This window comes from Salmo trutta, unplaced genomic scaffold, assembly GCF_901001165.1.
Source record: "Salmo trutta unplaced genomic scaffold, fSalTru1.1, whole genome shotgun sequence".
Lineage (NCBI taxonomy): Eukaryota > Metazoa > Chordata > Actinopteri > Salmoniformes > Salmonidae > Salmo > Salmo trutta.
This window is the reverse complement of record NW_021823488.1, coordinates 719,339-791,427: the sequence shown is the minus strand read 5'-3', so window position 1 is coordinate 791,427 and position 72,089 is coordinate 719,339. Positions and strand designations below refer to the sequence as shown.

Sequence of the window (72,089 nt, the reverse complement as noted above, 5' to 3'; positions counted from 1 at the left end):
GTGTGTGTGTGTGTGTGTGTGTGTGGGTCCAGTGTGTGTGTGTTTCCAGTGTGTGTGTGTGTGTCGGTCCAGTGTATGTGGGTCCAGTGTGTGTGTGTGTGTGTGTGGTGTGAGAGAGTGTGTGTGTGTGTCCTGTGTGTCCACTTTGTGTGTGTGTGTGTGTGTGTGTGTGTGTGTGTGTGTGTGTGTGTGTGTGTGTGAGAGTGTGTGTGTGTGTGAGAGTGTGCGTGTGTGTGTCCTGTGTGTGTGTCCAGTTTGTGTGTCCAGTGTGTGTGTCCAGTGTGTGTGCCTGTCCGTGTGTGTGTGTGTGTGTGTGTGTGTGTGTGTGTGTGTTTGTCCAGTGTGTGTGTCGAGTTTGTGTGTGTCTTTCTGTCCAGTGTGTGTGTGTGTGTGTCTGTCCAGTGTGTGTGTATGTGTGTGTGTGTGTGTGTGTCCAGTGTGTGTGTCCTGTGTGTGTGTCCAGTGTGTGGGACCATTGTGTGTGTGTGTGTGTGTGTGTGTGTGTGTGTGTGTGTGTGTGTGTGTGTGTGTGTGTGTGTGTGTGCCCTGTTTGTCCGTTGTGTCTGTGTGTGTCAAGAATGTGTGTGTCAGTGCGTGTGTGTGTGTTTCCAGTGTGTGCGTGTGTGCCCTGTTTGTCCGGTGTGTGTGTGTGTGTCAAGAATGTGTGTGTCAGTGTGTGTGTGTGTGTGTTTTTCTGTCCAGTGAGTGTGTGTGTGTCTCTGTCCAGTGTGCATGTGTGCCCTGTGTGTGTGTGTGGTCTGTGTGTGTGTGTGTGTGTGTGTGTGTGTGTGTGTGTGTGTGTGTGTGTGCCCTGTTTGTGTGTCCAGTGTGAATGTGTGTGTGTGTGTGTGTGTGTGTGTGTGTGTGTGTGTGTGTGTGTGTGTGTGTGTGTGTGTGTCGGTGTGTGTGTGTGTGTCCAGTGGGTGTGTGTGTGTGTGTGTCCACTGTGTGTGTCCTGTGTGTGTGTGTCCTGTGTGTGTGCCCTGTGTGTGCGTGTGGTCTGTGTGTGAAGAGTCCCACATTTCTGAGGTTCGGCAGTGGCCTGAAGGTATGTTAGGTTCAGGAGTGGGTTGCTGAGGTCCGAGTCTGATGGTTTTCAGGGTGGGCCCATATGGCCCCCCTCCCAGCAGTGTCTTCTCTCTTCAACTGCTGACCTCGTCTGGAGTTGAGTTCCACATCCCTCATTGTCCTGGTACCATAGCAACTGGCCTGCCCTATCAGGAACTGAAACCAGACGTGACCCTTTGCCTCCTTCCTTAGAAATATGAATTTTCACCAGTAACATGTTTGAACAGAATATGATCTTCCTGCACTTCCCCTTGTCTCACTCAGTAACTTTCCATCCCCAAAGTTCCTCTTCACCCTTCACTGAGCCCTTAACATCTCCATGTATTATTCAGAATGTGATTCAGATTGTTGTGTAATTGTGAGTTGTAATGGAGTCCTTGTTCTCAATGGGACTGCTAAAACAGATAGATAAAGGTGTTAATAAATAAATGCATTCAGCACTAACAGCTCTGAGTGTCTTTCCATCCCCAAAGTTCCTCTTCACCCTTCACTGAGCCCTTAACATCTCCGTGTATTATTCAGAATGTGATTCAGATTGTTGTGTAATTGTGAGTTGTAATGGAGTCCTTGTTCTCAATGGGACTGCTAAAACAGATAGATAAAGGTGTTAATAAATAAATGCATTCAGCACTAACAGCTCTGAGTGTCTTTCCATCCCCAAAGTTCCTCTTCAACCTTCACTGAGCCCTTAACATCTCCATGTATTATTCAGTATGTGATTCAGATTGTTGTGTAATTGTGAGTTGTAATGGAGTCCTTGTTCTCAATGGGACTGCTAAAACAGATAGATAAAGGTGTTAATAAATAAATGCATTCAGCACTAACAGCTCTGAGTGTCTTTCCATCCCCAAAGTTCCTCTTCAACCTTCACTGAGCCCTTAACATCTCCGTGTATTATTCAGAATGTGATTCAGATTGTTGTGTAATTGTGAGTTGTAATGGAGTCCTTGTTCTCAATGGGACTGCTAAAACAGATAGATAAAGGTGTTAATAAATAAATGCATTCAGCACTAACAGCTCTGAGTGTCTTTCCATCCCCAAAGTTCCTCTTCACCCTTCACTGAGCCCTTAACATCTCCATGTATTATTCAGAATGTGATTCAGATTGTTGTGTAATTGTGAGTTGTAATGGAGTCCTTGTTCTCAATGGGACTGCTAAAACAGATAGATAAAGGTGTTAATAAATAAATGCATTCAGCACTAACAGCTCTGAGTGTCTTTCCATCCCCAAAGTTCCTCTTCACCCTTCACTGAGCCCTTAACATCTCCATGTATTATTCAGAATGTGATTCAGATTGTTGTGTAATTGTGAGTTGTAATGGAGTCCTTGTTCTCAATGGGACTGCTAAAACAGATAGATAAAGGTGTTAATAAATAAATGCATTCAGCACTAACAGCTCGGAGTGTCTTTCCATCCCCAAAGTTCCTCTTCACCCTTCACTGAGCCCTTAACATCTCCATGTATTATTCAGAATGTGATTCAGATTGTTGTGTAATTGTGAGTTGTAATGGAGTCCTTGTTCTCAATGGGACTGCTAAAACAGATAGATAAAGGTGTTAATAAATAAATGCATTCAGCACTAACAGCTCTGAGTGTGTTTCCATCCCCAAAGTTCCTCTTCACCCTTCACTGAGCCCTTAACATCTCCATGTATTATTCAGAATGTGATTCAGATTGTTGTGTAATTGTGAGTTGTAATGGAGTCCTTGTTCTCAATGGGACTGCTAAAACAGATAGATAAAGGTGTTAATAAATAAATGCATTCAGCACTAACAGCTCTGAGTGTCTTTCCATCTCTTCCCTGGTATGAATGAATGATTGTGATGTAATAAATATGTGTTGGTGCTGCAGGCCGTTGCTGCTCCTTGCAACATTGTAAGTTCAACATCATCTTTCTAAAATGTCACTTGCCAAATCTAACAGTAGCCTATCAGGAGCCTATCACTATCTAACAGTAGCCTATCACTATCTAACAGTAGCCTATCACTATCTAACAGTAGCCTATCATTATCTAACAGGAGCCTATCACTATCTAACAGTAGCCTATCACTATCTAACAGGAGCCTATCACTATCTAACAGTAACCTATCACTATCTAACAGTAGCCTATCACTATCTATCACTATCTAACAGTAGCCTATCACTATCTAACAGTAGCCTATCACTATCTAACAGTAGCCTATCACTATCTAACAGTAGCCTATCGCTATCTAACAGTAGCCTATCGCTATCTAACAGTAGCCTATCGCTATCTAACAGTAGCCTATCACTATCTAACAGTAGCCTATCACTATCTAGCAGTAGCCTATCACTATCTAACAGTAGCCTATCACTATCTAACAGTAACCTATCACTATCTAACAGGAGCCTATCACTATCTAACAGTAGCCTATCACTATCTAACAGTAGCCTATCACTATCTATCACTATCTAACAGTAGCCTATCACTATCTAACAGTAGCCTATCACTATCTAACAGGAGCCTATCGCTATCTAACAGTAGCCTATCGCTATCTAACAGTAGCCTATCACTATCTAACAGTAGCCTATCGCTATCTAACAGTAGCCTATCACTATCTAACAGTAGCCTATCACTATCTAACAGGAGCCTATCACTATCTAACAGGAGCCTATCACTATCTAACAGTAGCCTATCACTATCTAACAGTAGCCTATCACTATCTAACAGTAGCCTATCACTATCTAACAGTAGCCTATCACTATCTAACAGTAGCCTATCACTATCTAACAGTAGCCTATCACTATCTAACAGTAGCCTATCACTATCTAACAGGAGCCTATCACTATCTAACAGTAGCCTATCACTATCTAACAGTAGCCTATCACTATCTAACAGTAGCCTATCACTATCTAACAGTAACCTATCACTATCTAACAGTAACCTATCACTCGTTTTTATGTTTAACTTTAAATCAGTTAACGGTGTATCAATGAAAATCTGATATAGAGTGGAATGTACTGTTGACCAACCCATATATTTCAGCAGGGAAGTGTTCCTCACACCATCATTTCAAATGGTAGGACATGTGTCCTGTTGAAGCTAACTGGCTAATGGTAGGACATGTGTCCTGTTGAAGCTAACTGGCTGATGGTAGGACATGTGTCCTGTTGAAGCTAACTGGCTGATGGTAGGACATGTGTCCTGTTGAAGCTAACTGGCTGATGGTAGGACATGTGTCCTGTTGAAGCTAACTGGCTGATGGTAGGAAATGTGTCCTGTTGAAGCTAACTGGCTGATGGTAGGACATGTGTCCTGTTGAAGCTAACTGGCTGATGGTAGGACATGTGTCCTGTTGAAGCTAACTGGCTGATGGTAGGACATGTGTCCTGTTGAAGCTTACTGGCTGATGGTAGGACATGTGTCCTGTTGAAGCTAACTGGCTGATGGTAGGACATGTGTCCTGTTGAAGCTAACTGGCTGATGGTAGGACATGTGGCCTGTTGAAGCTAACTGGCTGATGGTAGGACATGTGTCCTGTTGAAGCTAACTGGCTGATGGTAGGACATGTGTCCTGTTGAAGCTAACTGGCTGATGGTAGGACATGTGTCCTGTTGAAGCTAACTGGCTGATGGTAGGACATGTGTCCTGTTGAAGCTTACTGGCTGATGGTAGGACATGTGTCCTGTTGAAGCTAACTGGCTGATGGTAGGACATGTGTCCTGTTGAAGCTAACTGGCTGATGGTAGGACATGTGTCCTGTTGAAGCTTACTGGCTGATGGTAGGACATGTGTCCTGTTGAAGCTAACTGGCTGATGGTAGGACATGTGTCCTGTTGAAGCTAACTGGCTGATGAAGGACAATAACCTAGTATGCCTATTTACAGCAGCATATTTGTAACGGTTGTTGCTGTGTTGAATGGACCAAACTGCAGACGGAATGTGGATACTCATCTTTTTAATATATACGAGCAAAGCATCCACAGGAAAAACAATAACTACTAACTACAGGCTAACATGCTACGTACAAACAAAAGACTAGCAGTGTTAGCACAACCACCCACAAACCCAAGTGACAAACATACTCCTAAATATATGACTCCCAATCAGGAACAACGATCCCCAGCTGTTCCTGATCAGGAGTCACAAGACTAACACAGAAACAGACATACTAGACAACACATACAGACTTCTTCTGCCACGTCCTGACCAAAATACTACACCACTACTCCGCTCTGCTGGTCAGGACGTGAAAATATTATTTAATAGTTGTTATACCAAAATTAATTGATGTCAATTGAATTAAAAAAAATATAATTTTACATGATAAAGTTCCCAAACTATAACCTACTAAGATAGGCACCTGGCACAATTCTGATTGGTACAGGTTATGAGTCACTTTTGTAGGCATCGTGATTTATGAGTAATGAGAAAACAATCAGCAAAAGCAAATATTTAGATTGAATATGTAGGCAAATTCCATAATCAGTGGACCTGCGTGAGGGGTGTCATGAAGAATGTGGCCGTTTTGAAGGGGCTGATACAGTGTTACCACTATTTAGGGTGTTATGAAGGGGCTGATACAGTGTTACCACTATTTAGGGTGTTATGAAGGGGCTGATACAGTGCTACCACTATTTAGGGTGTTTTGAAGGGGCTGATACAGTGTTACCACTATTTAGGGTGTTATGAAGGGGCTGATACAGTGTTACCACTATTTAGGGTGTTATCAAATCAAATCAAATCAAATTTATTTATATAGCCCTTCGTACATCAGCTGAAATCTCAAAGTGCTGTACAGAAACCCAGCCTAAAACCCCAAACAGCAAGCAATGCATGTGAAAGAAGCACGGTGGCTGGGAAAAACTCCCTAGGAAAAACTCCTGAGAAAGGCCAAAAACCTAGGAAGAAACCTAGAGAGGAACCAGGCTATGAGGGGTGGCCAGTCCTCTTCTGGCTGTGCCGGATGGATATTATAACAGAACATGGTCAAGATGTTAAAATGTTCGTAAATGACCAGCATGGTCAAATAATAATAATCATAGTAATTGTCGAGGGTGCAACAAGCACGTCCGGTGAACAGGTCAGGGTTCCGTAGCCGCAGGCAGAACAGTTGAAACTGGAGCAGCAGCATGGCCAGGTGGACTGGGGACAGCAAGGAGTCATCATGCCAGGTAGTCCTAGGGCTCAGGTCCTCCGAGAGAAAGAAAGAAAGAAAGAAAGAGAGAATTAGAGAGAGCATATTTACATTCACACAGGACACCGGATAAGACAAGAGAATACTCCAGATGTAACAGACTGACCCTAGCCCCCCGACACATAAACTACTGCAGCATAAATACTGGAGGCTGAGACAGGAGGGATCAGAAGACACTGTGGCCCCATCCGATGATACCCCCGGACAGGGCCAAACAGGCAGGATATAACCCCACCCACTTTGCCAAAGCACAGCCCCCACACCACTAGAGGGATATCTACAACCACCAACTTACCGTCCGAAGACAAGGCCGAGTATAGCCCACAAAGATGTCCGCCACGGCACAACCCAAGGGGGGGGCGCCAACCCAGACAGGAAGACCACGTCAGTGGCTCAACCTACTCAAGTGACGCACCCCTCCCATGGACGGCATGGAAGAACACCAGTAAGTCAGTGACTCAGCCCCTGTAAAAGGGTTAGAGGCAGAGAATCCCAGTGGGAAGAGGGGAACCAACAAGGCAGAGACAGCAAGGGCGGTTCGTTGCTCCAGCCTTTCCGTTCACCTTCACACTCCTGGGCCAGACTATACTTAATCATAGGACCTACTGAAGAGATAAGTCTTCAGTAAAGACTTAAAGGTTGAGACTGAGTCTGCGTCTCTCACATGGGTAGGCAGACCATTCCATAAAAATGGAGCTCTATAGGAGAAAGCCCTACCTCCAGCCGTTTGCTTAGAAATTCTAGGGACAATTAGGAGGCCTGCGTCTTGTGACCGTAGCGTACGTGTAGGTATGTACGGCAGGACCAAATCGGAAAGACAGGTAGGAGCAAGCCCATGTAATGCTTTGTAGGTTAGCAGTAAAACCTTGAAATCAGCCCTTGCCTTAACAGGAAGCCAGTGTAGGGAAGCTAGCACTGGAGTAATATGATCAAATTTTTTGGTTCTAGTCAGGATTCTAGCAGCCGTATTTAGCACTAACTGAAGTTTGTTTAGTGCTTTATCCGGGTAGCCGGAAAGTAGAGCATTGCAGTAGTCGAGCCTAGAAGTAACAAAAGCATGGATTAATTTTTCTGCGTCATTTTTGGACAGAAAGTTTCTGATTTTTGCAATGTTACGTAGATGGAAAAAAGCTGTCCTTGAAGCAGTCTTGATATGTTCTTCAAAAGAGAGATCAGGGTCCAGAGTAACGCCGAGGTCCTTCACAGTTTTATTTGAGACGACTGTACAACCATCCAGATTAATTGTCAGATTCAACAGAAGATCTCTTTGTTTCTTGGGACCTAGGACAAGCATCTCTGTTTTGTCCGAGTTTAAAAGTAGAAAATTTGCAGCCATCCACTTCCTTATGTCTGAAACACAGGCTTCTAGCGAGGGCAATTTTGGGGCTTCACCATGTTTCATTGAAATGTACAGCTGTGTGTCGTCCGCATAGCAGTGAAATTTAACATTATGTTTTCGAATGACATCCCCAAGAGGTAAAATATATAGTGAAAACAATAGTGGTCCTAGAACGGAACCTTGAGGAACACCGAAATTTACAATTGATTTGTCAGAGGACGAACCATTCACAGAGACAAACTGATATCTTTCCCACAGATAAGATCTAAACCAGGCCAGAACTTGTCCATGTAGACCAATTTGGGTTTCCAATCTCTCCAAAAGAATGTGGTGATCGATGGTATCAAAAGCGGCACTAAGATCTAGGAGCATGAGGACAGATGCAGAGCCTCGGTCTGACGTCATTAAAAGGTCATTTACCACCTTCACAAGTGCAGTCTCAGTGCTATGATGGGGTCTAAAACCAGACTGAAGCGTTTCGTATACATTGTTTGTCTTCAGGAAGGCAGTGAGTTGCTGCGCAACAACTTTTTCTAACATTTTTGAGAGGAATGGAAGATTCGATATAGGCCGATAGTTTTTTATAATTTCTGGGTCAAGATTCGGCTTTTTCAAGAGAGGCTTTATTACTGCCACTTTTAGTGAGCTTGGTACACATCCGGTGGATAGAGAGCCGTTTATTATGTTCAACATAGGAGGGCCAAGCACAGGAAGCAGCTCTTTCAGTAGTTTAGTTGGAATAGGGTCCAGTATGCAGCTTGAGGGTTTGGAGGCCATGATTATTTTCATCATTGTGTCAAGAGATATAGTACTAAAACACTTTAGTATCTCCCTTGAGCCAAGGTCCTGGCAGAGTTGTGCAGACTCTGGACAATGAAGCCCTGGAGGAATACCCAGATTTAAAGAGGAGTCCGTAATTTGCTTTCTAATGATCATGATCTTTTCCTCAAAAAAGTTCATAAATTTATTACTGCTGAAGTGAAAGCCATCCTCCATTTGCGAATGCTGCTTTTTAGTTAGCTTTGCGACAGTGTCAAAAAGAAATTTCAGATTGTTCTTATTTTCCTCAATTAAGTTGGAAAAATAGGATGATCGTGCAGCAGTGAGGGCTCTTCGATACTGCACGGTACTGTCTTTCCAAGCTAGTCGGAAGACTTCCAGTTTAGTGTAGCGCCATTTCCGTTCCAATTTTCTGGAAGCTTGCTTCAGAGCTCGTGTATTTTCTGTATACCAGGGAGCTAGTTTCTTATGACAGATGTTTTTAATTTTTAGGGGTGCAACTGCATCTAGGGTATTGCGCAAGGTTGAATTGAGTTCCTCGGTTAGGTGGTTAACTGATTCTTGTCCTCTGACGTCCTTGGGTAGGCAGAGGGAGTCTGGAAGGGCATCAAGGAATCTTTGGGTTGTCTGAGAATTTATAGCACGACTTTTAATCTTCCTTGGTTGGGGTCTGAGCAGATTATTTGTTGCAATTGTAAACGCAATAAAATGGTGGTCCGATAATCCAGGATTATGAGGAAAAACATTAAGATCCACAACATTTATTCCATGGGACAAAACTAGGTCCAGAGTATGACTGTGGCAGTGAGTAGGTCCAGAGACATGTTGGACAAAACCCACTGAGTCGATGATGGCTCCGAAAGCCTTTTGGAGTGGGTCTGTGGACTTTTCCATGTGAATGTTAAAGTCACCAAAAATTAGAATATTATCTGCTATGACTACAAGATCCGATAGGAATTCAGGGAACTCAGTAAGGAACACTGCATATGGCCCAGGAGGCCTGTAAACAGTAGCTATAAAAAGTGATTGAGTAGGCTGCATAGATTTCATGACTAGAAGCTCAAAAGACGAAAACGTCATTGTTTTTTTTTTTGTAAATTGAAATTTGCTATCGTAAATGTTAGCAACACCTCCGCCTTTGCCGGATGCACGGGGGGTTTGGTCACTAGTGTAACCAGGGGGTGAGGCCTCATTTAACACAGTAAATTCATCAGGCTTAAGCCATGTTTCAGTCAGGCCAATCACATCAAGATTATGATCAGTGATTAGTTCATTGACTATAACTGCCTTGGAAGTGAGGGATCTAACATTAAGTAACCCAATTTTGAGATGTGAAGTATCACAATCTCTTTCAATAATGGCAGGAATGGAGGAGGTCTTTATACTAGTAAGATTACTGAAGCGAACACCGCCATTTTTAATTTTGCCCAACCAAGATCGAGGCACAGACACGGTCTCAATGGGGAAAGCTGAGCTGACTACGCTAACTGTGCTAGTGGCAGACTCCACTAAGCTGGCAGGCTGGCTAACAGCCTGTTGCCTGGCCTGCACCCTATTTCATTGTGGAGCTAGAGGAGTTAGAGCCCTGTCTATGTTCGTAGATAAGATGAGAGCACCCCTCCAGCTAGGATGGAGTCCGTCACTCCTCAGCAGGCCAGGCTTGGTCCTGTTTGTGGGTGAATCCCAGAAAGAGGGCCAGTTATCTACAAATTCTATCTTTTGGGAGGGGCAGAAAACAGTTTTCATCCAGCGATTGAGTTGTGAGACTCTGCTGTAGAGCTCATCACTCCCCCTAACTGGGAGGGGGCCAGAGACAATTACTCGATGCCGACACATCTTTCTAGCTGATTTACACGCTGAAGCTATATTGCGCTTGGTGACCTCTGACTGTTTCATCCTAACATCGTTGGTGCCGACGTGGATAACAATATCTCTATACTCTCTACACTCGCCAGTTTTAGCTTTAGCCAGCACCGTCTTTAGATTAGCCTTAACGTCGGTAGCCCTGCCCCCTGGTAAACAGTGTATGATCGCTGGATGATTAGTTTTAAGTCTAATACTGCGGGTAATGGAGTCGCCAATGACTAGGGTTTTCAATTTGTCAGAGCTAATGGTGGGAGCCGTCGGCGTCTCAGACCCCACAACGGGAGGAGCAGAGACCAGAGGAGTCTCGGCCTCCGACTCCGACTCGCTTAACGGGGAGGGGCTGATACAGTGTTACCACTATTTAGGGTGTTTTGAAGGGGCTGATACAGTGTTACCACTATTTAGGGTGTTATGAAGGGGCTGATACAGTGTTACCACTATTTAGGGTGTTATGAAGGGGCTGATACAGTGTTACCACTATTTAGGGTGTTATGAAGGGGCTGATACAGTGTTACCACTATTTAGGGTGTTATGAAGGGGCTGATACAGTGTTACCACTATTTAGGGTGTTTTGAAGGGGCTGATACAGTGTTACCACTATTTAGGGTGTTTTGAAGGGGCTGATGCAGTGTTACCACTATTTAGGGTGTTTTGAAGGGGCTGATACAGTGTTACCACTATTTAGGGTGTTATGAAGGGGCTGATAGAGGGGCGGAGGTAGCTTGTTGGAGTGAACGGCTGTGTGTGAGAGGCTCCTGCAACTTTTTTGCGAAATAATCTAACTTAACCTACTTTATAGCACTTTTTACAACAAACGTTTCTTTCTAATACAATATTGTAACTTTCTATGTGAAAATGCCGAGTAATAAGTGACCAAAGGACAATAAATCCACTTCGGAGGCCTACTCCCCGCCAAACAACGAGACAGACATGACGGAAGGCACAGGTAACAACGTGACACTTACAGAACTTACCCGGGCTTTGGGAGAACTACGTGTTGCTATAGCTGAGGATCTTAAGGCTACTATTGCTGAACTGGACACTAAAATTGAGAGCACCATTCGAACGGTCGCCTCGCAGGGCCAGAGTATTGTGGACCTTGAGAAAGCTTCTGAATTCAACGCTGGTAGGATCGACGAGTTGGAGAAGCTATGCACGTCATTGCAGGATAGTGTACAGAGGCTTTCTGTGAAAGTGGTCGACCTGGAGGGCCGATCCAGACGTCACAACCTTCGCGTTGTTGGGCTGGCAGAGGGGATAGAGGCTGGCTCTCACCCCACCGACTTCTTTGCCAAGCTATTGAAGGATGCAATGGGATCGGATGTTTTGGCTTCAGATCCCCAACTGGACCGTGCACATCGCGCCCTTGTCCCAGTGCCTCGACCGGGCCAACGTCCTCGCCCAGTAATCATCTGTTGTCACAGTTTCAAGACCAAGGATCTTATCCTGCGCGAGGCTCGTTTGAGGGGCAACCTGTTACATAAAGGGCACCCCTTCCGTGTCTACGAGGATTATGCGCCCGATGTGGCAAAGCACCGCGCCAGCTACAGAGATGTCATGACCAAACTCTACAAACTCCATCTTCGCCCAGCCTTGCTCTTCCCTGCAAGACTAAGAATAACCCCGCCTTCCGGAGAGAAGATTTGGCTCTCCTCGGTCTTGGACGCAGAGAAGTTTATCCGGGAATATACGCCAATCCCCCGTACGGGTTAGAGTGCCTTGTCATTGTGTGTTAGGGTCTGCTCATGGACTCGAACCCATACTATACCATAACGGGTGAAACCGTACTAAACGGTCTCGACAGGGCCTGCCGAACATGTAACACGCTGAGCTGACCAATGGAGGGCGGTTAGAGCTCTCATTTAACGTCAGTTTCACTTTAATTCCGACATTGTCATAGCCTGGCCCGCTCTCATGATTAGATTCCCACCAGCCCTCCGTGGTGCTTGTGTCTGTGTAGGTGTGCGTACATATAATTACTATGTGTACTTTATTATTATTTTCTCTTAGCATTTTAGTATTAGGTATGTGTATATTTTAAATTAGTGTAGATTACTATTCTGGGGTGTGTATGTAGATGTGTATCTGTATATATATTTGTTTAAATATTTATTTCTATAAGTATATATTTTTGGATGTGTGTGTATGTGTACGTTGATGTGTATGTGCGTAAGTGTATGTGTGTGTGTGTGTGTATGCACGTGTGTACGTATGTGGGTATGCGTGTATATACTTGCGCATGGGTGTGTGTAGGTAGGTATGCACGTGTGTGTGTGTGTATATATGTGCACGTGTGTGTATGTATGTATGTATGTATGTATGTATGTATATGTACATGTGTGTGTATGTGTATGTATGTATGTATGTATGTATGTATGTATGTATGTATGTATGTATGTATGTATGTATGTATGTATGTATGTATGTATGTGTACATGTGTATGGATGTATGTTTGTGTATGTGTGTGTGTGTATGTATATGTGTGTATATGTGTTTGTGTGTATGTGTGTGTATGTGTGTGTGTATATGTGTGTATATAGGTATGCATGTGTGTATGTATATATATATATGTATGTATACATATATATATATATGTATATATATATATATATATATATATATATATATATATATATATCACTATTGTTTTTTTAGTTATTAAAAAGATAATTTTTAAAATTTTATTTAAAAGGGGAAAAAAAATGTATTTTTTTCAATTTGTATTATTATTAATTAGTATTTTTTTGATTGGGGGTACGTTCAATTTATCGAAATCCTTGTTCCTAACCCACAATATGTAATTGTACTGCTGTCTATGTCGGTTGCTGATGGTTTATGTTTAGACCGGCATTGCTTAGCAATGTAATCTTGTGATGCTATATCTTGCTTATCTCAGGGATTGACCCAACATGAAGCTTAATTGCACAATATGTTTAAGTTGCAACTTATTCTGTTTAGGTTTAATAGATGCTATCGGAACACTTTAATCGCGGGAGCCTCCTCAGTTCAGATGTTAGTAGAAGTTCTAGGATAGTGAGAGGTGAACGTATAGTTGGGATTTTATTTTTGTTTTACCTCTTGTTCGAGGTCGCGCCGTGCTTTTTTGGCATCGGCCAGACAATGTGTTTATTATTTTTATTTTCATGTTTTTTTCTCTCCTTTTTGTGTATGCCTGTTATATGTGGGTTGATGGGAGGGGTAAATGTTGGGGAAAGTAGGGGAACAGGGTGGAGAGTAAAGGTGCTTGCAGGGGGGAGGGGTGGGTTGGATACTGCTCGGGTGTAGGTGCTACATATGCTGATCGTGATGGTTTGGTGCGCTTTCTTACCTTTTTAGTAACTTACATGCTATGCAGGCCACCGTAGGAACTACAAATGAGAGGAGGGCGGGGCTTACATTCACTTCCTGGAATGTCAAGGGTTTAAATGAACCAATTAAGAAGGCAAGGTCCTAGCCCACTTGAAAGCACTCTCGTCTGATATTATATTTTTGCAAGAAACCAATCTGAAAAACAATTCTCATAACAGACTTAAATGTAAGTGGGTGGGGCAAGTGTATCACTCTAACTTCTCTGCCAAAACGAGAGGCACAGCGATTCTGGTACGGAAAGGAATTCCCTTTCAACATAAAACCACTATTGTGGACAAAGAGGGTCGTTATGTGATCGTAATAGGAGAGATCCACTCTACTTCTGTAACTCTACTAAATATCTATGGGCCAAACATTGATAACCCCTAATTTTTTCAAAAGAGTCCTTGCCCTGATTCCAGATATCTCCCATACTAACCTGGTCATTGGAGGGGACCTCAACTGTGTACTAGACCAATATTTGGATAGATCCTCTACCCGGCGAACCCCTACCTCCTATTCAAGAGAATTATTAAATACCTACATAAAAAATTAGAACTTATTTGATATATGGAGGATCTGTAACCCTACGGGTAGGGAATACTCCTTTTACTCTCATGATATATGGAGGATCTCTAACCCTACGGGTAGGGAATACTCCTTCTACTCTCATGATATATGGAGGATCTCTAACCCTACGGGTAGGGAATACTCCTTCTACTCTCATGATATATGGAGGATCTGTAACCCTACGGGTAGGGAATACTCCTTCTACTCTCATGATATATGGAGGATCTGTAACCCTACGGGTAGGGAATACTCCTTCTACTCTCATGATATATGGAGGATCTCTAACCCTACGGGTAGGGAATACTCCTTTTACTCTCATGATATATGGAGGATCTGTAACCCTACGGGTAGGGAATACTCCTTCTACTCTCATGATATATGGAGGATCTGTAACCCTACGGGTAGGGAATACTCCTTCTACTCTCATGATATATGGAGGATCTGTAACCCTACGGGTAGGGAATACTCCTTTTACTCTCATGATATATGGAGGATCTGTAACCCTACGGGTAGGGAATACTCCTTCTACTCTCATGATATATGGAGGATCTGTAACCCTACGGGTAGGGAATACTCCTTCTACTCTCATGATATATGGAGGATCTGTAACCCTACGGGTAGGGAATACTCCTTCTACTCTCATGATATATGGAGGATCTGTAACCCTACGGGTAGGGAATACTCCTTTACTCTCATGATATATGGAGGATCTGTAACCCTACGGGTAGGGAATACTCCTTCTACTCTCATGATATATGGAGGATCTCTAACCCTACGGGTAGGGAATACTCCTTCTACTCTCATGATATATGGAGGATCTGTAACCCTACGGGTAGGGAATACTCCTTTTACTCTCATGATATATGGAGGATCTGTAACCCTACGGGTAGGGAATACTCCTTTTACTCTCATGATATATGGAGGATCTGTAACCCTACGGGTAGGGAATACTCCTTCTACTGTCATGATATATGGAGGATCTGTAACCCTACGGGTAGGGAATACTCCTTTTACTCTCATGATATATGGAGGATCTGTAACCCTACGGGTAGGGAATACTCCTTTTACTCTCATGATATATGGAGGATCTCTAAACCTACGGGTAGGGAATACTCCTTCTACTCTCATGATATATGGAGGATCTCTAACCCTACGGGTAGGGAATACTCCTTTTACTCTCATGATATATGGAGGATCTGTAACCCTACGGGTAGGGAATACTCCTTTTACTCTCATGATATATGGAGGATCTCTAACCCTACGGGTAGGGAATACTCCTTTTACTCTCATGATATATGGAGGATCTCTAACCCTACGGGTAGGGAATACTCCTTCTACTCTCATGATATATGGAGGATCTCTAACCCTACGGGTAGGGAATACTCCTTTACTCTCATGATATATGGAGGATCTGTAACCCTACGGGTAGGGAATACTCCTTTTACTCTCATGATATATGGAGGATCTCTAACCCTACGGGTAGGGAATACTCCTTTTACTCTCATGATATATGGAGGATCTCTAACCCTACGGGTAGGGAATACTCCTTTTACTCTCATGATATATGGAGGATCTCTAACCCTACGGGTAGGGAATACTCCTTCTACTCTCATGATATATGGAGGATCTGTAACCCTACGGGTAGGGAATACTCCTTTACTCTCATGATATATGGAGGATCTGTAACCCTACGGGTAGGGAATACTCCTTCTACTCTCATGATATATGGAGGATCTGTAACCCTACGGGTAGGGAATACTCCTTCTACTCTCATGATATATGGAGGATCTGTAACCCTACGGGTAGGGAATACTCCTTTTACTCTCATGATATATGGAGGATCTGTAACCCTACGGGTAGGGAATACTCCTTCTACTCTCATGATATATGGAGGATCTCTAACCCTACGGGTAGGGAATACTCCTTTTACTCTCATGATATATGGAGGATCTGTAACCCTACGGGTAGGGAATACTCCTTCTACTCTCATGATATATGGAGGATCTGTAACCCTACGGGTAGGGAATACTCCTTTACTCTCATGATATATGGAGGATCTGTAACCCTACGGGTAGGGAATACTCCTTTTACTCTCATGATATATGGAGGATCTCTAACCCTACGGGTAGGGAATACTCCTTCTACTCTCATGATATATGGAGGATCTCTAACCCTACGGGTAGGGAATACTCCTTCTACTCTCATGATATATGGAGGATCTCTAACCCTACGGGTAGGGAATACTCCTTTTACTCTCATGATATATGGAGGATCTCTAACCCTACGGGTAGGGAATACTCCTTCTACTCTCATGATATATGGAGGATCTGTAACCCTACGGGTAGGGAATACTCCTTCTACTCTCATGATATATGGAGGATCTGTAACCCTACGGGTAGGGAATACTCCTTTTACTCTCATGATATATGGAGGATCTCTAACCCTACGGGTAGGGAATACTCCTTCTGCTCTCATGATATATGGAGGATCTGTAACCCTACGGGTAGGGAATACTCCTTCTACTCTCATGATATATGGAGGATCTGTAACCCTACGGGTAGGGAATACTCCTTTTACTCTCATGATATATGGAGGATCTCTAACCCTACGGGTAGGGAATACTCCTTCTACTCTCATGATATATGGAGGATCTGTAACCCTACGGGTAGGGAATACTCCTTCTACTCTCATGATATATGGAGGATCTCTAACCCTACGGGTAGGGAATACTCCTTCTACTCTCATGATATATGGAGGATCTGTAACCCTACGGGTAGGGAATACTCCTTTTACTCTCATGATATATGGAGGATCTGTAACCCTACGGGTAGGGAATACTCCTTTTACTCTCATGATATATGGAGGATCTGTAACCCTACGGGTAGGGAATACTCCTTCTACTCTCATGATATATGGAGGATCTCTAACCCTACGGGTAGGGAATACTCCTTCTACTCTCATGATATATGGAGGATCTGTAACCCTACGGGTAGGGAATACTCCTTTTACTCTCATGATATATGGAGGATCTGTAACCCTACGGGTAGGGAATACTCCTTTTACTCTCATGATATATGGAGGATCTCTAACCCTACGGGTAGGGAATACTCCTTTTACTCTCATGATATATGGAGGATCTGTAACCCTACGGGTAGGGAATACTCCTTTTACTCTCATGATATATGGAGGATCTCTAACCCTACGGGTAGGGAATACTCCTTCTACTCTCATGATATATGGAGGATCTCTAACCCTACGGGTAGGGAATACTCCTTCTACTCTCATGATATATGGAGGATCTGTAACCCTACGGGTAGGGAATACTCCTTTTACTCTCATGTTCACAATGTTTATACTCGAATTGACTACTTTTTGGTTGATGCTAAACTACTCCCCTATACCTGTAATGTGAGGTATCATGATATTATAATTTATTTATTTATTTCACCTTTATTTAACCAGGTAGGCAAGTTGAGAACAAGTTCTCATTTACAATTGCGACCTGGCCAAGATAAAGCAAAGCAGTTCGACAACATACAAAAACACAGAGTTACACATGGAGTAAAACAACATACAATCAATGATGCAGTAGAAAAAAATAAGACTATATACAATGTGAGCAAATGATGTGAGATAATGGAGGTATAGGCAAAAAAATGCCATGGTGGCAAAGTAAATAAAGTATGGCAAGAAAAACACTGGAATGGTAGATTTGTAGTTTGAAGAAAGTTAAAAGTTAAAATATAAATAATATGGTGCAAAGGAGCAAAATAAATCAAATAAATAAATACAGTAGGGGAAAAGGTAGTAGTTTGGGCTCAATTAAAGATGGGCTATGTACAGGTGCAGAGATCTGTGAGCTGCTCTGACAGCTGGTGCTTAAAGCTAGTGAGGGAGATAAGTGTTTCCAGTTTTAGAGATTTTTGTAGTTCGTTCCAGTCATTGGCAGCTGAGAACTGGAAGGAGAGACGACCAAAGGAGGAGTTGGCTTTAGGGGTGACCAGAGAGATATACCTGCTGGAGCGCGTGCTACAGGTGGGTGCTGCTATGGTGACCAGTGAGCGGAGATAAGGGGGGACTTTACCTAGCAGGGTCTTGTAGATGACCTGGAGCCAATGTGTTTGGCGACGATTATGAAGTGAAGGCCAGCCAACGAGAGCATACAGGTCGCAGTGGTGGGTTGTATATGGGGCTTTGGTGACAAAACGGATGGCACTGTGATAGACTGCATCCAGCTTGTTGAGTAGGGTATTGGAGGCTATTTTGTAAATGACATCGCCGAAGTCGAGAATTGGTAGGATGGTCAGTTTTACGAGGGTATGTTTGGCAGCATGAGTGAAGGATGCTTTGTTGCGAAATAGGAAGCCAATTCTAGATTTCACTTTGGATTGGAGATGATTGATGTGAGTCTGGAAGGAGAGTTTACAGTCTAACCAGACACCTAGGTATTTGTAGTTGTCCACAAATTCTAAGTTAGAACCGTCCAGAGAAGTTATGCTGGATGGGCGGGCAGGTGCAGGCAGCGATCGGTTGAAGAGCATGCATTTAGTTTTACTTGTGTTTAGGAGCAGTTGGAGACCACGGAAGGAGAGTTGAATGGCATTGAAGCTCGTCTGGAGGGTTGTTAACACAGTGTCCAAAGAAGGGCCAGAAGTATACAGAATGGTGTCGTCTGCGTAGAGGTGGATCAGAGATTCACCAGCAGCAAGAGCGACATCATTTATGTATACAGAGAAAAGAGTTGGCCCAAGAATTGAACCCTGTGGTACCCCCATAGAGACTGCCAGAGGTCCAGACAGTAGGCCCTCCGATTTGACACACTGAACTCTGTCAGAGAAGTAGTTGGTGAACCAGGCGACGCAATCGTTTGAGAAACCAAGGCTACTAAGTCTGCCGATGAGGATGTGGTGATTAACAGAGTCAAAAGCTTTGGCCAGGTCAATGAATACGGCAGCACAGTAATGTTTCTTATCGATGGCGGTTACGATGTCGTTTAGGACCTTGAGCGTGGCTGAGGTGCACCCATGACCAGCTCTGAAACCAGATTGCATAGCGGAGAGGGTGCGGTGGGATTCAAAATAGTCGGTAATCTGTTTGTTGACTTGGCTTTCGAAGACCTTAGAAAGGCAGGGTAGGATGGATATAGGTCTGTAGCAATTTGGGTCAAGAGTGTCACCTCCTTTGAAGAGGGGGATGACAGCAGCTGCTTTCCAATCTATGGGAATCTCAGACGACACGAAAGAGAGGTTGAACAGGCTAGTAATAGGGGTTGCAATAATTTCGGCAGATAATTTTAGAAAGAAAGGGTCCAGATTGTCAAGCCCAGCTGATTTGTAGGGGTCCAGATTTTGCAGCTCTTTCAGAACATCAGCTGAATGGATTTGGGAGAAGGAGAAATGGGGGAGGCTTGGGCGAGTAGCTGTGGGGGGTGCAGTGCTGTTGAATGCAGTAGGGGTAGTTAGGTGGAAAGCATGGCCAGCCGTAGAAAAATGCTTATTGAAATTCTCAATTATAGTGGGCTTATCGGTGGTGACAGAGTTTCCTATCCTCAGTGCAGTGGGCAGTTGGGAGGAGGTGTTCTTATTCTCCATGGACTTTACAATGTCCCAGAACTTTTTAGAGTTGGAGTTGCACGAAGCAAATTTCTGTTTGAAAAAGCTAGCCTTGGCGTTTCTAACTGCCTGTGTGTATTGGTTTCTAACTTCCCTAAAAAGTTGCATATCGCGGGGGCAGTTCGATGCTAATGCAGAACGCCACAGGATATTTTTGTGTTGGTTAAGGGCAGTCAGGTCTGGGGAGAACCAAGGGCTATATCTGTTCCTGGTTCTAAATTTCTTGAAAGGGGCATGCTTATTTAAGATGGAGAGGAAGGCATTTTTAAAAAATAACCAGGCATCCTCTACTGACGGGATGAGGTCAATATCCTTCCAGGATACCAGGGCCAGGTCGATTAGAAAGGCTTGCTCGTTGAAATGTTTCAGGGAGCGTTTGACAGTGATGAGTGGAGGTCGTTTGACCGCTGACCCATTACGGGTGCAGGCAATGAGGCAGTGATCGCTGAGATCTTGGTTGAAAACAGCAGAGGTGTAATTAGAGGGCACATTGGTTAGGATGATATCTATGAGGGTGCCAGTGTTTGCGGCTTTGGGGTTGTACCTGGTGGGTTCATTAATAATTTGTGTGAGATTGAGGGCATCAAGCTTGGATTGTAGAAAGGCTGGGGTGTTAAGCATGTCCCAGTTTAGGTCGCCTAGTAGCACGAGCTCTGAAGATAGATGGGGGGCAATCAGTTCACATATGGTGTCCAGAGCACAGCTAGGGGCCGAGGGGGGTCTATAGCAGGCGGCATTGGTGAGAGACTTGTTTTTGGAGAGGTGGATTTTTAAAAGTAGAAGTTCAAATTGTTTGGGTACAGACCTGGATAGCAGGACAGAACTCTGCAAGCTATCTCTGCAGTAGATTGCAACACCGCCCCCTTTGGTCGTTCTATCTTGTCTGAAAACGTTGTAGTTAGGGATGAAGATTTCACAGTTTTTGGTGGACTTCCTAAGCCAAGATTCAGATACAGCTAGGACATCCGGGTTGGCAGAGTGTGCTAAAGCAGTGAATAAAACAAACTTAGGGAGGAGGCTTCTAATGTTAACATGCATAAAACCAAGGCTATTACGGTTACAGAAGTCATCAAAAGAGAGCGCCTGGGGAGTAGGAGTGGAGCCAGGCACTGCAGGGCCTGGATTCACCTCTACATCCCCAGCGGAGCAGAGAAGAATAAGTATGAGGGTACGGCTAAAAGCTATAAGAATTGGTCGTCTGTGACGTCCAGAATAGAGAGAAAAAGGAGCAGGTGTATGGGGGCGATAAAATAGCTTCAAGGTATAATGTACAGACAAAGGTATGGTGGGATGTGAGTACAGAGGAGGTAAACCTAGGCATTTAGTGATTATAAGAGAGATATTGTCTCTAGAAACATCATTGAAACCAGAAGATGTCATAGCATGTGTGGGTGGAGGAACTGAGAGGTTGGATAAGGTATAATGAGCAGGGCTAGAGGCTCTACAGTGAAATAAGCCAATAAACACTAACCAGAACAGCAATGGACAAGGCATATTGACATTAAGGAGAGGCATGCTTAGCCGAGTGAACAGAGGGTCCAGTGAGATTCAGACAGCTAGCCGGGCCATAGGTAGCAAGCTGGTGGAAGATGGGAGGGAGGTCTGTTTTTAGCCGCCTCGTGCGTTTCCGTCTGTGGGTTAGTGGGGTTCCGTGTGGAAGTGGGGACCTGTCCAAGTTGGCAAAATAGTTAGTTATAGTGGCCCAAGAAAAGTGTCCGACAGACCTATTCAGATCGCAGCCGAAAAGACAGCTAACGATTAGCTGGCCGCAGATGGGCGATCAGGTTACGTCGCGACGGAGGGGCCAGTTGGACAACTCCCTCGGGCAGATAACGTCGGTGATCCAGTCGTGAAGACCCAAAGGGGCTCCGCATCGGCAGTAAAACGGGTCAGGATAGGTGAGTTGTAGCCCAGGAGACACTTCAGCTGGCTAGCTCAGGAATAGCCCACGAGTGGCTGACGGAACTCTTCAGCTGGCTAGCTAGCAAGCTCTGTAATAGTGTGTGTTAAATTCCGTGACCGACGTTGCCAATAGTCACTCAGGTAGCAGCTAGTTAGCTGCAAGATCCAGGTGTAAATGTCCAGAGCCTGCGGTAGAAATCGAGGAAAGGAGAGAGAATAGGTCCGATATGCTCTGGTCTGAGTCGCGCTATACACAAACTGGCGATAGCTTTTCGAGCTAATGGATAGCTGAGGACAGCTAACCGTAGCTAGCTGAACTTCAACGTTAGCCAGTGAAAATGGCTAACCTCTGGCTAGCTTCTGTCGTGGAATTCAGATGAGGTAAATAATACTTTCTTTCTTTTTTAAATTGAAGAGGCGGGTTGCAGGAGAGTGCTTTGAGGTTGAGTATTTAGAATTAAAAAAAATGTAAAAAGATAAGTGATGAAAAAAAATATGTAAATATATATATATATATACACGGGACACGACAGGACGTCTGAACTGCTACGCCATCTGACCACAGTCCACTCACCTTCTCCCTGAGATTGGGTGATGCTAAACTACTCCCCTATACCTGTAATGTGAGGTATCATGATATTATAATCTCTGACCACAGTCCACTCACCTTCTCCCTGAGATTGGGTGACATCGTACCAAACGAGAGGGTCTGGAGGTTGAATCCTCAGCTCCTCACAGAACCAACATTCTGTGAACATCTTAAAGATCAAATTACATTTTTCTTTGATACCAACGACAACACAGAGACTTCCCCAGCATTATTGTGGGAAACGCTGAAGGCTTATTTGAGAGGCTGTATCATCTCCTTTCAGACTGCCAGGAGTAGGCAAAACAGAAGAGAATTGGTAGAACTGGAGGGACAAATTCACTTACTGGATAGGGAGAATGCTAGACACTCATCTAGGGAGAAACATAAAAAATTATGTCTTTAAAATTTAAATACAATCAGATCCTCTGCTAAAATTGCTAAATCTTTTCTCTATGCCAAGCAAAAATATTTTGAGTTTGGTGACAAACCACACAAACTACTCGCCAGACAACTTCGTAAGAATGTGAGTGACCGAATGATTCACAAAGTTAAATCTGCATCTGGGGAATTACTCTCTTCCCCCAAAGACATAAATGACAGATTCCGTCAGTTTTATGAGACTTTATATACATCTAAAGCGGACCCTAACCCCTTAATTATGCAAAACTTTTTGGAGAACTGTAATCTTCCTGCCCTGAACCAGGAAGACTCTAACTTCCTGAATAAGGAAATATCTCTTGAAGAAATTACAGAAACAATAAAATCTCTAAAGAGTGGCAAGACCCCGGGCCCAGATGGATACCCGAGTGAATTCTACAAAACATTCAGCAACATGCTCTCTCCCTACCTACACAAAATGTTGGTTCAGGCCAACGAGAATGGAGTGCTCCCATCCACTTTGGATGAGGCGTTTATTACAGTTATACATAAGAAGGGTAAGGATCCGGAAGAGGTAGGGTCATACAGACCAATATCCCTCCTTAATACAGACCAAAAGATTTTAGCAAAAACTTTGGCTAACAGGCTGAGCACTTTAATTGGCAAATTGGTCCATTCGGACCAGACCGGCTTTATCCCTAACAGAAACTCATTCTTCAATCTCAGGCGCCTATTCAACATTGTGTATTCTCAGAGGTTACCTAACGTGGACCTAGCCGTTATATCTCTTGACGCTGAAAAGGCCTTTGACCAAGTTGAGTGGCCCTATCTATTCAAGGTCCTACAGAAATGTAATATTGGAGATGGGTTCATAAAGTGGATCCAGCTTTTATATAGGAACCCCTGTGCGAGAATACTCACTAACCAATCATTGTCGCCCCGATTTAACCTTCACAGAGGGACAAGGCAGGGTTGTGCGCTGTCGCCTATGCTCTTCGCCCTAATTATTGAACCTCTCGCTCAAGCGATCAGATCTCATGCAGCCATACACGGCTATAATACTAAACATACTCTAAATAAGATTTCCCTATACGCAGATGACATTCTCCTCTATGTAACAGAACCCCAAGATAGTATTCCAGCTATTCTGGAGGTGATTAATTTGTTTGGTACCTTCTCGGGATACAGAATAAATTGGAACAAGAGTGAATTAATGCCCATTCGGTTGCAAAACACCTCCTGGCTAGAACATCTTCCAGTTAAGCTATCTTAAGATAAATTTACCTACCTTGGAATTGTAGTTACCAAACAATACTCCTTACTATTTAAAGATAATTTCCCCTCTCTGTTGCAAAAACTTAAGGCAAACATACAATTTTGGAGAACTCTCCCAATTTCTCTGCTCGGAAGAATTAATGCCATTAAAATGGCCTTCCTCCCACAACTGCTCTACCTATACCAGAACATCCCAATATTCATACCTAAATCCTTTCATAAACAACTGGACTTTATTATCAATCCTTTCATCTGGGATTATAAAACACACAGGATAGGTAAAAAACACCTCTGTAAATCCAAGATGGAAGGAGGATTGTCTCTCCCAAACTTTATATTTTACTACTGGGCCGCCAACCTCCGCGCTGTTACGTTTCTGCTGGATGACGCACTCCCGCCATCCAGCTGGCTTAGTATGGAGCGAGAGGAGTGCCACCCCTTCTCTATTGGTGCTGTGATTTTGTCACCTGTCAATCTGGAGATGTCACTTTACCGTAACAATCCTATTATACATAGCACAGTCCGAATCTGGAAGCAAATTAAAGTCCACTTTGATCTTAGACCAATATCATTCATTCTTCCTGTTGCCAGGAATCCCTCATTTGCCCCCTCTAACCTTGATAACACCTTTGAGCGGTGGGGAGAGTTGGGGATAAGTACCATAGGGGATTTATATATAGGGGGAACCTTTGCTTCCTTTGAATCGCTGAGGGAAACTTATAATCTTCCCAGAAGTAACTTTTTCAGATACCTACAGATTAGAGACTGTTAGAAAATACCTCCCAACATTTGGGAATGATAAACCTTCCACATTTGACGGATGCATAAAAATATGCCCCACCTCAGACAAACTGATATCTCGTATATATGATGCTTTTCAATCTGTTAGCGCACCGTCTACTGATGCCATTAAGGCAAAATGGGAGGAAGAACTAGGGACTGATATTTCAGTGGCAGACTGGGAAGATAGCTTGGTGTATATCCACACCTGCTCCATTAACTCCAGACATCATCTCATACAATTCAAGGTATTACACAGATTACACTATTCCAAAACCAAACTGCATAGGATATTTCCTGGGACATCCCCTATGTGTGATAAATGTCAGGCTGAGCAGGGTACACTTCTCCACTGCTTTGCCCTATGCTCTAACTTGTATGGGTATTGGTGTGGAATTTTTGGGGTCCTCTCTGAAGTTCTGGAGACTTCAATAGACCCAGACCCGCTTCTGATAATCCTGGGAGTGTCTGATTCCCTAAACGGATTAACCAACTCCCAAAAACAACTAATCTCTTACAGTCTCATTTCGGCAAAAAAATTAATCCTGTTGTTTTGGAAAAAGAGGGAAGCGCCCTCTACCAAATTATGGCTCAGCGAATTGGCAAACACTGTACACTTAGAAAGAATTACATATATTTTGAACAATAAATTATCAACATTTGATCAAATCTGGCAGCCTTTCCTCTCTTACTTGGACCAGGCGGCGCTGTGAATTTGCACTTAACGCACTCTCAATTGTCATACGGTAATCTACCTTTGGGCAGCGTGTGCTGGCCCCGCCACCCGAGCAGTTGGGAGGGGAATAGGGTGGAATAAGGGGGGGATAAAGTGGGGTATAAGTGGGGGGGCTACATCGACCCTTTTTTTTTTTCTTTTCCCCTTTTTTCTTTCTACTTGTCCTTGTTTTGTATGTCTTGTTTTGTAATATTTGTTTTGTGCCCAGAACTCTGGGTCTTTTGGTTAATGTCTGTTCTCTTATGTTTAGATAAGAACTGTAAACTTGTCTTTTATACCTATACACCATTCTTGTGTATGTGTTCAATAAAAAATATTTGAACAAAAAAAAAAAAATGGGGTTTCATAGATTGAAGTACAGTATTGTAGCCAAAGCGCATGTTCAATTAAGTTTAAAACTAATGATTGGGGGGAGTACAATAGAATTATAAGCATTTTTAGGTTTTGTTTGTAGTTAACTTTTGGGTTTCTGAATCGGTGTAGTATGAGGAAATGCTGACCAAGTGGTTATTTTATGGAAAAAGGAGCGCTTAGATCTTTTGAGAAAAATATCTAGGGACAGGATATCTTAAAGGGGTATACACACATGGCATTTTGAAGTTTTGTTTTCTGAGTTTTAATTAAACACGTGAAATTATTTTGATAGGGAATGTTCTGGGAAATTGAGATACAAAATGTAGATAAAGTTACTAGCTTCATTTGTCTAATATAGTAAGAAACACAGTTCTGAAAAGGGGGTATGATTTTTTGACCCCTCTGGTGACTTTTCCTTTTGTGGTCTGATCAGCCGCAATGAAAAGCCATTTGGATGGTGAATTTAGGGTCATTTATGATACTGACTTTAAGGAAATTTGGAGAACTGACAATTATGATGGAGTTAAAGTTCTTGGACACAAGTGATAATTTGAACTAATGAAAAGACAGAATGACAACAAGGGTATAATACATTTTCTTAGTGGAGTAGTTCAGATTAATAAGCAAGAGTACTTTTTACATGATCTAGATAAGTTTATTTTCCCTTAGGAAGTCAGCTGTGGTTGTATTTAGTGGAAGAGATTTAACACAACAAGACTGTGGAATTAATATAATAGTATTATTATATTTTGTTGTTGAATAAGTTTAATAATGGTAGACTTCTGTCAAGTATCAGGATATATTCTAAGCCAACGGGACAGGAATATATGACATCAGTAGGTAATCCAGGATCATTGAGGGTATCGAGATAAATTTAAGTAGCTATGGAATAAGACAATGAGACATTTAGTACTCCCCTGCACTGCTGAGACCTTGATGGGTTGGAAGTAGGAGGAGAGCATAAGCAAGGAAGAGAAGATAAAAGTGACACAGAAGAATTAGATAACGGTTAGTGAGTGGAGACCAGCATAGTTAAATTATAAACAGGTGAGGATAGAAATAACACTGGGAGAGACAGAAAAGACATAAGAATAGAAGATAGAAGGATAATTTAGTTAGGTTCATTTAGTTAGGATATTAATACATGGAGAGACTATCGGCTCCATAGGCATGTATTATAGTTTTGATTTTAAGTTATGTTTGGTAAAATTCGCTAGGAAAAGATATGATAATTTAGTGGAAAGTAGTTAAATCTTAAAGAAGATAAGACACTTGATAGAGGAATGCACAGGGTAGCTAAGGATGAATGCCCCAGGGAGAATTGGACATGTGGTAAATGGAAGGGGGCAATCCTAAAAGAGAAGGGCTGACATAAGGATAATTTACTGATCTTACCAAAGACATTGTTAAGAAATGCAGCAGAATTGATACATGGCTTGAGCCATGTATAAAAAGGGGGAGTATAGTAGAGCAGGCGATAGAACAGGATAGGATGCTACTAGAACAGAAACATTTTTTGTAGAATGTCCAATCCAACATTGGGAAATGGACTTATTGAACTATTCCGAATTGAGGGGAAGAAGGGGTGTTTAACGTTAACAGATAAGTATAGCAAATGGGTAGAAGCATTCACAACTTACTTGGTGGACATGATTATGGTAGCTAAAATATTAAGTCAAGATATTATCCCTAGAGTTGGTTTACTAAGAGCCATCTCTTTAAATGATGGATGACAGTTTAGCTAATCAGGTAGAGCCTATAGAATGCCAGAGTTAGGGAGAATAGAAATACCAGAACAGGTAGACATATAAGTTAAAGATATACTAGCAGAGCACATGAGAAGACTGTTAACCAAACCCGTATGTCCAAGATTTTGTGTCCAACAGGTGAATTGCAAGAGAAGGTGATTCACTCAATCCAACTAGGAGACTGGGTGTGGATCCAGTCCCTGAGGAGAAAAAACTGGAAGCAGCCCCGTTGGGAAGGCCCATACCAGGTTCTGTTAAACCACTGCCTTTGCCAGTAGGAAAGCTGAGAGAGTCACTTGGGTCCACGTTACCCACTGCAAGGAGGTATGTACACATATGAGCACTGATGATCACACACAGAGTTAGGAGAAGAACCGATACCAACAGGGTCCGGGGGTTACCTCCTTAACGAAGATTTCCTATCCCGACCGTTCATCACTGTGTGTGCTCCTAGAGGTGTGAGTATGGAGTGGTACCTAGCAGAGAGACTGAGGGCAGGAGAGGGTTGGCGGTTTTTGGGAAGAGTAGAGGCTCTGAGCTGCATCATAATCTAATCTTTCTGATACATTCAGATCCAACACCTTCGGGTACTAATCATACGATACCGTTGTCATTGAGAAGAAGTAGAAGATAAACTATATAATACACTGATGAGTGACGTACAGAATAAGGAATCAAAGAAGATCAAGATGTAGAATTTTAGGTGAGCATTAAACAATTCCTTGGGGAAGCAGACAACTGTACAGGAATTGGGGTTGGCCAGATTGAAGTACTCAGCCAACCCACCTCGGTTCACCTGGATTCCTGATGAGCACCAGTGTTATAGATACAAGAATGGCACCGAGAATTGAGATGATTTTAACGGCTGGAAAGGTAATCGTTAATGTGACTGACTTAGGTTTGAAAGCACAGGAGAAAATGTGTAACCTCATAGCACCTATGGCTGATGAAGGGTGGGCTAGTACCAGCAAAGGACGCATACGACAAGAATTACCACAAAGGGTGGTTAGGAACTTGCGCCCTGGGGTTATTGGTCCAACCAGTTTGAATTAGTGATAAGAGACCAGTTATAGGAGGCTAAAGTAGGTACAGGAGGAGTTTTGATAAGGATGGGAATGGCTTTGTCTAGATGGATGCTATTGGCATCCTCAGGGAGGTTCCAGATGAATACAAAGTTATGAATCAAATATGTGAAGGCTTTAACACTACATTATGTTGGTAGTTGACAATAAATAATAATGTGGATTGAATTAATGACATCATTTAATCAACAGAGATTCATGAATGAAACAGGGGATGCAGTAAAGAGGTTCTCTGACCAATTATCCGCCACCTCCCTCATGACCTGGTAAAATAGACTAACTCTCGATAGGTTACGGGCAAAGAGGATGGTGTAGGTAGAATGATTAGGTTCATTGCTGTACGTACATTTTTGATAACACAGCTCATGTTTGGGAAATGGAAAAGTGTTGCAAGAACTGTATTATGGGCTGCTTTAACCTGTATGAGTGTGTTTGGGTTGTGTGGTTGTTGTTTGGTCCCGTGTGCAAGAGGTTTAATAACCAGAACTTTAGAGAGATGATAACGGAGCAGATGGTGAGCTACGGACCGAGTGAAAGTTCAGATCAATGAGACGACATGTACCTACCGCCGAGCAAGCCTGTTCCCCTTTTTCTTTGTCACGTCTTGCAGACGTGAAGAGGGGGATTTATTATAAAGATAATCTAACGTTTTACCTAATGATATATAAGGAGGGCATTTGCACAACATGCTTCACAACAGCACACAACAAAATTCCAGAGACATATTGAGCAACCAACTGATACCAATCACGACCACACCCAGAGACAGATGGCTGACTTAAGCACTCACACAAAAATGTCAAGACATGAAAGCGCCCTAGCCACACGAACTGACCACTGGTGTAAAAAACAACATTCCATGAATATCGTAACCAACCAGACACGAATTAGCAGAAAAACACACTTAGGGGTGTTGGACTCCGAGGACAAAGGACACTGCCCAGGGCCAATGGGAAGTCGACACCACCTGGAGAATGGACCGTCCCTCCATTCATCAACCAGTCAGGAGAGCGGACCTACTAGACTCAACCTACGTCAACACACTGTTATTTCATTGTATAAATTGGATGCACACCATGTTTCGGCGCTCTCTTCCGCTAGTTCCCTATGAGCTAAACGAAGGAGTCCGTGCACGCTTTGCCAAATATCTTCGTCTCATAATAAAATGCCTTACTATAATTGAATCCACCCGGTCCAGCGTCCTGACTTGGTCTCCTTCTCAAGTAACTGATCATCAACACGTGTCAAAGAACACTGTTTCCGCCCGGTTTCGAACCGAGGACCTTTCGCGTGTAAAGCTAACGTGATAACCACTACACTACAGAAACCGCTGCTCGGTCTTTCTGCAAGTGGTAAACCGAATTTTACCGATATTCACGGCACGTATTCGAATTTCCAAAATAAGGCATTAATGAATTTCTCTGTTACCACTATGATACTTCTTGAATGTGTCAATGAGCGTTGTCCACGCCCGGTTTTCGAACCAGGGACTTTTCGCGTGTGAAGCAAACGTGCTAACCACTACACCACAGAAACTGCTGCTACATTTAGCTACAAGGAGTAAACCGAATTTTACAGATATTCATGGCACGCGTTCAAATTTCCAAAATTAGGCATTTATGAAAATAACTATTCTCTGTTAAAAGTACAGTACCTACTGCACGTGTCAAAGAGCACTGTTTCCGCCCGGTTTCGAACCTAGGACCTTTCGCATGTAAAGCGAACGTGATAACCACTACACTACAGAAACTGCTGCTTGATTTTTCTGCAAGGAGTAAACCGAATTTTACAGATATTCATGGCACGTATTCGAATTTCCAAAATAAGGCATTAATGAAATTCTCTGTTACCGCTATAGTACTTCTTGAATGTGTCAATGAGCGTTGTTTCCGACCGGTTTCGAACCAAAGACTTTTCGCATGTGAAGCAAACATGATAACCACTACACTACAGAAACTGCTGCTACATTTATCTACAAGGAGTAAACCGAATTTTACTGATATTCATGGCACGTATTCGAATTTCCAAAATACAGAATTTATGAAAATAACTATTCTCTGTTAAAAGTATAGTGCCTACTGCACGTGTCAAAGAGCACTATTTCCGCCTGGTTTCAAACCGAGGACTTTTCGCATGTTAAGCGAACGTGACAACCACTACACTACAGAAACTGCTGCTACATTTAGCTACGAGGAGGAAACCGAATTTTACTGATATTCATGGCACGTATTCGAATTTCCAAAATACAGAATTTATGAAAATAACTTTTCTCTATTAAAAGTACAGTACCTTACTGGACGTGTCAAAGAGCACTGTTTCCACCCGGTTTCGAACCAGGGACTTTTCGCGTGTGAAGCGAACGTGATAACCACTACACCACAGAAACTAGTACTACAATTAGCTGCAAGGAGTAAACCGAATTTTACTGATATTTATGGCACGTGTTCAAATTTCCAAAATTAGGTATTTATGAAAATAACTATTCTCTGTTTAAAGTAAAGTACCTACTGCACGTGTTAAAGAGAACTGTTTCCGCCCGGTTTCGATCCGAGGACCTTTTGCGTGTGAAGCGAACTTGATAACCACTACACTACAGAAACTGCTGCTACATTTAGCTACAAGGAGTAAACCGAATTTTACTGATATTCATGGCACGTATTCGAATTTCCAAAATAAGGCATTAACGAATTTCTCTGTTACCACTACGATACTTCTTGAATGTGTCATTGAGCGTTGTTTCCGACTGGTTTTGAACCAAAGACTTTTCGCATGTGAAGCAAACGTGATAACCACTACACTACAGAAACTGCTGCTACATTTATCTACAAGGAGTAAACCGAATTTTACAGATATTCATGGCACGTATTCGAATTTCCAAAATACAGAATTTATGAAAATAACTATTCTCTGTTAAAAGTATAGTGCCTACTGCACGTGTCAAAGAGCACTGTTTCCGCCAGGTTTCGAACCGAGGACTTTTCGCATGTTAAGCAAACGTGATAACCACTACACTACAGAAACTGCTGCTACAGTTAGCTACGAGGAGGAAACCGAATTTTACTGATATTCATGGCACGTATTTTTATTTCCAAAATACAGAATTTATGAAAATAACTTTTATCTGTTAAAAGTACAGTACCTTACTGGACGTGTCAAAGAGCACTGTTTCCACCCAGTTTCGAACCGAGGACCTTTCGCGTGTTGAGCAAACGTGATAACCACTACACTACAGAAACTGCTCCTACATTTTGCTACAAGGATTAAACTGAATTTTACAGATATTCATGGCACGTATTCGAATTTCCAAAATAAGGCATTAATGAAATTCTCTGTTACCGCTATAGTACTTCTTGAATGTGTCAATGAGCATTGTTTCCACCCGGTTTCGAACCAGGGACCTTTCGCGTGTGAAGCAAACTTGATAACCACTACGCTACAGAAACTGCTGCTACAATTATCTGCAAGCAGTAAACCGAATTTTACAGATATTCATGGCACGTATTCGAATTTCCAAAATACAGAATTTATGAAAATAACTTTTCTCTGTTAAAAGTACAGTACCTACTGCACGTGTCAAAGAGCACTGTTTCCACCCGGTTTCGAACCGAGGACCTTTCGCGTGTTAAGCAAACGTGATAACCACTACACTACAGAAACTGCTACTATATTTTGCGACAAGGAGTAAACTGAATTTTACAGATATTCATGGCACGTATTCAAATTTCCAAAATAAGGCATTAATGAAATTCTCTGTTACCGCGATAGTACTTCTTGAATATGTCAATGAGCGTTGTTTCCGCCCGGTTTCGAACCAGGGACATTTACATTTACATTTTACATTTAAGTCATTTAGCAGACGCTCTTATCCAGAGCGACTTACAAATTGGTGCATTCACCTATAATATCCAGTAGAACAACCACTTTACAATAGTGCATCTAAATCTTTTAAAGGGGGGGGGTTAGAAGGATTACTTTATCCTATCCCAGGTATTCTTCCTTAAAGAGGTGGGGTTTCAGGTGTCTCCGGAAGGTGGTGATTGATTCCGCTGTCCTGGCATCGTGAGGGAGCTTGTTCCACCATTGGGGTGCCAGAGCGGCGAACAGTTTTGACTGGGCTGAGCGGGAACTGTGCTTCCTCAGAGGTAGGGAGGCGAGCAGGCCAGAGGTGGATGAACGCAGTGCCCTTGTTTGGGTGTAGGGCCTGATCAGAGCCTGAAGGTACGGAGGTGCCGTTCCCCTCACAGCTCCGTAGGCAAGCACCATGGTCTTGTAGCGGATGCGAGCTTCAACTGGAAGCCAGTGGAGAGAGCGGAGGAGCGGGGTGACGTGAGAGAACTTGGGAAGGTTGAACACCAGACGGGCTGCGGCGTTCTGGATGAGTTGTAGGGGTTTGATAACACAGGCAGGGAGCCCAGCCAACAGCGAGTTGCAGTAATCCAGACGGGAGATGACAAGTGCCTGGATTAGGACCTGCGCCGCTTCCTGTGTGAGGCAGGGTTGTACTCTGCGAATGTTGTAGAGCATGAACCTACAGGATCGGGTCACCGCCTTGATGTTAGTGGAGAACGACAGGGTGTTGTCCAGGATCACGCCAAGGTTCTTAGCACTCTGGGAGGAGGACACAAGGGAGTTGTCAACCGTGATGGCGAGATCATGGAACGGGCAGTCCTTCCCCGGGAGGAAGAGCAGCTCCGTCTTGCCGAGGTTCAGCTTGAGGTGGTGATCCGTCATCCACACTGATATGTCTGCCAGACATGCAGAGATGCGATTCGCCACCTGGTTGTCAGAAGGGGGAAAGGAGAAGATTAATTGTGTGTCGTCTGCATAGCAATGATAGGAGAGACCGTGTGAGGATATGACAGAGCCAAGTGACTTGGTGTATAGCGAGAATAGGAGAGGGCCTAGAACAGAGCCCTGGGGGACACCAGTGGTGAGAGCACGTGGTGCGGAGACAGATTCTCGCCACGCCACCTGGTAGGAGCGACCTGTCAGGTAGGACGCAATCCAAGCGTGGGCCGCGCCGGAGATGCCCAGCTCGGAGAGGGTGGAGAGGAGGATCTGATGGTTCACAGTATCAAAGGCAGCAGATAGGTCTAGAAGGATGAGAGCAGAGGAGAGAGAGTTAGCTTTAGCAGTGCGGAGAGCCTCCGTGACACAGAGAAGAGCAGTCTCAGTTGAATGCCCAGTCTTGAAACCTGACTGATTAGGATCAAGAAGGTCGTTCTGAGAGAGATAGCAGGAGAGCTGGCCAAGGACGGCACGTTCAAGAGTTTTGGAGAGAAAAGAAAGAAGGGATACTGGTCTGTAGTTGTTGACATCGGAGGGATCGAGTGTAGGTTTTTTCAGAAGGGGTGCAACTCTCGCTCTCTTGAAGACGGAAGGGACGTAGCCAGCGGTCAAGGATGAGTTGATGAGCGAGGTGAGGTAGGGGAGAAGGTCTCCGGAAATGGTCTGGAGAAGAGAGGAGGGGATAGGGTCAAGTGGGCAGGTTGTTGGGCGGCCGGCCGTCACAAGACGCGAGATTTCATCTGGAGAGAGAGGGGAGAAAGAGGTCAAAGCACAGGGTAGGGCAGTGTGAGCAGGACCAGCGGTGTCGCTTGACTTAGCAAACGAGGATCGAATGTCGTCAACCTTCTTTTCAAAATGGTTGACGAAGTCATCCGCAGTGAGGGAGGAGGGGGGGGGAGGGGGATGAGGATTCAGGAGGGAGGAGAAGGTAGCAAAAAGCTTCATAGGGTTAGAGGCAGATGCTTGGAATTTAGAGTGGTAGAAAGTGGCTTTAGCAGCAGATACAGAAGAGGAAAATGTAGAGAGGAGGGAGTGAAAGGATGCGAGGTCCGCAGGGAGGCGAGTTTTCCTCCATTTCCGCTCGGCTGCCCGGAGCCCTGTTCTGTAGTGTAGGGACCTTTCGCGTGTGAAGCAAACGTGATAACCACTACACTACAGAAACTGCTGATACAATTATCTTGCAAGGAGTAAACCGAATTTTACTGATATACATGGCACGTGTTCAAATTTCCAAAAATTTGGTATTTATGAAAATAACTATTCTCTGTTATAAGTAAAGTACCTATTGCACGTGTTAAAGAGCACTGTTTCCGCCCGGTTTCGATCCGAGGACCTTTCGCGTGTTAAGCAAACATGAAAACCACTACACTACAGAAACTGCTTCTACAATTAGCTGCAAGGAGTAAACCGAATTTTACCGATATTCATGGCACGTATTCCCAAAATAAGGCATTAACGAATTTCTCTGTTACCACTATGATACTTCTTGAATATGTCATTGAGCGTTGTTTCCGACCGGTTTCGAACCAAAGACTTTTCGCTTGTTAAGCGAACGTGATAACCACTACACTACAGAAACTGCTGCTACCGTTAGCTACGAGGAGGAAACAGAATTTTACCGATATTCATGGCACGTATTGGAATTTCCAAAATACAGAATTTATGAAAATAACTTCTCTCTGTTAAAAGTACAGTACCTTACTGGACGTGTCAAAGAGCACTGTTTCCACCCGGTTTCGAACGGAGGACCTTTCGCGTGTTAAGCAAACATGATAACCACTACACTACAGAAACTGCTGCTACATTTTGCTACAAGGAGTAAACTGAATTTTACAGATATTCATGGCACGTATTCGAATTTCCATAATAAGGCATTAATGAAATTCTCTGTTACCGCTATAGTACTTCTTGAAAGTGTCAATGATCGTTGTTTCCGCCCGGTTTCGAACCAGGGACCTTTCGCGTGTGAAGCAAATGTGATAACCACTACACTACAGAAACTGCTGCTACAATTATCTTCAAGGAGTAAACCGAATTTTATAGATATTCATGGCACGTATTCGAATTTCCAAAATACAGAATTTATGAAAATAACTTTTCTCTGTTAAAAGTACAGTACCTACTGCACGTGTCAAAGAGCACTGTTTCCACCCGGTTTCGAACCGAGGACCTTTCACGTCCTCGGTTCGACGTGATAACCACTAGACTACAGAAACTGCTGCTACAATTAGCTGCAAGGAGTAAACAGAATTTTACCGATATTCATGGCACGTATTCGAATTTCCAAAATAAGTCATTAATGAATTTCTCTGTTATCACTATGATACTTCTTGAATGTGTCAATTAGCATTGTGTCCGCTGGTTTCGAACCAGGAACCTTTCGTGTGTGAAGCAAACGTGATAAACACTACACCACAGAAACTGCTGCTACAATTATCTGCAAGGAGTAAACCGAATTTTAAAGATATTCATGGAACGTATTCGAATTTCCAAAATAAGGGATTCATGAAATTCTCTGTGGTACTAATTGAATGTGTCAATGAGCGTTGTTTCCGCCCGGTTTCGAACCAGGGACCTTTCGCGTGTGAAGCAAACTTGATAACCACTACACTACAGAAACTGCTGCTACAATTATCAGATAATTGTAGCAGCAGTTTCTGTGGTGTAGTGTTTATCACGTTCGCTTCACACACGAAAGGTCCCTGGTTCGAAACCAGCGGAAACAATGCTAATTGACACATTCAAGAAGTACTATAGCGGTAACAGAGAATTTCATTAATGCCTTATTTTGGAAATTCGAATACGTGCCATGAATATCTGTAAAATTCGGTTTACTCCTTGTAGCAAAATGTAGCAGCAGTTTCTGTAGTGTAGTGGTTATCAAATTTGCTTACCATGCGAAAATGCCTCCGTTCGAAACCGGGTGGAAACAGTGCTCTTTGACACGTCCAGTAAGGTACTGTACTTTTAACAGAGAGAAGTTATTTTCATAAATTCTGTATTTTGGAAATTCCAATACGTGCCATGAATATCGGTAAAATTCTGTTTCCTCCTCGTAGCTAAATGTAGCAGCAGTTTCTGTAGTGTAGTGGTTATCACGTTCGCTTAACACGCGAAAAGTCCTCGGTTCGAAACCGGGCCGAAACAGTGCTCTTTGACACGTGCAGTAGGCACTATACTTTTAACAGAGAATAGTTATTTTCATAAATTCTGTATTTTGGAAATTCGAATACGTGCCATGAATATCTGTAATATTCGGTTTACTCCTTGTAGATAAGTGTAGCAGCAGTTTCTGTAGTGTAGTGGTTATCTCGTTTGCTTCACATGCGAAAAGTCTTTGGTTCGAAACCGGTCGGAAGCAACGCTCAATGACACATTCAAGAAGTATCATAGTGGTAACAGAGAAATTCGTTAATGCCTTTTTTTGGAAATTTGAATACGTGCCATGAATATCAGTAAAATTCGGTTTACTCCTTGCAAGATAATTGTAGCAGCAGTTTCTGTAGCGTAGTGGTTATCACGTTCGCTTTACAAGCGAAAGGTCCTCGGTTCGAAACCGGGTGGGAACAGTGCTATTTGACACGTGCAGTAGGTAATGTACTTTTAACAGAGAAAAGTTATTTTCGTAAATTCTGTATTTTTGGAAATTCGAATACGTGCCATGAATATCAGTAAAATTCGGTTTCCTCCTCGTAGCTAAATGTAGCAGCAGTTTCTGTAGTGTAGTGGTTATCACATTCGCTTAACACGCGAAAGGTCCTCGAATCAAAACCGGGTGGAAATAGTGCTCTTTGACACGTGCAGTAGGTACTGTACTTTTAACAGAGAATAGTTATTTTCATAAATTCTGTATTTTGGAAATTCTAATACGTGCCATGAATATCTGTAAAATTCGGTTTTTCTCCTTGTATATAAATGTATCAGCAGTTTCTGTAGTGTAGTGGTTATTACGTTTGCTTCCCATGCAAAAAGTCCTTGGTTCGAAACTGGTCGGAAACAACGCTCAATGACACATTCAAGAAGTATAATAGTGGTAACAGAGAAATTCGTTAATGCCTTATTTTGGAAATTCGAATACGTGCCATGAATATCGGTAAAATTCAGTTTACTCCTTGCAGCTAATTGTGGCAGCAGTTTCTGTAGTGTAGTGGTTATCAAGTTCGCTTAACGCGTGAAAGGTCCTCGGTTCGAAACAGGGTGGAAACAGTGATCTTTGACACATGCAGTAGGTACTGCACTTTTAACAGAGAAAAGTTATTTTCATAAATTCTGTATTTTGGAAATTCGAATACGTGCCACGAATATCTGTAAAATTCGGTTTACTCATTGCAGATAATTGTAGCAGCAGTTTCTGTAGTGTAGGGGTTATCATGTTTGCTTCACACGCGAAAGATCCCTGGTTCGAAACCAGGCGGAAACAATGCTAATTGACACATTCAAGAAGTATCATAGTGATAACAGAGAATTTCATTAATGACTTATTTTGGAAATTCGAATACGTGCCATGAATATCGGTAAAATTCCGTTTACTCCTTGCAGCTAATTGTAGCAGCAGTTTCTGTAGTCTAGTGGTTATCACGTCGAACCGAGGACGCGAAAGGTCCTCGGTTCGAAACCGGGTGGAAACAGTGTTCTTTGACATGTGCAGTAGGTACTATACTTTTAACAGAGAATAGTTATTTTCATAAATACCTTATTTTGGAAATTTCAACACGTGCCATGAATATCAGTAAAATTCGGTTTACTCCTTGCAAAAACTATAGCAGCAGTTTCTGTAGTGTAGTGGTTATCATGTTTGCTTCACACGCGAAAGGTCCCTGGTTCGAAACCAGGCTGAAACAACGCTCATTGACACATTGAAGAAGTAACATAGTGGTAACAGAGAATTTCATTAATCCCTTATTTTGGAAATTCGAATACGTGCCATGAATATCTTTAAAATTCGGTTTACTCCTTGCAGCTAATTGTTTTACTAGTTAATGTGGTGTAGTGGTTATCATGTTTGCTTCACACGCAAAAGGTCCCTGGTTTGAAACCGGGCGAAAACAACACTCATTGACACATTCAAGAAGTACTGTAGCGGTAACAGAGAATTTCATTAATGCCTTATTTTGGAAATTTGAATACGTGCCATGAATATCTGTAAAATTCGGTTTACTCCTTGCAGAAAAATCAAGCAGCTGTTTCTGTAGTGTAGTGGTTATCACGTTCGCTTCACACGCACCTTTTTGGAGTTTCAGGAAGTGGACGAGAAGCAGGTGTCTGAGTGCTTGAGAGAGAATATCGTTGTTTTTGGAGGTCTATTTGCTTTATAAGTTTGAAAGTTTGTGAGTGACTGTAGTGAAGTTTCTGTGAAACTTTTTTGCTATTGTCCCCCATCAGCGTGAGCTGTTTGGGGGATATTGCTTAAAATAACCGGACGGACAACATGGCTTCGACATCAAGAATACAAACGACGACGAGAAAGGACAACAGTGAAATCAGAATGTTAAACGAAGAACTGAAAAAAAGAACATATGAGAAGGAACTGACGGTGAACGTGGAAATAAGTGGAGAAGGGAAAATAACAACGATGGAATTGCTGAGAGGAATAAAGGAAGTTTGCGGAGCAATACTGGGATGTCGAATGAAAGACGGAAATAAGTATGAAATAACAATGTCTCATGTAAATGGAAAAGAAAGACTAATAGACGGGCTAAAGATAAAGAACTGTCAAATCATGGCTAAAGAATTAGGGAACGATGAGCTGGTGGTGTCCTTTTTGAACTTGCCCGCATACATTACGGATGAGGAGATAGAAGAGAAACTAAAAGGCTGGAATGTGAAGGCGACCACGCCAATCAAGAGGAGGATGTGGCCAGGAACGGACATTGTAGATGGGACGAGATTTTGCAAGGTAAAGTTTACAGACAATGTGCAATCCTTGCCATATTCTACTAAATTTAACACTGTCGAGGGATTTGAATATTTTCGTGTAATCCACGACAATCAAGTGAAGGTATGTAGATTATGTATTCAGCCGGGGCACATACTAAAGGAATGTCCGGAATTCACATGCCACAAATGTAGTGAACAAGGGCATTATGCCAGAGAATGTCGGAACATAGGAAATGTGTGCAAAATGTGTGACAGACCCAAAGTTAGATGTAGCTGTAATAAGGGAGAAGATCACTTACTTTTGCAAACAATGGACCTCACGTCTGAGGAAGGGGAGGGGAGTGTGCCGATGGAGAGAGAGGATGAGAGTGACATGGAGAGTGTGACTCCAGAGACAATGGCAGATAAGCTTGAAGAGCCTGTAATGTCTTATGGCAAAGCACGAGACGGGGTTTTAGTCTCTGCTGCTGACAAGGTGGAACAGCAGCACATGATGGGTGAAATACATACACAGGTGGAGATGGTGCAAGGTGCTTCTCAGGTGCCTGAGCCAGCTTTAAGCCTGTGTGAGAATTACACCAAAGAGTGGGTTGGGTCCACTGAAGTCACGGGCACTGTTAAAGCGCACTTTTCAAAAGGCTTCACAGCCGCTCCCCCCAAAAATCCAAATAAAGAGACGGATGATGAAATAGATGGTGAGGATCTTCAGTTGTTTGTAAAAAATAAGAGGTCATTGTCGAAAACCAGGGAGATGATGGGATTTGGAAAAAAGAAAAAGTAGGATTTGAAAGGACTTGTTTGACTCTGATTATACTTCTGCAAACATTAATAATGATTACAGTCGCATCCCTAAACGGTAACAGTTTGAGAAACATGAGAAAATTTGAGCAGGTATTAGTGTCTGTTAAGGCAGACATGTTGTGTTTTCAAGAGACCAATTGGACAGAATCCAAAATGCAGGAGATTAAGAGTAAATGGTCTGATTTAATTTTTTGTAGTCATGGAGGAGATAAAACATGTGGTGTGGCTATTTTGATAAAAAATGATGTGGTGCAGAATGTAAAACAAATATATGCTGACAATGATGGTAGACTTATTGTGATTGAATTTGAAGTTCAAAATGTAGTTTTTCGTTTAATTAATGTTTATGCTTCAAATATTGAATCTGAAAGGAGAGAAATGTTTCACAAATTAAAAACACTGTGCTCAGAAAACTGTATACTGATAGGAGATTTTAATGTGAGGTGTAGTAGAATGGATGCCTCTAGTTGTGCTAAATTCAGATATGACTCTTCTAGAAATGCATTATGGAAACTTATGAATGAGGAGAATCTAGTAGATATATGGAGGGCTGAAAATCCAAACAGAAGAGTATTCTCTAGAAGGCAGGTGGTTCTAAAGGAATTAAAACAAAGCAGAATTGATTTATGTCTAGCAAAACAAGAATTGGTGCAGAATGTTAAGAAGGTGTCATATACCTTTACAGCATATAGTGATCATGCAGTAATGTCATTTGAAATGGGTTTTGGTGTGGAGAGGAGAGGGGGAGGTGTATGGTGTTTAAATGCCAGTCTGTTAAAGGAAGAAGGATATAGAAATGAAATTGTTGAATGTATTAATGATGAAATGTCTAATGTACTGTTAAAAGAGAATGTGTGTTTATGGTGGGAGGAAGTGAAAGCAAAAGTAAAAAATAGGAGTATTAGGTACGCAAAAAATCATAACCGGTTAGATAAGCAGAAAGAAATAATGCTTAGGAATAGGATGTTGCATGAACTTGAAAAGGCTGATACGGATCCAGACTATGATGTTGTGAATTATTTGAAAATCCATGCAGAGCTGGGTAGTTATGAAAAAAAGAAATGTTTGGGTGCTATTGTTAGGAGCAGGGCACAGTACGCTTTGGAGGGAGAGAAATGTACATCCTTTTTTTTGGGTCTGGAAAAAAGAAAACAAACTAAGAGTTACATTGTAGAGTTGGAAGATGAAAGAGGTGTAAAGGTAAACGATTTTGTTGGGATCTTAGAGACAGTTGAAAACTTTTACAGAAATCTTTACAAAAAGAATGATGTAGAGAAAGTGTGTGTTGTAAAAGTGTTGGATACAATTAGTGCCAAAGTATCGCAGGCAGAGAGAATGATGTGTGATGAAGAGATTTCGATTATGGAAATCAAGGAAGCAATTGTTAGCACGCAAGGTAATAAAAGTCCGGGTTTGGACGGTTTAACAAATGAGTTCTATAAAGTCTTTGTAGATATTTTGGCACCCATTTTAGTGAGGGTGTTTCATTATATGGAAGAGAATAAGGAAATCCCTGAGTCTATGTCAACTGGAATGTTAACGATCTTATTCAAAAATAGGGGCAGTAGATTAAAGTTAGAAAATTATAGGCCTATTAGCCTTCTAAATTCGGACTATAAGATACTGACTAAAGTGTTAGCGAATAGGATGAAAAAGGTGATTGGGAGTATTATTGAATCAACACAAGCCTACGGCATACCTGGAAGAGATATTGCAGATGTAATTTGTACAATTAGGGATGTTGTTAATCAAATGAAAAATGAAGGTGGTATAGTTTTAAGTTTGGATTTTAACAAAGCTTTTGATAGAGTGGAGCACAGCTTTTTATTACAAACTATGGAGAGGTTTGGGTTTGGGCCAAAGTTTGTATCTTGGATCAACCTGTTGTATAGTGGGGCTAAAAGTTGTGTGAAATGTAACGGAGTGTTAACAGATACTTTCCCTGTGGAGAGGTCAGTAAGGCAGGGCTGTCCTTTGTCAGCTCTGCTGTACAGTGTTTCTACAGAACCGTTAGCTACATTGATAAATAGTAATAAAGAAGTAAGGGGTGTTGGAATCCCAGGTGGTGGTGTCAGTGTTGTACATCAGTACGCTGATGACACTACTTGTACTGTGAAGGATATAGAAAGTATTGGAAGCATTATGGAAATCATAGATATATATGGCAAGGCATCGGGTGCTAAAGTTAATATAGAGAAGACTGAAATAATGTTTGTTGGGGATATCAATGTAAAAGGGTGTGAGATTCCATTCAAGAGCGCAAAGGATTTTATTAAAGTGCTGGGAGTAAACATTGGTGTAAAGGAGAAAGAGGCAAAAGATATAACTTGGACTGGGATCCTTAATAAAGTCAAGCTAACGTTGAATTTCTGGAAAAATAGAAAACTTAAGTTACAAGGGAAAGTAATTGTTGCAAATGCTTTGGTATTATCCAAATTTGTGTATGTTTTGGGAGTCCTGGACATGCCGGAGTGGGTCCTAAATGAATTGAATAATGTGGTGTCAAATTTTATATGGGATGGTAAAGGAGTGAGAATAGCTCAGAAAACATTGATTGCTGACTATGTGGATGGAGGTTTAAAACTTGTAGATTTAGATGTCAAAAGAAAAGCTATTAGGATAAAAACAGTAAAGAAATATTTGTATGACAGTGAAGATTATGGCTGGAAACACTTCTTTAAAGTCTACTTAGAGGAGAGTGGTGGTTGTGAGGATAATGGTTTATTGATGGGGCTTAAAAGGGCAATGTTTGAAAAGGTACCAGATTTTTATAAAGAGGTGCTAAATGCATGGGCAGAGTTGTTGCCAAATGTATATTATGAATGTGGACATATTGACCTGATTATGAATCAACCTATATTTCTGAATGAGAAAATCAAGAACAAAGAAAAAGTTTTGTATAATAAAGTATTTATGAGTGCAGGTCTACGGCAAATAAAAGATTATACATATGAGGTAATTCCAGGGTTTTTACCTGGGGAAGCTATTTTTGACATAATCAATGAATGGGATGAAGAGGTGGGAAGGGGAACAGTGAATAATATGTATAACAAGATAAAGAATAGTATACCAAGAGAATGGGTTGATTTAATAAATAGTGAAGTTGAAAGAGAAGATTTATTTGTATTTCCTAATTTGTTCATTGGTAGCAGTAAGAAGAAAGTACATTTATCTAGTATACCAGTGAAAAGATTGTATAGAATAATGGTAGGAAAAGTGTGTAGAAGGCCGGCTGCTGAGAAATTTTGGAAAGTACTTTTTCCGGAATTAGATGAAAAAAAGATATGGGAAAATTTAAATGTAAAATATAATAGTAAGGAGTGTGAAAATAATGATTTCAAATTAAGACATAATAGAATATTTACAAAGGTGGTGTTAAAGCAAATTAATGGTGAGATAGAAAGGGAATGCGATGTATGTGGACGTTTCCCAGAAACTCTAATGCATTTGTTTATAGAATGTGAGGATTTAAAATATTTTTTTTGTAAAGTTAAGGAAATGTTATGTAGAAACTGGGGGGGAGATTTCGTGAAAAAGTATGCGTGGGAGGAACTTTTGTTATTTGGAGTGTCTGGTAAATGTGAGGGTGTTAATGTGTGTTTGTTGAATATGGTTTTGAGTTTTGTGAGGTATGCTATTTTTTGTAGGAGGAATTATGTTTCTTTTGACAGAAAGAGGGTTCAGGTGTGGAGTATCTTTATAGCACTGTTCAGTAAACACATAGATATGTTGTTTAATTATGGGATGGAACATTTTGATGAATCTTTTGTTGAAGGGAGTGGGTTAATTTCACGAGAGGAGAGTGGAGGTATCACTTATAATTTTTGAAAGCACTGTTTTGATATTTACTTTGTTTTTCATTGGGTCCCTTGAATTTGATAGGGGGTGAATTGTTCACCAGCTTCTGTTAGTCTAGTGTCTTCTGTATTGTTCTCTGTGGATTGTACTGTAAACAGTAGATTGTACTGTAAATATTGTAAACAAACATTTTTGATAATAAAAAAAAAAAAAAAAAAAAAAAAATCACGTTTGCTTCACCCGCGAAAGGTCCCTTGTTCGAAACCGGGCGGATACAAAGCTCATTGACACATTCAAGTAGTACTATAGCGGTAAGAGAGAATTTCATTAATGCCTTATTTTGGAAATTCGAATACTTGCCATGAATATCTGTAAAATTCGGTTTACTCCTTGTAGCAAAATGTAGCAGCAGTTTCTGTAGTGTAGTGGTTATCACGTTTGCCTAACACGCGAAAAGTCCTCTTTTCGAAACAGGGCGGAAACAGTGCTCTTTGACATGTGCAGTAGGAACTATACTTTTAACAGAGAATAGTTATTTTCGTAAATTCTGTATTTTGGAAATTCGAATACGTGCCATGAATATCTGTAAAATTTGGTTTACTCCTTGTAGCTAAATGTAGCAGCAGTTTCTGTAGTGTAGTTGTTATCACGTTTGCTTCACATCCGAAAAGTCCTTGGTTCGAAAGCGGGCGGAAACAACGCTCATTGACACATTCAAGAAGTATCATAGTGGTAACAGAGAAATTCGTTAATGCCTTATTTTGGAAATTTGATTACGTGCCATGAATATCGGTAAAATTCGGTTTACACCTTGCAGATAATTGTAGAAGTAGTTTCTGTAGTGTAGTGGTTATCACGTTTGCTTAACACGCAAAAGGTCCTCGGTTCGAAACCGGGCGGAAACAACGCTCATTGACAAATTCAAGAAGTACCGTAGTGGTAACCGAGAATTTCATTAGTGCCTTATTTTGGAAAAAATAATATCTTTAAAATTCGGTTTACTCCTTGCAGCTAATTGTACCAGCAGTTTCTGTACTGTAGTGGTTATCACATTCGCTTTACACGCGAAAGGTCCTTGGTTTGAAACCGGACAGAAACAGTGCTCTTTGACACATGCAGTAGGTACTGTACTTTAAACAGAGAATAATTATTTTCATGAATGCCTTATTTTGGAAATTTGAATACGTGCCATGAATATCAGTAAAATTCAGTTTACTCCTTGCAGCTAATTGTAGCAGCAGTTTCTGTAGTCTAGTGGTTATCACGTCGAACCGAGGATGCGAAAGGTCCTCGGATCAAAACCGGGTGGAAACAGTGCTCTTTGACACGTGCAGTAGGTACTGTACTTTTAACAGAGAATAGTTATTTTCATAAATTCTGTATTTTGGAAATTCTAATTCGTGCCATGAATATCTGTAAAATTCGGTTTACTCCTTGTAGCAAACTGTAGCAGCAGTTTCTGTAGTGTAGTGATTATCATGTTTGCTTCACATGCGAAAAGTCTTTGGTTCGAAACCGGTCGGAAACAACGCTCATTGACACATTCAAGAAGTACTATAGCGGTAACAGAGAATTTCATTAATGCCTTATTTTGGAAATTCGAATACGTGCCATGAATATCTGTAAAATTCGGTTTACTCCTTGCAGCTAATTGTAGCAGCAGTTTCTGTAGTGTAGTGGTTATCACATTCTCTTTACACGCGAAAGGTCCTCGGTTTGAAACCGGGCGAAAACAGTGCTCTTTGACACATGCAGTAGGTACTGTACTTTTAACAGAGAATAGTAATTTTCATAAATGCCTTATTTTGGAAATTCGAATACGTGCCATGAATATCTGTAAAATTCGGTTTACTTCTTGCTGAAAAATCAAGCAGCAGTTTCTGTAGTGTAGTGGTTATCACGTTTGCTTCACACGCGAAAAGTCCCTGGTTCGAAACCGGGCGGAAACAACGCTCATTTACACATTCAAGAAGTGTCATAGTGGTAACAGAGAAATTCATTATTGCCTTATTTTGGAAATTCGAATACGTGCCATGAATATCGGTAAAATTCGGTTTACTCCTTGCAGAAAGATCGAGCAGCGGTTTCTGTAGTGTAGTGGTTATCACGTTCGCTTTACACGCGAAAGGTCTTCGTTTCGAAACCGGGCGGAAACAGTGCTCTTTGACATGTGCAGTAGGTGCTTTACTTTTAACAGAGAATAATTATTTTCATAAATCCCTAATTTTGGAAATTCGAATACGTGCCATGAATATCTGTAAAACTCGGTTTACTCCTTGTAGCTAAATGTAGCAGCAGTTTCTGTAGTGTAGTGGTTATCACGTTTGCTTCACCTGCGAAAGGTCCCTGGTTCGAAACCGGGCGGAAACAACGCTCATTGACACATTCAAATAGTACTATAGCGGTAACAGAGAATTTCATTAATGCCTTATTTTGGAAATTCGAATACGTGCCATGAATATCTGTAAAATTCGGTTTACTCCTTGTAGCAAAATGTAGCAGCGTTTTCTGTAGTGTAGGGGTAATCACGTTTGCCTAACACGCGAAAAGTCCTCGTTTCGAAACCGGGCGGGAACAGTGCTCTTTGACATGTGCAGTAGGCACTATACTTTTAACAGAGAATAGTTATTTTCGTAAATTCTGTATTTTGGAAATTCGAATACGTGCCATGAATATCTGTAAAATTTGGTTTACTCCTTGTAGCTAAATGTAGCAGCAGTTTCTGTAGTGTAGTTGTTATCACGTTTGCTTCACATCCGAAAAGTCCTTGGTTCGAAACCGGGCGGAACCAACGCTCATTGACACATTCAAGAAGTATCATAGTGGTAACAGAGAAATTCGTTAATGCCTTATTTTGGAAATTTGATTACGTGCCATGAATATCGGTAAAATTCGGTTTACTCCTTGTAGCTAATTGTAGAAGCAGTTTCTGTAGTGTAGTGGTTATCACGTTTGCTTAACACGCAAAAGGTCCTCGGAGCGAAACCGGGCGGAAACAGTGCTCTTTAAAAGTGCAGTAGGTACTTTACTTTTAACAGAGAATAGTTATTTTCATAAATACCTAATTTTGGAAATTTGAACACGTGCCATGATATCAGTAAAATTCGGTTTACTCCTTGCAGCTAATTGTAGCAGCAGTTTCTGTAGTGTAATGGTTATCACGTTTGCTTCACCCGCGAAAGGTCCCTTGTTCGAAACCGGGCGGATACAAAGCTCATTGACACATTCAAGTAGTACTATAGCGGTAAGAGAGAATTTCATTAATGCCTTATTTTGGAAATTCGAATACTTGCCATGAATATCTGTAAAATTCGGTTTACTCCTTGTAGCAAAATGTAGCAGCAGTTTCTGTAGTGTAGTGGTTATCACGTTTGCCTAACACGCGAAAAGTCCTCTTTTCGAAACAGGGCGGAAACAGTGCTCTTTGACATGTGCAGTAGGAACTATACTTTTAACAGAGAATAGTTATTTTCGTAAATTCTGTATTTTGGAAATTCGAATACGTGCCATGAATATCTGTAAAATTTGGTTTACTCCTTGTAGCTAAATGTAGCAGCAGTTTCTGTAGTGTAGTTGTTATCACGTTTGCTTCACATCCGAAAAGTCCTTGGTTCGAAAGCGGGCGGAAACAACGCTCATTGACACATTCAAGAAGTATCATAGTGGTAACAGAGAAATTCGTTAATGCCTTATTTTGGAAATTTGATTACGTGCCATGAATATCGGTAAAATTCGGTTTACACCTTGCAGATAATTGTAGAAGCAGTTTCTGTAGTGTAGTGGTTATCACGTTTGCTTAACACGCAAAAGGTCCTCGGTTCGAAACCGGGCGGAAACAACGCTCATTGACAAATTCAAGAAGTACCGTAGTGGTAACCGAGAATTTCATTAGTGCCTTATTTTGGAAAAAATAATATCTTTAAAATTCGGTTTACTCCTTGCAGCTAATTGTACCAGCAGTTTCTGTACTGTAGTGGTTATCACATTCGCTTTACACGCGAAAGGTCCTTGGTTTGAAACCGGACAGAAACAGTGCTCTTTGACACATGCAGTAGGTACTGTACTTTAAACAGAGAATAATTATTTTCATGAATGCCTTATTTTGGAAATTTGAATACGTGCCATGAATATCAGTAAAATTCAGTTTACTCCTTGCAGCTAATTGTAGCAGCAGTTTCTGTAGTGTAGTGGTTATCACGTTTGCTTCACATGCGAAAAGTCCCTGGTTCGAAAGCGGGCGGGAACAACGCTCATTGACACATTCAAGAAGTACCATAGTGGTAACAGAGAATTTCATTAATTCTTTATTTTGGAAATTTGAATACGTGCCATGAATATCTGTAAAATTCGGTTTACTCCTTGCAGAAAAATTAAATAGCAGTTTCTGTAGTGTAGTGGTTATCACGTTTGCTTTACACGCGAAAGGTCCTCGGTTCGAAACCAGGCGGAAACAGTGCTCTTTGACAAGTGCAGTAGGTACTGTACTTTTAACAGAGAATAGTTATTTTCATAAATTCTGTATTTTGGAAATTCGAATACGTGCCATGAATATCTGTAAAATTCGGTTTACTCCTTGTAGCTAAATGTAGCAGCAGTTTCTGTAGTGTAGTGGTTATCATGTTCGCTTTACATGCGAAAAGTCCTCGGTTCGAAACCGGGCGGGGACAACGCTCATTGACACATTCAAGAAGTTTCATAGTGGTAACAGAGAAATTCATTAATGCCTTATTTTGGAAATTCGAATAAGTGCCATGAATATCGGTAAAATTCGGTTTACCACTTGCAGAAAGATCGAGCAGCGGTTTCTGTAGTGTAGTGGTTATCACGTTCGCTTTACACGCGAAAGGTCCTCGGTTCGAAACCTGGCGGAAACAGTGCTCTTTGACACGTGTTGATGCTCAGTTACTTGAGAAGGAGACCAAGTCAGGACGCTGGACCGGGTGGATTCAATTATAGTAAGGCATTTTATTATGAGACAAAGATATTTGGCAAAGCGTGCACGGACTCCTTCGTTTAGCTCATAGGGAACTAGCGGAAGAGAGCGCCGAAACATGGTGTGCATCCAATTTATACAATGAAATAACAGTGTGTTGACGTAGGTTGAGTCTAGTAGGTCCGCTCTCCTGACTGGTCGATGAGTGGAGGGACGGTCCATTCTCCAGGTGGTGTCGACTTCCCATTGGCCCTGGGCAGTGTCCTTTGTCCTCGGAGTCCAACACCCCTAAGTGGGTTTTTCTGCTAATTCGTGTCTGGTTGGTTACGATATTCATGGAATGTTGTTTTTTACACCAGTGGTCAGTTCGTGTGGCTAGGGCGCTTTCATGTCTTGACATTTTTGTGTGAGTGCTTAAGTCAGCCATCTGTCTCTGGGTGTGGTCGTGATTGGTATCAGTTGGTTGCTCAATATGTCTCTGGAATTTTGTTGTGTGCTGTTGTGAAGCATGTTGTGCAAATGCCCTCCTTATATATCATTAGGTAAAACGTTAGATTATCTTTATTACAAATCCCCCTCTTCACGTCTGCAAGACGTGACAAAGAAAAAGGGGAACAGGCTTGCTCGGCGGTAGGTACTTGTCGTCTCATTGATCTGAACTTTGACTCGGTCCGTAGCTCACCATCTGCTCCGTTATCATCTCTCTAAAGTTCTGGTTATTAAACCTCTTGCACACGGGACCCAACAACAACCACACAACCCAAACACACTCATACAGGTTAAAGCAGCCCATAATACAGTTCTTGCAACACTTTTCCATTTCCCAAACATGAGCTGTGTTATCAAAAATGTACGTACAGCAATGAACCTAATCATTCTACCTACACCATCCTCTTTGCCCGTAACCTATCGAGAGTCAGTCTATTTTACCAGGTCATGAGGGAGGTGGCGGCTAATTGGTCAGAGAACCTCTTTACTGCATCCCCTGTTTCATTCATGAATCTCTGTTGATTAAATGATGTCATTAATTCAATCCACATTTTTATTTATTGTCAACCACCAAAATAATGTAGTGTTAAAGCCTTCACATATTTGATTAATAGCTTTGTATTCATCTGGAACTTCCCTGAGGATGCCAATAGCATCCATCTAGACAAAGCCATTCCCATCCTTATCAAAACTCCTCCTGTACCTACTTTAGCCTCCTATAACTGGTCTCTTATCACTAATTCAAACTGGTTGGACCAATAACCCCAGGGCGCAAGTTCCTAACCACCCTTTGTGGTAATTTTTGTCGTATGCGTCCTTTGCTGGTACTAGCCCACCCTTCATCAGCCATAGGTGCTATGAGGTTACACATTTTCTCCTGTGCTTTCAAACCTAAGTCAGTCACATTAACGATTACCTTTCCAGCCGTTAAAATCATCTCAATTCTCGGTGCCATTCTTGTATCTATAACACTGGTGCTCATCAGGAATCCAGGTGAACCGAGGTGGGTTGGCTGAGTACTTCAATCTGGCCAACCCCAATTCCTGTACAGTTGTCTGCTTCCCCAAGGAATTGTTTAATGCTCACCTAAAATTCTACATCTTGATCTTCTTTGATTCCTTATTCTGTACGTCACTCATCAGTGTATTATATAGTTTATCTTCTACTTCTTCTCAATGACAACGGTATCGTATGATTTGTACCAGAAGGTGGTGGATCTGAATGTATCAGAAAGATTAGATTATGATGCAGCTCAGAGCCTCTACTCTTCCCAAAAACCGCCAACCCTCTCCTGCCCTTAGTCTCTCTGCTAGGTACCACCCCATACTCACACCTCTAGGAGCACACACAGTGATGAACGGTCGGGATAGGAAATCTTCGTTAAGGAGGTAACCCCCGGACCTTATTGGTTCTCGGTTCTTCTCCTAACTCTGTGTGTGATCATCAGTGCTCATATGTGTACATACCTTCTTGCAGTGGGTAACGTGGACCCATGTGACTCTCTCAGCTTTCCTACTGGCAAAGGCAATGGTTTAATAGCACCTGGTATGGGCCTTCCCAACGGGACTGCTTCCAGTTTTTTCTCCTCAGGGACTGGATCCACACCCAGTCTCCTAGTTGGATTGAGTGAATCACCTTCTCCTGCAATTCACCTGTTGGACACAAAATCTTGGACATACGGGTTTGGTTAACAGTCTTCTCATGTGCTCTGCTAGTATATCTTTAACTTATATGTCTACCTGTTCTGGTATTTCTATTCTCCCTAACTCTGGCATTCTATAGGCTCTACCTGATTAGCTAAACTGTCATCCATCATTTAAAGAGATGGCTCTAGTAAACCAACTCTAGGGATAATATCTTGACTTAATATTTTAGCTACCATAATCATGTCCACCAAGTAAGTTGGGAACGCTTCTACCCATTTGCTATACTTATCTGTTATTGTTAAACACCCCTTCTTCCCCTCAATTCGGAATAGTTCAATAAGTCCATTTCCAAATGTTGGAATGGACATTCTACAAACAATGTTTTTGTTCTAGTAGCATCCTATCCTGTTCTATCGCCTGCTCTACTATACTCCCCCTTTTTATACATGGCTCAAGCCATGTATCAATTCTGCTGCATTTCTTAACAATGTCTTTGGTAAGGTTAGTAAATTATCCTTATGTCAGCCCTTCTCTTGTAGGATTGCCCCCTTTCATTTTCCACATGTCCAATTCTCCCTGGGGCATTCATCCTTAGCTACCCTGTGCATTTCTCTATCAAGTGTCTTATCTTCTTTAAGATTTAACTACTTTCCACTAAATTATCATATCTTTTCCTAGCGAATTTTACCAAACATAACTTCAAATCAAAACTATAATACATGCCTATGGAGCCGATAGTCTCTCCATGTATTAATATCCTAACTAAATGAACCTAACTAAATTATCCTTCTATCTTCTATTCTTATGTCTTTTCTGTCTCTCCCAGTGTTATTTCTGTCCTCACCTGTTTATAATTTAACTATGCTGGTCTCCACTCACTAATTAAAATCAAAACTATAATACATGCCTATGGAGCTGATAGGATATTAATACATGGAGAGACTAACTAAATGATCCTTCTATCTTCTATTCTTATGTCTTTTCTGTCTCTCCCAGTGTTATTTCTGTCCTCACCTGTTTATAATTTAACTATGCTGGTCTCCACTCACTAACCGTTATCTAATTCTTCTGTGTCACTTTTATCTTCTCTTCCTTGCTTATGCTCTCCTCCTGCTACTTCCAACCCATCAAGGTCTCAGCAGTGCAGGGGAGTACTAAATGTCTCATTGTCTTATTCCATAGCTACTTAAATTTATCTCGATACCCTCAATGATCCTGGATCACCTACAGATGTCATATATTCCTGTCCTGTTGACAAAAGTCTACCCTTATTAAACTTATTCACAACAAAATATAATAATACTATTATGTCGATTCCATAGCCTTGTTGTGTTAAATCTCTTACACTGAATACAACCACCGCTGACTTTCTAAGGGAAAATAAACTTATCTAGATAATGTAAAAAGTACCCCTAATTATCAAACGATATTCACATAACATAATCAGATCAAAATGACTAATCTGAACTACTCCACAAAGAAAAATTATTGTACCCTTATCGTCATTCTCATTGGTTCAAATTATCCAATTGTGTGTAAGAACTTTAATTCCATCATAATTACCAGTTCTACAAATTTCCTTAAAGTCAGTATCACAAATGACCTTAAATTCACCATCCAAATGGCTTTTCATTGCGGCTGATCAGACCACAAAAGGAAAAGTCACCAGAGGGGTCGAACGTCCTACCACCCTTTCAGAACCGTGTTTCTTACTACATTTAGACAAATGAAGGCTAAGAACTTTATCTACATTTTGTATCTCAATTTCCCAGAACATTCCCTATGAGAGGAATTTCACGTGCTTAATTAAAACTCAGAAACCAAAACTTCAAAATGCCATGTGTGTATACCCCTTTAAGATATCCTGTCCCTAGGTATTTTTCCCAAAGATAGTTAAGCGCTCCCTTTTCCATAAAATAACCACTTGGTCAGCATTTCCTCATTCTACACCGATTCAAAAACCCAAACGTTAACTACAAACAAAACCTAAAAATACTTTATAATTCCATTATACTCCCCCCAATCATTAGTTTTAAACTTAATTGAACATGCGCTACCCTTGGATACAATACTGTACTTCAAACCTATTAAACTCCCCTACTTTAACATACTACTTAACTAATTTAACCCAAGATTGCTTAAAACCTTAAACCCCTTCAGTTTGTCTGCAAACCGGCCCATTCTGTTTGCTAAGAATAACCTGCCATTATACACAACTGTGTTTAATGTGCACCGTCCCTGTAAAAATAAAATTAACTCCACCTGCAATTCACTTTACTAACTTAATATTTTTCCATGCAATGTTCAAATCCCCACCAGTGAGAGTTCCTAAGGATACTCCGGCAATGATTATGAAAATAACAAACAGGGGAGCTGATATCCCCAGCCTCTCCCAGGGAGGGAGATAACCCGACCCTGGGCGTGGCGCCTTAGGTCGTGGAAACGGGAGCTGTGGTCCCATTTTCCCCAACTAAGGTTTCAGTGGTTGGAATCGAATTTTAGGGCGCGCAAATCGGCCCTGGTTTCAGTCAAAGTTCTGGAAGGAGTTGGGGCTGGTGTGCAATGTGTCAGGTGGTGCCAAGGTGCGCCTGATTTACCTTTGACCTGAACAGAGTGTGAAGTAACTTCCTTCACTTCGTACGGTCCAGTCCACCTGGGTTCTAGCCACTTTCTCTTGTGGACTTTGACCCTCACCCAGTCCCCAACTTTTACCTTCAGTGGTGGCGAATCTCCCGACAGCTCCCCCTCTTGGACCTTGCGGATCTGTGTGGAGAGAGCTGCAGAAAGTTCCGTCAGTTTTCTCACATAGTCAGACATTGCAATTTGTTGTACATCAAGGGCGGGCATATGACCTCCCTCCCTTGGTGGACCAGGCATGACTCTACCAGTCATTATCTCATGAGGAGAGAGATGGGTGCCTGCACCTGGAGAGGCTCTCATAGCCATCAACGCCAGGGGCAGGGCTTCCACCCAAGTCAACTTCGATCCTGCACATACCTTAGCTATTTTAGCCTTAAGGGATTGATTGGCGCGTTCCACGAGGCCCTGAGATTGGGGCCTGCACACCGACCCAAATTTGTGTACAATCCCGAATCTCTCCCCCCAATTGCTTTATACTGTTCCTTTCCCCCAGCTCTATCCTGTATTTTTTGTTCCAAATATTCACTAAATTTGAGCTTGGTTGGTGGAGTAGTTGCCATCTTATTATCTGTATAAGTGTCTCTCTATCTTTGTATACTTAGCCCGTCGCTGGTAAAGACCAGCGATGTATTCACGGCGCGGACACCGACTTATCTCTGGTGTCCCACCCTCGTAAACAAAGTGTTATGTGGTTATATTTTATTTGTTCCCCACAACCCCAACAGCACGGCGGCCCTCAAATTGTTTAAATATCACCTTGGTATTGGAGGTCTCATGGAACGAACCCCCAAATCATGCAGTCATCAGGGTTATATAGTTACGATTAGTTATATTTACTTTAATTCCTCCACATGTACATGGGTGGTCTCATCTGGTTGCCATTCCAGTAGCCCTCCCAAGTTAACGGATATATTCTATCAATGACGTGCCACACAGGCTCACAGTCTACACGGGGAGTCACACAGACTTTGACCCACACAGGATCGCCACACAGGATCGCCACACAGGCTCTCTATTCAGTCAAATATCTTTGTATTCAGCCTTAACATTTGTTAACACAATTTACATACAATTTAACAACAATTCATACTCACGCCCAGTACTACTGATCAAAATTTGGATAAAGACTATAATATAATATGCAGATTTTGTTTTAACAGGCTCTGCTTACCTTTTTTTAGTCGAGCTCGTTGATCAGTTTCCCGGGGCAAGTAGAATCGCCGATGGCTCCTGCGGACAGGTCACCCGTCCTCACGAGATTGTCCTGGACTTGTCTCCTCTCACATCAACCATTTATGGACCAAATTCAGAAGTATGAAACCATCCTCTGCTACCAAGTTTTGTTGATGATCAGTTACTTGAGAAGGAGACCAAGTCAAGACGCTGGACAGGATGGATTCAATTATAGTAAGGCAGTTTTATTAAGAGACAAAGATATTTGGCAAAGCGTGCACGGACTCGTTCGTTTAGCTCTTAGGGAACTAGCAGAAGAGAGCCCCAAAACATAGTGTGCATCTGTTTTATACAACATGATTGTAATGCTATGACGTAGGTTGAGTCTTGTAGATTCGTCCTCCTGACTGGTCGTTGAGTGGAGGGTTGATCCGGTCTCGGGTCGGTGTCGACTCCCCATTGATCCATGAGTGTGTTCTCTGTTCCTCTAACCCAGCCCTCAGGGATGGGTTTGTGTGTGTGTGTACATGTGTGTTTTGTGCTGAGTCATTGTCTGTGTGTCTCTGTAGTCACAAGATGTTATTGCGAGACTGGCCGCTGGCCCCTGTGATCAGGGCATTTCCTGTTTTATCAGTGCTGTGTAAGGTCTAAGTCGGCCATCTGTTTCTGGGTGTGCGTGTATAGCTAGTATCCGTTCAACACAGAATGTGTCTTTTGTATCAGCAGATAAGTGTTGCGCAATAGACAAGCTTATGCGATATATTTATTACAGCGGACAGAAATACTAGGAGAGAGGGGTACCCCTACACAGAACTGAACCGGATCAAAGATGGCGGACAGATATACTAGGAGAGGGGGGTACCCCTACACAGAACTGAACTGGATCAAAGATGGCGGACAGATATACTAGGATGGAAGCAAATGTAAGGGATTATAACGTCATAACGAATCATGCAGAAACATGTACAGTTTACAGGAATGTTAGTTAATGTAGAGACAAACGATTATGCTTTTTTTAATCGTAAAGTTCATTTACGAAAACCGCGATTTAGCAAGCTAGCTGACTAGCTAACATTAACCAACTAGCTGACTAGCTAACATTAGCCAGCTAGCTGACTAGCTAACATTAACCAGCTAGCTGACTAGCTAACATTAACCAACTAACTGACTAGCTAACATTTACCAGCTAGCTGACTAGCTAACAATAGCCAGCTAGCTAATATTAACCAGCTAGCTGACTAGCTAACATTAACAAGCTAGCTGACTAGCTAACATTAGACAGCTAGCTGACTAGCTTTATGGGTGTTGTGACATGAGTATGAAATTGTAATTCTGGTTGTTTTAGGGACTCCTGAAACAACCAGCAAACCAGGCTGTCGTTTTGTGAAACAGTGGATGTGAAGGTGTTTGCATGCAGCAATTCAACCTCCTCCTTGCAACGCCAGCTTGGTGTTTGCAGTGCCAGGGTTGTGGGTTCCATGGGCGGAGTTAGAAAGTTGGCTGTCATGCTGCATGCAAAAACACTGTTTACAAAAGCTTTGTTAAAGAACAAGAAGGCTGGCACACTGTTTACAAAAGCTTTGTTAAAAAAAATAGCTTTTCTTTCAAAAACAAGGACATTCCGAAGTGACCCCAAACTGCTGAACGGTTAGTATGTTGTACCAAAGTTGACTGACCCTTAAGGGAACTACACTGCCATAAATACAAGGAAAGTCAAGAAGTGTTAAATAAATAAAAAAATTAAAATACAAATCCGGCAAGGCACCAACTTTGAGAAGGGTTTAAAACAAAGGTTTCAAACAATTTATAAATGTTATGGAATGTAGGTATGTTTCGCCTTTAATGTAATGGCATTGAAAATAAATGGAAAAAGGCGAATATGTGTTTGAATACCCATACTAACATACTGTATACTACATACTTAATGAGTACATACTATTAGTTAATTGTAGTATACTGTAACTACATACTTAATGAGTAAATACTACATATTATTAGTTAATTGTAGTATACTGTAACTACATACTTAATGAGTATATACTACATACTATTAGTTAATTGTAGTATACTGTAACTACATACTTAATGAGTATATACTACATATTATTAGTTAATTGTAGTATACTGTAACTACATACTTAATGAGTAAATACTACATACTATTAGTTAATTGTAATAAACTGTAACTACATACTTAATGAGTATATACTACATACTATTAGATAATTGTAGTATACTGTAACTACATACTTAATGAGTATATACTACATACTATTAGTTAATTGTAGTAAACTGTAACTACATACTTAATGAGTATATACTACATACTATTAGATAATTGTAGTATACTGTAACTACATACTTAATGAGTATATACTACATACTATTAGTTAATTGTAGTAAACTGTAACTACATACTTAATGAGTATATACTACATACTATTAGTTAATTGTAGTAAACTGTAACCGAACCGTTTCCTTTCAGTTGAGCGCTCTTCTCCTGTCTACCGGATGTTTATGCTGTTGCTATGCAACCTCTTGCTAGCTAGTTAGCATAACACATTACTAGTTAGACATTTTACGACTTCGGGTGTGTTTTTAAATTCAATCTTGAATACCAGAGTGCTTCATAAATTCAGACTGTTGTCAGGTTGTCTGTTTGTAAATTCAGCCCGTTTCGCTCTCGGAGCCACTGGCCGCTCCGGCCGAGGAGTTGGGTTGATTTGACCGTTCTGACCTTAGCTTGCTAGCTACTTCCAGACACAAATGAGACTCTGACCATTTTACTCACCCTAGCAGAGCTGGTTAGGCAGTTTTCATGTTATCCAGGGTGACTGTAACTGTGCTGCTGGTAAACATTTAAATTACGTTTTTTGTTGCCTACATTTACTGACACCTGGACATATTCAACGGGTGTTGAGCGCTAGTAAATTCATTATTCTGCTCTCTGGTACTCAGACGAGATGCTCTGAAATCAGAGTAGATAGTCAGAGTTAATTTATGAAAGCACCCGAATGTCCATTGAGAAAGCACAACGACTATACAATTTAGCTAAGCTAAGAATGACGGGAATAATCAATTCAATAAACGTTGGGTAGTTAGTTAGATAGAATATAGTTCATATACTGGCAAGTTTGATGTATAAGTAGCCAACTAACGTTAAGTAGCTAGTTAACATACCGGTACATACTGCTGTAATAACATGCTAACAAATTGTCAGCCAAAATAACGTGTAAGGTAACTTATTTGAAAAGTCATAACTTTATTACATTGCTCAACATTTTCTTAACATTTGTCATAATTAGTTAAAACAATGAATTTGTATCGGCTCTCGTTGTTCTTCGGCTGAATATTTTCCGCCATTTTCTTCTAATCTGAAAACGACGTGAAGACATGCCCATTTCCTGAAGAATTGCATTATGGGCCCTAACGTACTGCGTGTTTACGTCATATTATGGTGAATTTAGTACGACATCCGGGAACTTTTGGCATACTAACTATATCATACTATGACCAATAAGCACACTATATACTCAGTTAACATCACAAATAGTACGGTTAGTATGAGTATTCTAACACAGCTAATGACTTATCAACAGCTCTAACAATTTGACTCCCACAGGAAATCTACACTGGCAGTTATAGAAAGACCCATTTACTATATAACCATTGATTCTTGAATATAACTTAGAAATGTTTAAACTGTATTACCCCATCAGAAACCAAAACATATGCTTGAAAAACGCCACTGTTTGTAAACAAGCACTGTGTAGCCTTGAAATCTTGTTTAAAACTATAATTTTGACCTTATGGATGGCCAGTGCTTGTATTTATAGTGTAGTGAATTCAGGGGGTAGTCCTGGGCTGAACTCAAACCTGTGTCCAGCGACTGTCAAGCCAACACCTTATAACTGTTACGCCAAGATGTCTGAACTTCTTGAAGCGGTCACTAGGTGTTGGGTTACGTTTGCTACAATAGCTTTCTCTAGGAATTTGAGAGTGGTTACATTTCTCCAGCCCCCATTCCTCAGCTGTTTACCAACCGATTTCTGGGCTCGGTTTCCCATCTTAAGGCATCCAATGGTTCTAACGATGAACGGGCCCTGATTAACACTAGTAAGTACTGTCTTAAAAACAGAGGCACAAACTCTGCAGTTGTTCAACTGATGTTTGGTGTTAAAGGGGAAATATGCAATTGCTACATCCATATTTTGACTTTTAAATAATTTATTTATAGCCATTGAGTCTTGAAGAATATAACGCATGCCTCATGAGCTTAGTTCAACTGTTGTACCCCATCAGAACCCCAAATAAGCTTTTTTTACTCTAATGTTTAGAAACAATGTAAACCAACACTGAATAGCCTCAACATGGTTAAAACTATAATGTTGATATCATGGATGGTCAGTCCTTGCATCCATAGGTCTGTCTGTAGTTACATTTCTCCAACCCCATAATCATCTTATAACCAAAACAGTGGTGGAATTACAGCCCTAGGCTATATAGTATATTCTAGAATTCATCCATGATGTCATAATGATAGTTTAACCAGGTTTCTAGGATATATAGTATATTCTAGAATTCATCCATGATGTCATAATGATAGTTTAACCAGGTTTCTAGGATATATAGTATATTCTACAATTCATCCATGATGTCATAATGATAGTTTAACCAGGTTTCTAGGATATATAGTATATTCTAGAATTCATCCATGATGTCATAATGATAGTTTAACCAGGTTTCTAGGATATATAGTATATTCTACAATTCATCCATGATGTCATAATGATAGTTTAACCAGGTTTCTAGGCTATATATTATGTTCTAGAATTCATCCATGATGTCGTAATGATAGATTATCCTCTATGGGCTAGGCGGGACGAATTCGTTCCACCTACGCAACAGCCAGTCTAATCCAGTGGCGCGATTTTCAAAACGTTTGAAATGCTATTACTTCAATTTCTCAAACATATTACATATTAAAAATAACTTTACTGGGAAATCACACTTTGCAATAATCTGAGCACTGCGCCCAGAAAAATACGCTTTGCGATACAGACTAACCGCCATGTTGGAGAGATCTAAAATCGAAAATACTATGTAAATAATCCATTACCTTTGATTCTCTTCATCAGATGTCACTTCCAGGAATCCCAGGTCCATAACAAATGTAGTTTTGTTCGAAAAAGCTCATAATTTATGTCCAAAAAGCTCCGTGTTGTTAGCACATGATCTAAGCCCGCCGGACTTCTCTTCATGAAAGAAGGGAGAAAAAATATTTACGTTCGTTCAAACATGTCAAACGTTGTATAGCATAAATCATTAGTGCCTTTTTTTAACCAGAACATGAATAATATTCAAGGCGGATGATTGCATTCTCTTTTAGAACGTATTGGAACGAGAGAACCCAACATGAATTCGCGCGCCAGAGTCTAATCGGCCATCACTGTTCCATGGCTCTTGTTCGGTCAGATCTCACAGTATAAGACTCAAAACACTTTGTAAAGACTGGTGACATCTAGTGGAAGCCATAGGAAGTGCTCAATGATTAATAAGCCCCTGTGTGTTTCAATGGCATAGGCTTAAAGGTAATTCAACACATCAGGTATCCACTTCCTGTCAGAATCTGTCTCAGGGTTTTGCCTGCCAAATTAGTTGAAACACTCTAAAGTTTCTAAAACTGTTTGAATCATGTCTGTGAGTATAACAGAACTCATATGGCAGGCCAAAACCTGAGAAGATTCCATACAGGAAGTGCCCCGTCTGACAATTTATTGTCCTTCTGTAGCCTCTCTGTCGAAAATACGGCATCTGTGCTGTAACGTGACATTTTCTAAGGCTTCCATTGGCTCTCAGAAGGCGCCAGAAAGTGGAATGAGAGCTCTGCAGTCTCTGGGCTAAGTACAGCAGCTCTGTTTGTTACTGGCCTGCCTGGGGACAGTGACACTGGAGATGTGCGTCCACGAGACTACTCCATTTTGTTCTTTCAGTCTGTGAATGAATACAACGTCGCCCGGTTGGAATATTATTGCTATTTTACGAGAAAAATTGCATAAAATTGATTTTAACTTCTTTGGGCTAGGGGGCAGTATTTTCACATCCGGATAAAAAACGTACCCGATTTAATCTGGTTACGACTCCTGCCCAGTAACTAGAATATGCATATAATTATTGGCTTTGGATAGAAAACACCCTAACGTTTCTAAAACTGTTTGAATGGTGTCTGTGAGTATAACAGAACTCCTATGGCAGGCAAAAACCTGAGAAGATTTCATGCAGGAAGTGGCCTGTCTGACAAGGTGTTGTTGTTCTTGCTTCTGTTTATTGAAGAGTCAGGATCTTAGCTGTAACGTGACACTTCCTACGGCTCCAATAGGCTCTCAGAGCCCGGGAAAAACCTGAACGATGACGAGGCAACCTCAGGCTGAAACACATAATCGCCTTTGCCAAGTGGTCTATCAGAGGACAATGGAATTAGGCGCGTGCCCGATTCGACCCCGTGCAGTATTTTCCTTCGGCTGTTTAGCTAATTGCAGATTCCCGGTCGGAATATTATCGCTTTTTTACGAGAATAATGGCATAAAAATTGATTTTAAACAGCGGTTGACATGCTTTGAAGTACGGTAATGAAATATTTAGAAATCTTTTGTCACGAAATGCACCGTGCGCGTGACCGTTATTTACCATTGGGATAGTGTCTAGAACGCACGAACAAAAGGTCGCTGTTGGAACATAACTATGGATTATTTTGGACCAAACCTACATTTGTTATTGAAGTAGAAGTCCTGGGAGTGCATTCTGACGAAGAACAGGAAAGGTAATCAAACTTTTCTAATAGAAATGTGATTTTGGTGAAGGCTAAACTTGGTGGGTGTCTAAATAGCTAGCCCTGTGATGCCGGGCTATCTACTCAGAATAAAATGTGCTTCATCCGAAAAGCTATTTTAAAATCGGACATATCGAGTGCATAGAGGAGTAATGTATCTATAATTCTTAAAATAATTGTTATGCTTTTTGTGAACGTTTATCGTGAGTAATTTAGTAAATTGTTAGTAAATTCCCCGGAAGTTTGCGGGGGGTATGCTAGTTGTGAACGTCACATGCTAATGTAAAAAGCTGGTTTTTGATATAAATATGAACTTGATTGAACAAAACATGCATGTATTGTATAACATAATGTCCTAGGAGTGTCATCTGATGAAGATCATCAAAGGTTAGTGCTGCATTTAGCTGTGGTTTGGGTTTATGTGACATTATATGCTAGCTTGAAAAATGGGTGTCTGATTATTTCTGGCTGGGTACTCTGCTGACATAATCTAATGTTTTGTTTTCGTTGTAAAGCCTTTTTGAAATCGGACAGTGTGGTTAGATTAACGAGAGTCTTGTCTTTAAATAGCTGTAAAATAGTCATATGTTTGAGAAATTGAAGTAATAGCATTTCAAAGGTTTTGAAAATCGCGCCACAGGATTCAACTGGCTGTTACGTAGGTGGGACGAATTCATCCCGCCGGTCCTAGAGGTTAACCTCTCTGGCGCATGTGGGACGAACTCGTCCCACCTACGTAACAGCCACTGAAATCCAGTGGCGCGATTTTTGAATCGAGCAGCTCCCAGATCACTGCACCTGTACATAGCCCATCTATAATTTAGCCCAAACTACTACCTCTTCCCCTACTGTATTTATTTATTTAATTTATTATTTTGCTCCTTTGCAGCATATTATTTATATTTTAACTTTGAACTTTCTTCAAATTATAATTCTACCATTCCAGTGTTTTTCTTGCTATACTTTATTTACTTTGCCACCATGGCATTTTTGGTCTTTACCTCCCTTATCTCACCTCCTCATTTGCTCACATTGTATATAGACTTATTTTTCTACTGTATTATTGACTGTATGTTTGTTTTACTCCATGTGTAACTCTGTGTTGTTGTATGTTGTCGAACTGCTTTGCTTTATCTTGGCCAGGTCGCAATTGTAAATGAGAACTTGTTCTCAACTTGCCTACCTGGTTAAAAAAAGGTGATTTAAAAAAATAAATAAATAAAAGATCAATGTCCCTGTTTTATAGAAAGTACTCACTGTATTTACTGGTGTTAAACAGATCAATGTCCCTGTTTTATTAGATAGTACTCACTGTATTTACTGGTGTTAATCAGATCAATGTCCCTGTTTTATTAGATAGTACTCACTGTATTTACTGGTGTTAATCAGATCAATGTCCCTGTTTTATTAGATAGTACTCACTGTATTTACTGGTGTTAATCTGATCAATGTCCCTGTTTTATTAGATAGTACTCACTGTATTTACTGGTGTTAATCAGATCAATGTCCCTGTTTTATAAGATAGTACTCACTGTATTTACTGGTGTTAATCAGATCAATGTCCCTGTTTTATTAGATAGTACTCACTGTATTTACTGGTGTTAATCAGATCAATGTCCCTGTTTTATAAGATAGTACTCACTGTATTTACTGGTGTTAATCAGATCAATGTCCCTGTTTAATCAGTTCTCCAGTCTTCTCTTCTTCGTCCTCCTCTAATGTGACAGTAATCTCCCCCTCTTCATCCTCCACTCCAAAAACTGCATCCTCCTCCTTTTCTTTCACAGTAACATTCTCCTCCTCTTTCACTCTGAAGGCGTCTTTCACTGTAACGTCTTTCTCTTCTTCTTTCACTGTAACAGCCTCACCCTCTACTTCTTGTTTTACTGTGACATCCTCCTCTTCCTTCTCCTCTTTCACGACAACGTTCAGCCACACTCCCTCTTTCTCCGTCCAGCAGACCTCTTCTTTAGCGGGAGGAGAGTAGTTTAGTGAACTCATGGTCGGGGATAATAGCTAGTTAGCATTAGCGACTAGACTAGTGCTAATTTAACCAGCCAGCTAGCTGACTTACAACGTAAATATTACATACAATGGGGTAGCTAGTTGTTTCCACATAAGTATGTTTAAATCACAGTAGCAATTAAACCACGAAATTGTATAAAGAACTTGAATGTTCAGACTTTGTCGGCTAGCGAGCTACCGAGGTGGCTGCAGTTGTTGAAGAAGCGTTCCGTCCACCAGATTATACGTCACACTAGAAACATCACCTGAAAGACACATATCGCCATCTGCTGTCTGGAGGGAGGAAACGCAGTTGAGGAGGGAAAACTATTTTTATTCTTCATTGAATTATAATATTATAAAGCAGTTTAGGGAAACGTTTTTTTCTCTCCATTAAATATTTATATTATTATTAACACGTATAAAGAGCAACAAGTGTTGTTTGATTAGTTCAGATTTTTTTATGATAATTTAAAACAAACTCTAAATCTACTCCACATCTGTATTTCTGATTCAGTCAAATAACTAGATATCAAAATAATAATAAGCAAAAAATAAGCAAAAAATTACTGTATAAAATAAATAAATAAACTTTACCCACTACCAGGATATTTTAGCCCAAACCTGGTTACCTCTCTGCTAGGAGGCTGAAACTTGGCCATAAGTGGATCTTCCAGCAAAACACATTAACATCCACAAAGAAACGGTTATTTGGCACAAAATCTCAGTCATCTCCGTCTTCGGACTTAAACTCCATTGAAAACCTGTGGTTTGAATTGAACAGGGCAGTCCATAAGAGCAGACTAAATAAATCAAGGACATGGAGAGATTCTGTATGGAGGAATGGTCTAAGATCCCACCCAATGTGTTCTCTAATCCCATAAAACATTTGATTGTCATTATCCTCCCAAGGGGAGGGTGCTGGAGTATTGAAAACATGGGAGGCAATAATTCAGACCCCTACCTTTTGAGAATTACATGTTAAACTAAATCTCTTTCTCTGAGCAATTCTATTAGTATAAAATAATATAATTTCTTTATTTTTTACATACAATATAGCTCCGTATTTTAATTATTTATTTAATAGAGTCGTTTATCTCATCTTTATCAAGGGTGTCAACAATTTTGTCCCCCACTGACCTCCATACTGCTGCTACATGGTGTAACAATACATCATGTAGATGTATATAATGAACAGACTAGGTCTATACTGCTCCTACATGGTGTATCAATACATCATGTAGATGTATATAATGAACAGACTAGGTCTATACTGCTCCTACATGGTGTAACAATATATCATGTGGATGTATATAATGAACAGACTAGGTCTATACTGCTCCTACATGGTGTAACAATACATCATGTAGATGTATATAATGAACAGACTAGGTCTATACTGCTCCTACATGGTGTAACAATACATCATGTAGATGTATATAATGAACAGACTAGGTCTATACTGCTCCTACATGGTGTAACAATACATCATGTAGATGTATATATTGAACAGACTAGGTCTATACTGCTCCTACATGGTGTAACAATACATCATGTAGATGTATACTACCGTTCAAAAGTTTGGGGTCAATTAGAAATGTCCTTGTTTTTGAAAGATTTTTTTTGTTTTGTAAACAGTGTGCTGGCTTTCTTGTTCTTTAATAACAAAGCTTTTGTAAACAGTGTTTGTTGCATGCAGAAATTCAACCATGAAGGCCTTATTCATGCAGTCTCTGAACAGTTGATGTTGAGATGTGTCTGTTACTTGAACTCTATGAAGCATTTATTTGGGCTGCAATCTGAGGTGCAGTTAAAACTCTAATGAACGTATCTTCTGCAGCAGAGGTACCTCTGGGTTTTCCTTTCCTGTGGCAATTCTCATGAGAGCCACCCATACCTTGTCCCAACACAACTGATTGGCTCAAATGCATTAAGAAGGAAATAAATTCCACAAATTAACATTTCATTGAAATTAATTCCAGGTGACTACCTCATGAAGCTGGTTGAGAGAATGCCAAGAGTGTGCAAAGCTGTCATCAAGGCAAAGGGTGACTGCTTTAAAATATCTCAAATATAAAATACATTTTGATTTGTTTAACCCTTTTTTGCTTACTACATGATTCCATATGTGTTATTTCATAGTTTTGATGTCTTCATTATTATTCTACAATGTAGAAAATAGTAAAAATAAAAACCCTTGAATGAGTAGGTGTGTCCAAACCCTTGAATGGTACTGTATGTAAATGTGATATTTCAGTTGATGTTTTTGTTACATTTGAAACATTTATAAAAACCTGTTTTTGCTTTGTCATTATGGGGTATTGTGATGTCATTCTGGGGTATTGTGATGTCATTATGGGCTATTGTGATGTCATTATGGGCTATTGTGATGTCATTATGGGGTATTGTGTATAGATTGAGGGCAAATTATTGATTTAATTCATTTTCGAATAACGGAGGAAAATGTGGAAAAAGTGAAGGGGTCTGAATACTTTCCGACTGCACTGTATATATAGGGGCAGTACTTAGTGACATCACTTCCTGAAACAGGAGGTACAAATATATAACATAGGTTCACAATATCAACATTCAAGGTATCAAAATATATGACCAAGCTGGAAGTGGAAACGCCAGCCCAGCCACAATCCTAGAGGTTCACTGATGGTCAACCTCCTCCTTCACATCTGACTCCTGATGATCAACCTCCTCCTTCACATCTGACTCCTGATGATCAACCTCCTCCTTCACATCTGACTGCTGATGATCAACCTCCTCCTTCACATCTGACTCCTGATGATCAACCTCCTCCTTCACATCTGACTCCTGATGATCAACCTCCTCCTTCACATCTGACTCCTGATGATCAACCTCCTCCTTCACATCTGACTGCTGATGATCAACCTCCTCCTTCACACCTGACTCCTGATGATCAACCTCCTCCTTCACACCTGACTCCTGATGATCAACCTCCTCCTTCACATCTGACTCCTGATGATCAACCTCCTCCTTCACACCTGACTCCTGATGATCAACCTCCTCCTTCACATCTGACTCCTGATGATCAACCTCCTCCTTCACATCTGACTCCAGTGATCAATCCAGAGCATCTTCTTTTTTGGGGGAATCCGGATGGACGACGTCATCCAATAGGCCGTCATCACCACTACCGCCCACTAGTTAATTGTCATTCAGGTTATCAATGGGAAGAGCATTAGCAATATGTCCTGTCTGGTAACTTGTCTCGTTCAATAGATTTACATTGGCAGGTGCACAGGGAGAAACCCCATTAAAACACTTTTGGAAGTCTTTAACTATATCAAAGTCTGTTGCCTGTGATGTTGGGACAAATGATAGTCCCTTATTATACAAGAGACAAAATCCCCTAATTCTACAGCACAACGGCAGAATCATGTCTTCAGTGTAAAACTAACAATGACTCAATAATCCTTCTGGGAATGTTATGATGTCATAAAGTTATGGGCGGAGTTAGAAAGTTGGCTGTCAGAAGTACAATATTACTGTCAACGCAATAGAAAGGTCAAATGCTTTATTATCTAAAAATGTAAAGTTCTGGGCGACAGAGAGAAATAAAATGGTGCAGTTTGAGGCCATGTGGTGGAGAGTGATGCAGGAGCTGGAGATGGGGGTGTGTCAGTGGCGAGATGCGGGCGCTGAAGATGTGTGCTAGTGGGTCTGGGAAGGTGTGATGTAGTTAATGTTAATATGATGTCGTTTGTGTGTGTATGTTTTGTATTGTTTATAAAATATAAAATAAAATATTTTTTAAGTCCCAATGCAAAGTTACACCTCACTGTTCTATTTTTAGAGTTATTACATAAATCCAATTAGAATTACAAAGAATGCCAAAGTCAGGTGTGAAGTAATATGGAGCACCAGCCTATTCCCTATGATGTAAACTACAACAGAAATAACTTCAAATGTATAACTTCATATTAAACCAATCGTTTGCACTCATGGGTTCCCACTAGATAACACAACCACACAGTATATGAAACGCATGAGGTGTGGCTAATGTTGACAAGCTGGAGCTAGCTACCGAGCTAGCATACAAACTCTGTAGCACAGAGTAGATCCTCCATATGACGTAGAGAAATAGTGCATTGTGGGTAGTTTAGAAGATATCCAGAAATAAGTTAAGAAATATGTAATAACACAAAAATATAACTGTACTTATAGGAAACCAGATCGTGACTACAGCTCAGTTACTAAGTCTTTAACCACACTGTGTTGTTACACTGCTGAGTAAAAAGTCATGCTTCCTACCCTTTAACTTGTTGTCTGAAGATAAATGTACATTTTACTGAACTGCGTCCAGTCAGCAGATGGACTAGATGCCTCTTAGGCCGCCCATTGTGACTCCATCAAGAATTCAGCAGAGCAAGTTTGTATGAAGGTCTGGTTATTAAATGGGTACATAGTTCAACAGTAATATCCTCTAAAACGCTCTGGTGACAAACTTTGCTGCCCTGTTTCTAATTTCCCACATGGCTGGGAGAACCTATTCAAGTAAGTAAGTAAATAGATTTAGAAAATGTAAAAATAAAACAATGTATTATTAGCTAACTAGCTACAGTGCAGGCTAACTCATATGAGCTGCTAAATGAGCTAGCTAGTTGGCTTGCTAGCTATCTAACCAACTTCAAATACTGTATAGATAGATAGCTAGCTAAGTGAATGAAATATCACCAGCTACCTAACTTCATATTAGCTAGCTATCTTGATGTATTTATCACTGTAAAAAACAAACTCCAAATGCATTTGTAGGTAGCTAGCTAGCAGCCATGGAGGAGGTTGAAAGGATAGCAGCCCACACTGTCAGTGTGTGCCCATGCATCTATCAATCCAATGTTATCATGATTTGTTATCAGGGATATTATACTTTAGTAATCCACAATGACCTGGTGATGTAACAGTCTAATAATTACGTTGTCTTCCATATTCCTACAGATACCTTGTAACTGGAGATTCCTTCAAAACGATTGCCTACAGTTACCGTGTAGGGCACTGCAAGGTTGGGTGACCAGGGCCATCTGGGACTGCCTCCTGGGGGAATTCAGGTGTGTGAAGGCTACCTGTGTCCTGCGTAACTTCATGAGGATGGACACGAGGACCAGGAGGGGATCTGCAGCTCGCCGCCGCGTGCCAGAGGAGGAGTCTGCTGCTCTGCAGGATGTTTCAAGGATGGGGTCCAACAACGCAGCAAGAGAGGCAATCCGTGTGCATGAGATCTTCACCTCCTACTTCTTCAAAGAGGGTGCTGTTCCCTGGCAACACCATAGACTACACTATGCACAACCAAAGGCTCTTTTAAGAGCCATTCACATTGCAATAAGAGTATTCTTCCATTTACTGAGCTATGTCAACTGCAGTTATTCAGTTCAAAGTTTCTCTCCCTTTGATTTCTACTTCTCAGGTGAGGGTGCTGTTTAGGTAAGGGTGTGTGATGTCTGTACAAAAACAAAACAGGCTATTTTAAATCACCCATATTGAAAAAATGTAGAACAATTAGACACCCTATAACCCACACCTACCCATTCATGTATCAATCTGATTGATGGATTGTGTTGTGCAGTAAACAGGTTCAGGTGTATAACTGTGGCTCCTTCCACCTTCAAAGAATAGGCAAGAGGGCCAACCATGGAGAATAGTAAGGCACTTCATTATTTCTATAACTACGCTGTATTGTTTATCCTCGTGTGTCCGTTCATGTTTTTCAGCATAAAGTACTCTGCAGCCACTTAGTGTGGTGTGGACACCAGGTGAGGCCACACACAGATTCCTGTTGAACACTGTCGCTTTAACTACCTTATTTTCTCAATAACAGTCTCTCTCCTTCACTTCATCCCTCTCTCCTCTTCTCCCTAAATCCTCTAGGTTATATCAGCTGTGTCGGTGAACCCCTCCTGCATCTGAACTGGCTACATAGAGGGCACAGCATGATCAGAGGTGAGAGGTCACTTGGTCAGGTCAACAGGACGTATTATTAAAGAGATGCTTTACAATAAAATACAGATAGAGATGCAGTAGTCCCAGAGTTAATGATCCAAGGTCAGTTTATATTATACAGGAAGTATTATTAAAGAGATGCTTTACATTGAAATACAGATAGAGATGCAGTAGTCCCAGAGTTATTGATCCCAGGTCAGTTGTGCATTTCACCTCCTGATTGATGACTAACAATGTTAAAATAAAAACACAAGGTTTAAACATGCTCTCTCTCTCCATCTGTCTCTCTCGTCTGCAAGTATGTTTTGATGTGAGAGGATGCCAACCCCCAGTCCCATCATCGCCACCTCACCTGCTTTTAAGAACCTTTGGGCCGACGAGAGACACTATTATGTAATTGTGATGAACTGAGAGAATATTTATGTAGCACTGTGATTCATTAATCATGTGCTGCCTTCCCTGCTCCTATGTGGTTACCTCTTTCCCTTTCTGTCTTTTACACCTCTCTCACCACATCCTCTTTCTTCCTCTGTTTTTATAATGCACAACAGATGTGCATTGAAGTACAGATTGAACTTGTATTTATAACACTTTGATAATGAGCTTTTCAATAAAGCGTTTCACATTCTCTACTGGTTGAAATGAAGTGTAATGTGATGAAATACTCCACCTATCCTTTGTTTACCAGATCAATGCAGATGAAGGGCATTAGATGTTGAGATGAACCAGTGTTAGAGTATTTACATGATGCATAGGAAGTGTAGTGTACTGTTTTTTAAAATCTATTTCAGTATATATGAATTAACTAGTTAAATCCTGTTTCTAGTCTATTAGTTACAATGTGTAACCGTTGATGTCCCAGGACCAAGATTGGTAAACACTGTTGAAGTGTATAATTGTAATACATACATGCAGACACAGCGTCATTCAAAGACTGGAATTTGATACTCCTGGTATTGGATATGACTGAAAAAATTATCTCAAAGACATTCATACCTAAACTGCACCTTTATTTGCCAAGGTAGAGTACATGATCAGTGAATATATTAAATGTACAGGCTACAATGTGGGGATCTCATGCATGGTAATAACTACATGTATATACGACTTGCATCCTTGGCACAACATGATATTATATTCTACTCAATCCATAGGCTTCATTAATGTCATTCAGGCTGTTTTGAAGTTGATACAACTGGCTATGATAGCTGAGGTTCATAAGTTCTGAACTAATATGTATACCAAACGTTTGGGTCCATACACAGATCGGCTAGATAGCTAGCTACACATCCATAGGCATACAGGTATTTTAATCATCCACTGCACAATAAGCAAGAACATAGCTAGCTACGTTATTTCATCTATCTGCATGGCAAATATCAGCAAGGCAAGCTTACAAAATTGTACATTCAATTTGCAGTGAATTCTTCAGCTGGCTAGATTCTATACATCCACTGTTTCACAGAACGACAGCCTGGTTTGCTGGTTGTTTCAGGAGTCCCTAAAACAACCAGAATGACAATTTCATACTCATGTCACAACACCCATAAAGCTAGTCAGCTAGCTGGCTAATGTTAGCTAGTCAGCTAGTTGGTCAATGTTAGCTAGTCAGCTAGCTGGCTAATGTTAGCTAGTCAGCTAGTTGGTTAATGTTAGATGGTCAGCTAGCTGGTTAATGTTAGCTAGTCAGCTAGCTGGTTAATGTTAGCTAGTCAGCTAGCTGGTTAATGTTAGCTAGTCAGCTAGCTGGTTACTGTTAGCTAGTCAGCTAGCTGGCTAATGTTAGCTAGTCAGCTAGCTGGCTAATGTTAGCTAGCTGGCTACTGTTAGCTAGTCAGCTAGCTGGATAATGTTAGCTAGTCAGCTAGCTGGATAATGTTAGCTAGTCAGCTAGTTGGTTAATGTTAGCTAGTCAGTTAGCTGGCTAATGTTAGCTAGTCAGCTAGTTGGTTAAAGTTAGCTAGTCAGCCAGCTGGTTAATGTTAGCTAGTCAGCTAGCTGGCTAATGTTAGTTGTCAGCTAGTTGGTTAATGTTAGCTAGTCAGCTAGCTGGTTAATGTTAGCTAGTCAGCTAGCTGGCTAATGTTAGCTAGTCAGCTAGCTGGTTAATGTTAATGTTAGCTAGTCAGCTAGCTGGCTAAATCGCAATTTTCGTAAATGAACTTTACGATAAAAAAATGCATAATCGTTTGTCTCTACATTAACTAACATGTACATGTTTTTGCATGATTCGTTATGACGATATAATACCTTACATTTGCTTCCATCCTAGTATTTCTGTCCGCCATCTTTGATCCAGATCAGTTCTGTGTAGGGGTACCCCTCTCTCCTAGTGTTTGTGTCCGCCATCTTTGATCCAGTTCAGTTCTGTGTAGGGGTACCCCTCTCTCCTAGTGTTTGTGTCCGCCATCTTTGATCCAGTTCAGTTCTGTATAGGGGTACCCCTCTCTCCTAGTATTTCTGTCCGCCATCTTTCATCCAGTTCAGTTCTGTGTAGGGGTACCCCTCTCTCCTAGTATTTCTGTCCGCCATCTTTGATCCAGTTCAGTTCTGTATAGG

At 41.2% G+C, this 72,089-nt stretch overlaps 2 long non-coding RNA genes and 11 other non-coding genes across 13 annotated transcripts; 8 read left to right on the top strand and 5 right to left on the bottom strand.

Moving 5' to 3' along the window:
- Positions 1–2,876: 2,876 nt before the first annotated feature.
- On the bottom strand, positions 2,877–3,184 carry LOC115191161 (uncharacterized). The gene is made up of 2 exons (XR_003877553.1): positions 3,155–3,184; positions 2,877–2,996 (listed from the first exon to the last, which is right to left on the bottom strand). It is a non-coding gene; the product is annotated as an uncharacterized LOC115191161 (long non-coding RNA).
- Positions 3,185–29,840: 26,656 nt separating this feature from the next.
- On the bottom strand, positions 29,841–29,913 carry trnav-uac (transfer RNA valine (anticodon UAC)). Its single transcript has one exon. It is a non-coding gene; the product is annotated as a tRNA-Val (tRNA).
- A 349-nt stretch (positions 29,914–30,262) lies between these two features.
- trnav-uac (transfer RNA valine (anticodon UAC)) lies at positions 30,263–30,335 on the bottom strand. Its single transcript has one exon. It is a non-coding gene; the product is annotated as a tRNA-Val (tRNA).
- Positions 30,336–30,898: 563 nt separating this feature from the next.
- On the bottom strand, positions 30,899–30,971 carry trnav-cac (transfer RNA valine (anticodon CAC)). Its single transcript has one exon. It is a non-coding gene; the product is annotated as a tRNA-Val (tRNA).
- A 5,898-nt stretch (positions 30,972–36,869) lies between these two features.
- On the top strand, positions 36,870–36,942 carry trnav-uac (transfer RNA valine (anticodon UAC)). The gene has a single exon. It is a non-coding gene; the product is annotated as a tRNA-Val (tRNA).
- A 357-nt stretch (positions 36,943–37,299) lies between these two features.
- trnag-ccc (transfer RNA glycine (anticodon CCC)) lies at positions 37,300–37,372 on the top strand. The gene has a single exon. It is a non-coding gene; the product is annotated as a tRNA-Gly (tRNA).
- A 7,309-nt stretch (positions 37,373–44,681) lies between these two features.
- On the top strand, positions 44,682–44,754 carry trnav-aac (transfer RNA valine (anticodon AAC)). Its single transcript has one exon. It is a non-coding gene; the product is annotated as a tRNA-Val (tRNA).
- Positions 44,755–45,932: 1,178 nt separating this feature from the next.
- On the top strand, positions 45,933–46,005 carry trnav-uac (transfer RNA valine (anticodon UAC)). The gene has a single exon. It is a non-coding gene; the product is annotated as a tRNA-Val (tRNA).
- A 1,609-nt stretch (positions 46,006–47,614) lies between these two features.
- trnav-aac (transfer RNA valine (anticodon AAC)) lies at positions 47,615–47,687 on the top strand. The gene has a single exon. It is a non-coding gene; the product is annotated as a tRNA-Val (tRNA).
- A 542-nt stretch (positions 47,688–48,229) lies between these two features.
- trnav-uac (transfer RNA valine (anticodon UAC)) lies at positions 48,230–48,302 on the top strand. The gene has a single exon. It is a non-coding gene; the product is annotated as a tRNA-Val (tRNA).
- A 141-nt stretch (positions 48,303–48,443) lies between these two features.
- Positions 48,444–48,516, top strand: trnav-uac (transfer RNA valine (anticodon UAC)). Its single transcript has one exon. It is a non-coding gene; the product is annotated as a tRNA-Val (tRNA).
- Positions 48,517–48,650: 134 nt separating this feature from the next.
- On the top strand, positions 48,651–48,723 carry trnav-uac (transfer RNA valine (anticodon UAC)). The gene has a single exon. It is a non-coding gene; the product is annotated as a tRNA-Val (tRNA).
- Positions 48,724–53,271: 4,548 nt separating this feature from the next.
- LOC115191151 (uncharacterized) lies at positions 53,272–54,931 on the bottom strand. The gene is made up of 2 exons (XR_003877546.1): positions 54,729–54,931; positions 53,272–53,694 (listed from the first exon to the last, which is right to left on the bottom strand). It is a non-coding gene; the product is annotated as an uncharacterized LOC115191151 (long non-coding RNA).
- Positions 54,932–72,089: the final 17,158 nt, after the last annotated feature.